Source organism: Mandrillus leucophaeus, unplaced genomic scaffold (assembly GCF_000951045.1).
Source record: "Mandrillus leucophaeus isolate KB7577 unplaced genomic scaffold, Mleu.le_1.0 Scaffold445, whole genome shotgun sequence".
In the NCBI taxonomy this organism is placed as follows: Eukaryota; Metazoa; Chordata; class Mammalia; order Primates; family Cercopithecidae; genus Mandrillus; species Mandrillus leucophaeus.
Window position 1 is genome coordinate 1,436,289 of NW_012104754.1, and position 66,853 is coordinate 1,503,141.

Consider the following 66,853-nt stretch of genomic DNA (forward strand, 5'->3'; position numbering starts at 1 on the left):
AGAGAATCTTGCTGCCTGCCTCCCTCTATTTCCTAGTTCCTATTAATCAAGGGTCTCCCCACAGAAAGCTAACTCGTCCACATTTTTGAATAGTGTCATCAAGTCCTTCAGCAGCCACTCAGGAGGCCAAATTCAGTTCTGCATGGTGTATGCAGTGTTTCATCCAAGCCCAGAGTTGGGGCGTGATGCAGTACATAGGGCATGTGAATTGGAAAAGAAGTCAGATTATCCCTTTTCAAGCCTGGGCCTTCTACTCAGATTTCAGCCAGCCTGACAAAGATGGTAGAGAAGGCTCGGTCTGGAAAGTGGGTGAAACCTTCAGAAGGAAAGAGGGTGGGCTCAGGGGTTCATGCCTATAATCCCAGCACTTTGGGAAGTCAAAGCAGGAGGACTGCTTGAACCCAGGAGTTTCAGATCAGCCTGGGCAATATGGCAAGACCCCGACTCTACCAAAAATTTAAAAACTTTAAAAGGCTGCAGGGCAGTCGAGGGAAGCAGTCTGAAAGTGTCTAACACTGTAACTGACATTTGTATAATGCTCAAAACTACTGCTCTAAGTACAGATTTGGCTCTCCTGAAGTGGTAACATTTCTTTTTTTATTTTTACTTTTATTTTTATTTATTTATTTATTTTTGAGACGGAGTCTCTCACCATGCCCCAGGCTGGAGTGCAGTGGCACGATCTCGGCTCACTGCAAGCTCTGCCTCCCGGGTTCACGTCATTCTCCTGCCTCAGCCTCCCGAGTAGCTGGGACTACAGGCGCCCGCCACCATGCCCAGCTAATTTTTTGTATTTTCAGTGGAGACGGGGTTTCACTGTGTTAGCCAGGATGGTCCCAATCTCCTGACCTCCTGATCCACCTGCCTTGGCCTCCCAAAGTGCTGGGATTACAGGCGTGAACCACCGTGCCCGGCCAAGTGGTAACATTTCTTGAAAGGAATATAATCTATGAAGATTATTGGGAGAGTACATTTTAATAGTCATATAAATAATCACATTTTAAATGAAATACAATGAACATATGTAGTAACTGAATAACATAATTTATCCAACCTGAACCTTGACAGATGAGTCTTAGCCTATAGCAACTAGTCTTAGCCTATAACAAATATGATGCAATGGATAGTATGCTTGATATTCACTGTATCCAACTCTCAATGCTATTTAATACACTGTATTATTCAGACTCCAATTTGCTTAAAAATCAGTTGGAGTGAATTATACTACAGTTTGTTTTGCTAATGAAATATGTAAAACCTTTGAAATCACTGTGAAAAGAATGAGAACTCGAGATACATTCATAATGGCAGTCAAATTGAGAGATAGTTCTTCCAGGTAACGTTTCACTAAAATAACACTGGAAAATGGCTTGAGATGGAAGCTGGCATGGGTTGTGCTTATTACAAAACCATTTTGCACTTGTTATTTTGAAGAACAAAAAGTATGAGCTCTACTAGTTAATACTCAAAAACAAGGCAAATCATTGCTTCCTGCTAACAGTCTTAAATATTGAACTATGGAACATGTTTGTTTCCACTGAATCTCTCTTGAGATTTCAAATTACTTATTCCTGTTGTATTCATTGTGACTTTCAAGGTTTATCACATGACTTGCCATGGGTGTGTGTATGTGTGTGTTTAAAGAGTAGTTATTTCAAGTGGCTTGTGGAAGAGCAGAAATCCTCAGCAAACAATATGAAAACTGTGTAAACAATTGAGAATGTATATATAAGTTGTCACCTTTACAGCAAACTGGAGTTTTCAGCTGAACAAGACAAAGTATACCAGGCATGGCTGCAGGAACAGCATTCCCCAAGGCCTTACCAGCGGTAAAGCATTACCTACAAATCCCATGAGATGGAAGCAGATAATGAAGAATGCAGTTCTAATGGCCAGGAGTCACACCAAACTATTTCTCATGCAGCTCTCTAAGATCCACGCAGTTTATCATGTCCCCTTGATTCAAAATTCATTCTTTTGCTGATACCTAAGCACCCATGACTTTCAAATATTAATCTCCAACCCCAGCGTCTCTACAAGTTCCAAACCATATATTCACAGTGGGACCTCAAAATCATCATGTCTCAAAAAGAATCTATCACCTATTCTTGCAAGTCTACCTTCCTTTCTATATTTTCTATTTTAGTTGATCATATTGCAATCCACTTACTCTCTTAAGCTAGTTATTTCATGCATCCCTTCAAAAATATTTTTTCATATAGTAGGTCCTGGGGATACAACAGTAAACAACGCAAAATCCGTTTCCTCATGGATCTTATATTCTAGTGAAATAGACAAGAAATTGTGTGTGTGTATGTGTGTGTGTCAAGTTCAGTGGGAAAAAAATGAAGGAGAATAAAGGGATAGTGACTGACAGATATTTTGTTTGTTGTTGTTGTTGTTGTTTTTACTTTGTGTTCCAGGATACATGTGCAGAACACACAGGTTTGTTACATAGGTGTGTGTGTGCTGTGGCGGTTTGTCACATAGGTGTGTGTGTGTGCTGTGGCGGTTTGTCACATAGGGGTGTGTGAGCTGTAGGTGTGTGTGTGCTGTGGCGGTTTGTCACATAGATGTGTGTGTGTGCTGTGGCGGTTTGTCACATAGGGGTGTGTGAGCTGTGGTGGTTTGTCACATAGGTGTGTGTGTGCTGTGGCAGTTTGTCACATAGGGGTGTGTGTGCTGTGGTGGTTCGTCACATAGGGGTGTGTGAGCTGTGGTGGTTTGTCACATAGGTGTGTGTGTGCTGTGGCAGTTTGTCACATAGGGGTGTGTGTGCTATGGCGGTTCGTCACATAGGGGTGTGTGAGCTGTGGTGGTTTGTCACATAGGTGTTTGTGTGTGCTGTGGCAGTTTGTCACATAGGGGTGTGTGAGCTGTGGTGGTTTGTCACATAGGGGTGTGTGTGTGTACTGTGTCACACATAGCATGTGACAAACCACCACAGCTCACACACACCTATATGACAAACCGCCACAGCACACACAAACACCTATGTGACAAACTGCCACAGCACACACACACCCCCACGTGACAAACAGCCACAGCTCACACACCCCTGTGACAAACCACAGCTCACACACCATGTGACAAACCGCCACAGCACACACACACGTGACAAACCACCACAGCACACACACCCCATGTGACCAACCGCCACAGCACACACACCCCTTTCATTTTATCTCATTCTACCTCCCATAATTCCCACTGAAGTCATTCTTTCAGATTCAAATGACTGTTCCCCATTCGCTATTAGTAATGCTCTTCACAGTGTGGTACAGGCTATCTTTTTTTTTTTTTTTTCTTTTTTCTTTTTTGAGACAGAGTTTTGCTCTGTCGGTCAGGCCAGGTTGGAGTACAGTGGCACGATCTCAGTTCACTGCAACCTCCACCTCCAGGCTCAAGCAGTTCTCCTGCCTCAGCCTCCCAAGTAGCTGGGATTACAGGTGTGTGCCACCATGCCTGGCTAATTTTTGTGGTTTTAATAGAGACAAGGTTTCACCATGTTGGCCAGGCTGGTCTCTAACTCCTGACCTCAGGTAATCTGCCTGCCTCGGCCTCCCAAAGTGCCAGGCTACCTTTTAAACTCTAACTTCTACCACTCCCACTCCCCAATCCACTCCCTATGAGGATTGACTTTTTTCCCATCTCCATTGGTTCCCAATGTAGATTGGTATAACATTGCTTTATTAGTATTTGGTTTTCATTAGGCCTCCTATTACAGTGTGATCTCCTCTTGAGTGCAGACTGTATCATTCATCTTTACATCCCCACATCTAGCCCAGTTCCTGGCATGTAGTAAGTATAGTAAATGTTTGCTTGTTTCATTTGAAATTAATAAAAATTTATTGAAGTTTAATTTACTCCTTGTTCTTTGGGTTTTTGTTTTGTTTTGTTTTAGTTGGAGTTTGAGTTTTATTTATTTTTTTTTTTTGAGGCAGAGTCTCGCTCTGTTGCCAGGTTGGAGTGCAGTGGCGTAATCTCAGCTCACTGCAATCTCCCCCTCCCAGGTTGAAGCGGTTCTCCTGCCTCAACCTCCTGAGTAGCTGGGATGACAGCCATGCGCCACCACGCCCAGCTAATTTCTGTATTTTTAGTAGAGATGGGGTTTCACCATGTTGGCCAGGATGGTCTCCATCTCTTGACCTCGTGATCTGCCCGCCTCCATGTCCCAAAGTGCTGATTACAGGCGTGAGCCACCATGCCTGGCCTATTTCCTCCTTTTTCTTTTAATGAAAGTTAGCTCTGTAAAAATTTCAGAGTATCTTTATGACTATTATCCTTGGAGACATCCCAGCAGTGTGAAGTTATGGAGACCACGCAGCTGATAGGAAATTTTTTCCCCAGGTGTCATAATAATTGCTAGTGAGTTTCCCAAAAGCTTTGTGAAGGCCAGGTAAACACGGTCAGCTGTGGTGCCTGCTCTAAGATTTTTGACAAATAAGAGATGAAGGCTGGCAGAGCCCATGCTTCTGAAATGCTCTCATATCTGAAATAATGTATGGCAGGGTAATGACAAAAGTAGCAACTAAAGAAACCTCTTAAACCTGTCTTTCTCTTACCCTGTTATATAAAGGCTTTTGTTGAAGACTGTCAATTCTCATAACCCAGTAATGAATCATGGTTAAACTAACAAAACACATACAGCAAAACAAAAGCAAAAACTGTGATTCTGGTGATACCACCAGAGAAAAGCTCAAGGCCAACTTTATTTAATCCTTCCTGTAGCATCCTCAAGAGACAGAAAATTAGATCAGGTGCAATGGCTCACACCTGTAATCCCAGCACTTTGGGAGGCTAAGGTGGGTGGATCATTTGAGGTCAGGAGTTGGAGACCAGCCTGGCCAATGTGGTGAAACCCCGCCTCTACTAAAAATACAAAAATTAGCCAGGTATGGTGGCGGGCACCTGTAGTCCCAGCTACCCGGGAGGCTAAGGCAGAAGAATCACTTGAACCTGGGAGGTGGAGACTGCAGTGAGCCGAGATTGCGCTACTGCACTCCAGTCTAGGCGACAGAGCGAGACTCCATCTCAAAAAAAAAAAAAGAGAGAGAAAATTAGAGCAGCAGTTCAATTATCTTCTAGTGATATCAAAAGTAGAACTCAGGTCTTCTGACTTCTACTATGTATTTATTTAAAAAAAAATAAACCTAACCAGGAATTATTTGGATAAAATATAAAAAGTACTTCAGATGATGCTGTTTTGACTGTAATAAACTAGAGCAAAATTATTTACAGTTTTAAATACTGAATGGGAATTTCAGATCTTTGTAAATGAAATGATCCATGAACTATTATATCACCATCATTTCTGTCTAATAAAGTAACCATTTGAAAATCATTTCTGTCCAATAACCATTTGGAAAATATTATCTACCCTTTTGAACAAATTAAAATCTTATATTAAATGTTGAAGGCTAGGCACGGTGGCTTATGCCTGTAATCCCAGCACTTTGGGAGGCTGAGGAGGGTGGATCACTTGAGGTCAGGAGTTCAAGACCAGCCTGGCCAACAAGGTGAAACCCCATTTCTACTAAACATACAAAAATTAGCCAGGTGTGGTGCTGTATACCTATAGTCCCAGCTACTTGGGAGGCTGAGGTAGGAGGATCACCTAAGCCTGGAAGGTCGAGATTGCAGTGAGCTGTGATCATGCCACTGCACTGTATAACCTGGGCAACAGAGGGAGACTCCATCAAAAAACAAAACAAAACAAAACAAAAGAAGTTTAAATGATTCTTCAATTACATTGATACCAATTTTTGTTTTTAGCAGGAAGAACATTCCCTTAAGCCCATAGTGGAGAACAGCCAGATATATTTTCAGCTTAGCACTGCGAGAATTAGAAGATATTTTTCAACTTAATGTAGGCACTGGGTAAATACTGTCTGGGAAAGTTTTAAGACAATAAATCTGATCTTGGTTAACTCACTAGTGATTTTTTAAATTCTGCTTTTCACTAAGGGGGAAAAGCTCTTGCAAAAGGTAATAGTTTCTGTTTTAAAAATAACTTAATTTCTCTCTGTGTGAAAGGAATACATTTTCTTACAAAATAACAGATTTTGAAAACAGGAGCTTAATACCTGTTAGGGTAGAAAACAGTTCTGTGCTTCCATTTACTTTTTTTCTGACTATCATTTCCAAGCAGACTTTGTTTTATTGAGAAGAAAGAAGGCTAAAGATAATGAGAAAGGTGCAGCGCTGGGGGCATGCCTCTTCTGCAGGTACAGATGTCACTTATACTGTGTCATCCAGTTTCATAAACAAGTATTTTACCAGAGAGAAACTAAGAGTTTTGTTTCATATGGTATTTCCCAATGTTTATGTAGTGAAATGACTTCCCCGTTTTATAATGAGCTACTCAGAGTATAGATATTGAAATTCTCACTATGTTAATATTAACAAACCCTTGGAGAGTTGCTGAGGAAAGGATTGGGAAGAATCAGAGAAAGATTGCCTTTGAAAACAGTCCTTTACACAATGAAGAAAGTGAAAACATGACCCACAGAATGGGAGAAAACATTTGCAAATCATATACTAATAAGGGACTTGTATCAGAATATGTAAATAACTCTTTTACCTCAACAGTAAAAAGAAAAATAACCCAACTTTTAAAACATGGGCAAAGAGGCCAGGCATGGTGACTCACGCCTGTAATCCCAGCACTTTGGGAGGCTGAGGCAAGCCGATCATCTGAGGTCAGGATTTCAAGACCAGCCTGGCTAACATGGTAAAACCCCATCTCTACTTAAAATACAAAAATTAGCTGGTTAGTGGCACATGTCTGTAATCCCAGCTACTCAGGAGGCTGAGGTAGGAAAATCACTTGAAGCCAGGAGGCAGACGTTGCAGTGAGCTGAGATCATGCCACTGCACTGCAACCTGGGTAACAAGGTGAGACTCCATCTGATATGGTTTGGTTGTGTGCCCATCCAAGTGTCATCTCAAATTGTAACTCCCATAATTCCTGTATGTTGTGGGAGGGACCTGGTGGGAGATAATTGAATCATGGGGGTGGTTTCCCCCACACTGTTCTTGGGCAGTGAATAAATCTAACAAGATCTGATGGTTTTATAAGGGGTTTCCCTTTTCACTTGGTTCTCATTTTTCCTTTTGCCTGACGCCATGTAAGATGTGCCTTTCGCCTTCTGCCATAATTGTGAGGCACTCCCAGCCACGTGGAACTGAGTCCATTAAACCTCTTTTTCTTTATAAATTACCCAGTCTCAGGGATGTCTTTATCAGCAGCATGAAAATGGACAAATAAACTGTCTCAAAAAAAGGGGGGCAAACAATTCAAATAGACATTTCTCCAAAGAAGATAACACGTGGCCAATAAATATATGAAAAAAATGCTCAACATTATTAGTTATCAGGAATATCTAAGTGCAAATCAAAACCATGATGAGATACAACTTCACACCCCCTAGAATGACTACCGTCAAGAACACAGACAATAACAAATGTTGGAGAGGATGTAGAGAAATTAGAACCTTTGTACATGTAAGAATGTAAAATAGTGCCACTGCTTTGGAAAAGTATCTGTCAGTTCCTCAAAATGTTAAACAAAGAAATAGTATAGCCCAGCAATTCCACTCCTAGGTATATACCCAAGAGACCTGAAAACATCCCCATACAAAAATCTTATACATGGAAGCTCACAGCAACATTATTTGTAATAGACAAAAAATAGAAACAACTCAAATATCCACCAACTGACGAATAGATCAATAAAATGGAGTATATCGGTTGGGCATGGTGGCTCATGTCTGTAATCCCATCACTTTGGGAGGCTGAGGCAGGTGGATCACTTGAGCCCAGGAGTTCAATTACAGACTGACCCACATGGCAAAACCTCGTTGCTACAAAAAATTAGCCAGGTGTTGTGGCACATGCCTGTAGTCCCAGCTACCTGGGAGGCTGAGGTGAGAGGCTCGTTTGAGCCCTGAAGGTTGAGGCTGCAGTGAGCCATGATTGCACCACTGTACTCCAGCCTGGGTGCTGGAGTGAGACCCTGTCTCAAAACAAAAAAGTTCAAACAATGGACTATTATTTGTCAGTAAAAAGAAATGAAGTAGTGATGCATATTACTACATGGATAATCCTTGCAAATATTATGCTACCTGAAAGAAGCCAGTCACGAAAGACCCTATAGTGTATGATTCCCATCTATATGAAATGTTCAGAATAGGCAAATCTATAAAGACAAAGTAAATTTGTGGTTGCTGGAGGCTGAGGGGTTGGGGAATGGGGATTGAATGCTAGTGGATACAGAGCTTTATTTGATGGTACTAAAAATGTTCCAAATTTAGATCGTGGTGAAGGTTCCACAACTTTGTGAATATATTACAATCCACTGAATTATACGTTTTAAAATGTGAATTTAATGATATGTAAACTCAATAAATCTATTTTTAAAATCTCTCTTCGAAAGCTTAAAAAGGAAAAAATTGATAACATTATTTTAATTTTTATTAATATTGTTTTCGTTGGTAACAGAAGCCGAGGAGAAAACATGAACAGAAATTGGTGAAGGCCATCATCGGACCTAGTAGTTGCATCCTGTTCAGCACCACAGACAGCTCCCTCGCAAATGCCGTTCTTTCAAAAGGTAGCATACAAAAGGCAGCTACTGAGACTCTGCAAGGTTTTCTAAAAGTGACATTTCTATTACACATTTCTTCTTTTCAGCACTGCCATACGTAATGGCATCCATTATTGCTTTCAGGTGTACATTCTGTGATATAGCATCAATCTGCTACACTACCCCATTAATCCATTCATTTAACAAAATACGTTGTTATACGCCAGATACTCTTAGACAAGTCACTTACCCTATTAGCTTCTTTTCCTTATCCAAAACTTGTGGATAATTACACATGTTTGATAAACTAGGACAGTATTTGTGAAATAATCCCTATTGCTTGTATTCATTTGAACGCGTTATCCCATTGCATTATTATGAAATTTATTTTATTCTGGGAGCACAGAATATCTTGTTACATTAGAAGCCCAGATGAGTGTCCTGGATATACTCAGGTTTAGAATTCATTCAGTTAAGTTTTCATGGTAAGAATGGCCTCCTAAAAATAAATTTTATTGCATTTATTTAAGGTGTACAACATGTTCTGGGATACATATAGTAAAATAGTTACTATAGTAAAGCAAAATTAACATATGAATCATCTCATATAGTTCCTCGCCCCAACCCCCCCAATTTTTTCTGGCAAGAGTTCCTGAAATCTACTCTTTAAGTAAAACTCCTAATTACAGTATTATTACCTACAGTCCTGTTTTACATCCTACATATCTGCTACTTTTTAGCCTGTGACCTATATCTCCCCATTTGTACTCCACCACACCCCTGCCATTTTATTTACTGTGTATTTGACTTTTTTTTTTTTTAGATTTCATATATGAGATCATGCAGTATTTTTCTGTGTCTGGCTTATTTCACTTAGCATAATGTCCTTCAGATTCATCCATCTTGTGGCAAATGCCAGGATTTCCTTTTTAAGGCTGAATAATCTCTCTCTCTCTCTCTCTCTCTCTCTCTCTCTGTGTGTGTGTGTGTGTGTGTGTGTTTTATTTGCTCACCTATCAATGCACACCTTGGTTGTTTCCAGATCTTGGCTATTGTGACTAATGCCGCAATGAACACAACAGTGCAGATACATAAACTTAACTGAACTCTTGCCAGAAAAAATGGGGGATGGGGTTGGGGTAATTATATGAGATGATTCATATGTTAATTTGCTTGACTATAGTAACTGTTTTACTATATTTATCTCGGAACATGTTGTACACCTTAAATATATGCAATAAAATTTATTTTTTAAAGACCATTCTTACATGAAAATTTAACAATGCTGCAATGAACACAACAGTGCAGGTATCTTTATGAGGTGATGATTTCAACTCCTTTGGGTATATATCCAGAAGAGAAATTGTTGGATTATATGATAGTCCTATTTTTGATTTAGGAACCTCCATACTCTTTTCCACAGTGGCTTCATCAATCTATATTCCCACCACCATTGTACCAGGGTTCCCTTCTCCCTGCATTTTCTCCAACATTTATCTCCTGCCTTTTTGATAATAGCCATCCTAATAAGTATGAGGTGATATTTCATAGTGATTTGATTTGCATTTCCCTGATGAGTAGCGACGCTGAGCATCTTTTCATATACCTGCCCTTCTTGAGCACGCTTCAGATGGGTGCAAATTCCCAAGACATAGCTGTGGACCTGGCCTGGAAATGGGCCCATTTTTAAGGATGATGAAAGAATTGCAAGCTACGTATCTAATCCATCACCTTCCTAAATGCAGTCCAATGCTGAAGTTCAACACAAAATTGCAGATACATGTCCCTACATATATTTCTATATGATCAGTCTTGTCATAAAAGGATTTGTCTGTAAGGAGGATGTTAATCCCAACCCCACATAACACTGTTGTAAAATAATTCTGTATTTCTTCAAAACAAGAAATTGTATAGAAAAGTCCCATAAGTGTTTGAACAGTGAAATTGTGTCAAATCATGTCGTCTCTTTGATCCTCACATTCTTTTCCATATGACTGGGGTAGGCAGGTCGACAAGACAATCTACAAAGATCTAACTCAATGTGTGTGGTTCAGTTTCATTGTTTTTATTACTCTCATTCCTCCTCAAATGGCTCAGATTTAGTTGCCATTTACCTCTCTTGCTCATATTTAAATATCAAAAGAACTAGCACAGGATACCTACTTCTGCCAAATTCCATACAACCAGATGCTGCTTCTTCAGGAAGAAAAACAATAATTACTGATATTTAAAGGGCACAGGGTGGAAGGCACACGCACACACTTGACCTCTCAATGTCCATTATTTCCTTTGCTGTGGCTTAAGAAAGAACTCTGTGTAAGAGGTCAGAGCACACTTCTGTGGGAGTCCTGGGGTTCAGTATTACAAAAGCTGTAAACACTAGTAAATAACACTTGTCTTCCTGAAGAAAGAAAGCACATCATTCTGAGAAGGCGCAAACAGGAGCCCTTAACATTTTGGAAGTCTGGAAGATGGATCTTGAGTCCAAATGTTTCAAAAAGCAAAGGCTTCCCATTTCCACTTCATACTAATTCTTTAATCCTTACCTTTTATTTCAGTGACGAATTTATTATTTTCTTAAACTCTAAGCCTATCTGAAAGATCACTATTCTCCTTTTGCAGTGCACAGAATCTCAGCAGTCTGCACATCTTTCCTTTAATGATTTCCCCCAACTTGCCTATTTGCTATATCCTCCTCTGAGGCTCAGACATGCCATTTTATCTCACATCACTCAGCAACATTTATTATATGTTAGTAACATTTCCCAGTTTTACTAATGTATTAATTTTTTTTTTCTGGTTAGTTTTAGGCCTACATCAGAAAACAACTATTTTATACTATAGTAACACTTGAAATGAGAGACGGAAAATAAAATTTGAATTTATTAAAAAATGTACCTAGTACCTAAAACTACCTATATATAAGCCATCAACACAAATTACATCAACTTCCTTCAAGATAATGGCAAACCATAATATGTCTATTACATTGGACTTAGGACCATAAATTCAATTCCCACAGATGCATAGCATGAAAGCATTTGCAAGCCATGCCTTCTTCAGTTTGGGCTCCAGACTCAGGAATGCAATTGGATCATGTACTGCAGGTAGACACTCATCTCTGTGCACATTTTTCTCTGTGGTTCCTCTTCTGCTTTCCAGTACAAAGGTGTATCTTGGGCACACTCAGATTTTTCTTTTCGGGAAACAACTTTCCCCCTCTGCAATCTTGGTGGGACTGTACTTACAGGTAGCAGCCCTCCTGCTACTGAAACCCTAAGGGGTCCTGAGCACCTCCTGGTAGGTCCTGGTCTATCTACAGAATGAGCATGTGATGAGTCCAGTGCTGTCTTCCACAGCTTTGCCATCTGTGCCAGTGTAAATTTGGAAGACTGGAATTCATTCATGCCAGTGGCAGCAACCTGCCCAGAATTCTCCAGCAATAGGCCATTCCTGGAGTTGCTGCTTCCCTGCTGGAGTTGCCTGAATTCAAAGTCTGGTCTTTCTAATAATTTCCTTTTTCTTTTTTTTTTTTTTTTTTTTCCCAGTCAGTCAAAGTCAGTTCCTGCTGCTTGCAACCAAAGAGCTCTGACCAATTCATTTCTCACCTCCAGTGGAGTATCTTGCCATGTTTAATGACCACTTATAGGAGCCAGTGTTGTGTGCCAATACCAGCTAAAATGCTAAAGCATTTTTAACAGGCTAGAAACATTGTCTTAGGAGAATTATTACACAAAGAGTCTCTGCCTTCTCTCCAGAAAACTAGAGATTCAAAGAACACTATAAAATACATAAAAAGAATTTGGGTCATAATTTTCTGTACCTTCAAACCTCAGATTTTTAGTTTTAATTTTAATAAAATACAATGTTATTGAAACTACATTGAAGTTCTAGAATCTAAGACCCCATCCTAAGTCAATTCAATGTTTTCACATGTTCATGTCAAGTTCTACTGCTGCTCTATGTTCTGAACTCATTTTTAGTATTAACCATATTGTCACAGAGATATTATAGTTAACACTTTTGGGTAACATTTTGTCATGCATGTTTCCATTTTGCCAGTCTCCTTTATTTTTTCCTTCCCCTCTCTGTCCCACCACCCATAGATAATGCTAGCAGTCCAATGTTTCTCCTTCTACACTTTCTCCATTCTCAAGCTATTGTGTATGTAGATATGTATGTATGTATATATATATGTACACATACATATATACAGAGATATATAGGTATGGTGAAGTTTTAGTTGTTGCTTTCTAAACATTGAATCAAAATGGAACTATACTCTATACATAACTCTGCAAGTTGCTTTTTTCACTTCACAATACATTATAAAATTCTCTCTGGTCAGATGGATCAAATTCATTCATTTTAATTGCAGAATTTATAAAATTTACACTAATGATATGGCTGAGATTAGATCTACCATCTTGCTATTTGTTCTCTATTCACCTCATCTGTTCTTTGTTCATTTTTTCCCTTATTTCCTGCTATTGGTTAACTACATGTCTACATTTTAGTTTTCAGTGGTAGTGCCAATGTTTATAATACATATCCCTAACGTACCAAGTCTACTTTAAATAATATTTGAATGTTATAACTTTATAACAGTATACTTCCATTTTCCCTTTTCTTTTTTTTTTTTTTTTTTTTTTTTTTGAGACAGTGTCTCACTCCATTGCCAGGCTGGAGTACAGAGGCATGACCTCGGCTCACTGCAACCTCCACCTCCCAAGTTCAAGCGATTCTCCTGCTTCAGCCTCCCAAGTAGCTGGGATTTCAGCCGCATACCACCATGCCCAGCTAATTTTTGTATTTTTAGTACAGACAGGGTTTCACCATGTTGGCCAGGATGGTCTCGATCTCTTGACCTCGTGATCCATCCACCTTGGCCTCCCAAAGTGCTGGGATTACAGGCGTGAGCCACCACACTCGGCCTCATCTTTTGTGCTATTGTTATCACACATTTTATTTCAGCATAAGTAATGAACCCCACTATGCATTTGTTAATTTTGCTTTACATAGCCAATTGCTTTTTTTTTTTTTTTTGAGATGGAGTCTCACTCTGTTGCCCAGGCTGGAGCATAATGGCATGATCTCGGCTCACTTTAACCTCCACCTCCCGGGTTCAAGCCATTCTCCTGCCTCAGCCTCCCGAGCAGTTGGGATTACAGGCATATGCCACCACACCCGGCTAATTTTTGTATTTTTGGTAGAGACAGGGTCTCACCATGTTGCCAGGCTGGTTTTGAACTCCTGCCCACCTTGGCCTCCCAAAGTGCTGGGATTACAGGCATGAGCCACCACACCCAGCCAGTCAATTGCTTTTAAAATAAATTTTTAAATAAGAATGAAATACATTTATACTTAGCATTCCTTATGCTCTCCATCCCTTTGCATAGATCTAAGTTTCCATCTGGTTTTATCTTTCTTCTGCCTGAAGAACTTTCCTTAATATTACATACAGTGCAGATCTCGTGGTAACAAAGTCTCTCAGCTTTTGTCTTTAAAAGTCTTTGTTTTTTATTTATTTTTATTTATTATTATTTTGAGATGGAGTTCTACTCCGTGGCCCAAACTGAAGTGCAGTGGTGCGATCTCGGCTCACTGCAACCTCCACCTCCTGGGTTCAAGCAATTCTCCTGCCTCAGCCTCCTGAGTAGTTGGGAGTACAGCCATGCACCACCATGCCTGGCTCATCTTTGTATTTTTAGTAGAGATGGGGTTTGGCCATGTTGGCCAGGTTGGTCTCGAACTCATGACCTCAGGTGATCCGCCCACCTCAGACTCCCAAAGTGCTAGGACTACAAGCGTGAGCCACCACGCCTAGCCTAAAAGTCTTTATTTTAAGGTGAAATTTTAATGTAATAGATGGGGTCTCAGTATGTTGCCCAGCCTGAAATGCAATGGCTATTCACAGGCACAGTCATAGCACACGATAACACTGAACTTCTAGGCTTAAGTGATCCTCCTAACTCAGCCACCAGCATGCCCAGCCTAGGGTAAAAGTTTTAAAGGATGTTTTGCTAGATGTGGAATTCTACATTGACCCCAAAAAATGTTTTATTCAGTAAAGGTGTCATACCATTATCTTCTGATTTGCATCATTTCTAAAAAGAAATCTGTCTCATTCTTTTATTCTTCTGTATCTCATATGCATTTTTTTCTCTGGCTGATTTTAAGATTTTATTACTGTTTCTCAGCGATTTGGGTATGATATGGTTCAGTGTGATCTTTTTGTGTGTTTATCCTACTTGGGTTTTGTAAAGGTCCTTGGATCTGTGAGTTCATCATAGTTTTTATCAAATTTGAATTTTTTTCAGCCATTATTTCTTCAATGTTTTTGTGTTTTGTTTTTGTTTTGAGACATGTTTTTGAGACTGTTTTGAGACAGTCTCAGCCTGTCATGTAGACTGGAGTGCAGCGATGCAATCACAGCTCACTGCAGTCTCAAACTCCAGGGTTCAAGTATTTCTTCTGCCTCAGCCTCTCGAGTAGCTGGGACTTCTAGGCGTGTGCCATCACACCCAGCTAATTTTTTTTTTTTTTTTTTTTTTCAGTAGAGATGAGGTCTCGGTATGTTACCCAGGCTAGTCTCAAACTCCTGAGCTCAAGGTATACTCCCACGTCAGCCTCCCAAAGTGTTGGGATTACAGGCGTGAGCCATGGCACCCAGCCTCCTTCCTGCCCCTGACCCCCCCGCCAAACACACACTTTACTGGTACTGCAATTACAAGAATAATTACCCCCAAGTTACTGAGGCCCCATTTTTTTCCATTGCTTTTCTATTTCAGTTTGAATAATTTCTATTGCTACAACTTCAAGTTCATTGATCTTTTCTTTTTCCATATAGAAGATGCAGTTAATCCCATCCAACGTATTTTTCATTTCAGATATTGTATTTTTCACCTCTAGAATTTCCATTTGGTTTTTAAATATCTTCACTATCTCTCCTGATTATAAAGATATTTAAACACATTGAGCATATATGTAATAGCTATTTCAAAGTCCTTGCCTACTAATTCCATTGTCTGCCATTGTTGGGTCTTTTTCTATTGACTGCTTTTTTTTTAACTCTTGGTTATGGGTCACATTTTCCTGCTTCTTGGCATGTCTAGTAATTTTTTATTGGCTGGTGAACATTGAGTTAAGTATCTGAACTTTGCCATGTTCCCTTAAAGAATGGCTTTGTTAGAAGACAAGTTATTGGAAAATCAGATTTGTTTGATTCTTTCATGGCTTCTTTTTAAACGTTTTGAGGGTAGGTTTGAAGTAGCCTCTATTCTGGGATAGTTTAGCTCTACTACTAAGGCATGACCCTTCTGGATCTCTTGAAAAGTCGCTTTGGAAGCCAATTCTCTCGAAAGGATAATACGGAAGTTCCCTGACTCGATCTTAACAATATACTCATAAAATTCTATCTCCACTATGATAAAGCTCAAAACCAAAGAGTTGTTGTAAAGGACTGTGGAATATGAGATTGGCTGCAGTTACATAGAATGACCAAAAGTGTGACAAGATGAATGCTGAGAAATGTTTAGGATGCTCCTGTAGAGTAGCTATCAGAGGGTCAATCATTAATCACAACGTTTGTAATTTAGTATGATACTTAATTCTCTCTATATACAAGTATTTAACAGCCTTTTAGTCTGCCACATAGATGACGATGATCTTCCTGGTCCCTGTTGGGATACAATGATACCAAAGATCAGATCACTCTAACCACGTACCTCCGTAGGACCATCAGCTGTAGGACCATCAGCCGTAGGACCATCAGCCGACACACAGGAACTGTGGAAAACAATGAACACTTGGTTAGAATGTTTAAGAGGTTGTCCCTCATCATTATGTGCCTTTGTTTACATTCTGGAACTTTATAAACCTCTTTAAGTGCATTGTGTGCAGAGGTCCCTTTCCAGTTCATATTTGAAAATGCCTACTTGGTTTCATCTATCTGAAAATGTCTGGTTACAATTTTTCATCACTGCCCCATGTTTAACACAATAACTGACTTTGAAAGTCCCATTATCTACAGAAAGTTTAGGAGTAAGGTAAGGAAATGGCTTTGGAACCATTTGAAATCACTTCACCATATGTATTTACTTCCTTTTTCCTGAGCTGGAGTAACTATGGGTACTGCACCAACAGTACCTGTCCTATAAGGTACTCGCTCCTTCCCATAGTTATTTAACGTGGAGACTGAGGTTATTTGAATGAAACTGCAAGTCCGTCTGCTTTTGATACTGTCTTTCTATAGCACTGTTCAACATGATTACTCATTCCACCAGGTGTTGATCATTAACTTGTAAGAAATATTTTCTCTTTTCTGTATTATTTTTAAAACAAAGCAAAACAAAAAAACTAGAACTCTCCCCTTGGCTTGGTTTAGTTCCATTGTTAACTTTTGGAATGTAGATAAATTTAATGTCTCCAACACACATTGATCCAGAAATACAGTTAGTGGCATTATCCATTTACAATACCAAACTATCTTTTCTGATATTCACTATGAAGCCCTCCAAAGATTTCTTGTTTTTATTTACTTCAAAGTCTACAAAACCACAAATGCAACTCTGACTAATAAGAACAGCCACCAGGTTTACCTTTTTAAGGGTCTGGGCACTCTGTCCTGTTCCCTGGACCCAGGATGTACCTTAACAAATACAATATCCTGTAGAAGTCATAATAGGCACGGGGGAAAAATATCTCATTACAGTAAACATAAAACTAGCCGTGAAAGAGCTGCTGGGAATTCTGTGCACGTAGCTTCAGACCATGAGATCTGACCTTCGTGCTCATGCTTAAGAGCGGAGGAACTAATTTCTCACTGCTGGTAAGAATTTACTACTCATGGCACAAAGAGAACAACACATTAAGGAAGTTGTCATGGAACTCAAAGGAAGCTAACAATGACAGATCCAGCGTCTGCACCATTAAGTTCAGGTACTGAAGCCAGAATGCTTTGCAAACAGAGCTAACCAGCTGCCGCCAAAAGTGGGGCTGAAAACGTACCTAGTTTCAGGTTTAGAGGACAAAAGGAACTGTAATCCATTTCCATCAAAATACTGGAGTAACACAGAGCTTTTTTTCTGAATTTTACAAACAGCACATGAGTATGTTTTCAGCTATTTAAACAAACCAAAAACAACAAACCTGCCCATGAAGGGGATTGTTCTGGGCATCTGTAGCTTTTTTTTCTATGTTCTACTACTTCATAGGAGCAACCTGGCATGAGTGCTACCCTAAGATTGTGTCACCAAGCAGTTGTCTTTGTTCCTCTCAAATGAACTAACATCTTTATGAGTGAGGATTCTAGTTGGATAACTGCCAATTTCAGTTATGCACTGATCTGAACAGGCTTCATCTGCCATCATGAAAGGGGAAAGGTGAGAAGCCTAACATGTATTAGATATGGTTTCAGATGTGGTTCTGCTCTAAGGGCTCCCTTTCCCCACACTGTGGCTACAGACGATTGTCTAGAGATGGGCAGGTAGTTCAAGGGCCATAGTGCCATAGAATCTCAGCCAATCAGATTTTGCTTCTTAGGAATCTGAACTAGTGAACTAAGGTGCAGTTCTGTTCAGTAGTAGGAGCAACTTCACATTCCAGGGATGAGGAGTGGGGACAGAGGTAGAGAAAGACAGAAACAAAGTGAGGAGGAAGGAGAGAGAAATGTACAGCATGTACAGCATAAGGCATAGCAATCTTGAGATGTGAGACCTCATGGACCAGCAGAAATGCAGCCGGTAACCTTAATTCTTGACTTTACAGGTTTCAGGCAACTTCCAGTGAGGACTGGCTGTACTTCCTGCCCTGGTGGTGTGGGGGATTCTCCCTGTCCAACTCACTTAAGAGGTTTCCTACCCTCACAACCTAAAGTGCTTGAACAGAACCCAAAGAATATTAGAAGTTATTTCTTGTCCCCCCCCCCTTTTTTTTTTTTTTTTTGAGATGGAGTCTCACTCTGTTGCCCAGGCTGGAGTGCAGTGGTGCAACCTCAGCCTCCTGGGTTCAAGCAACTCTCTTGCCTCAGCCTCCCGAGTAGCTGGGACTACAGGCATGCACCAGCTAAATTTCTTGCATTTCTAACAAGATAGACTTAGGCTTAGGCAATATTTCCTACTAATTATATGTGTGTGTGTGCCAGACTGGAGTGCAGTAGCGTGATCTTGGTTTGCTGCAACCTCCGCCTCCCAGGTTCAAGTGATTCTCCTGCCCCAGCCTTCCAAGTAGCTGGGATTACAGGCACTTGCCACCCACCACGCCTGGCTAACTTTTGTATTTTTAGTAGAGACATAGTTTCACTACGTTAGCCAGGCTTGTCTCAATCTCCTGACCTCAGGTGATCCAGCCACCACGGCCTCCTAAAGTGTTGGGATTACAGGCGTGAGCCACCATGTCCAGCCTAATTACATTAATAAAACAAGCTCATAAACATTTGTCATTCACGATAAAAATACACACAGAATTGGGATTCATGAATTTGCTCAAAACTCTTCTTAGTGTAGACATTTAACCTGGGCCTCCTCTTCAGCCACACCATACCTGAGGCCTGCAAATGCCAAGCAAGCAGTTTGTCTTTTAGAGAGCGTCAAAACTGTGAGGAAACCAAAGGATGATGGATGTGTCCAGGTTAATACACAGTTTGGTGGAAAAGAGACCATCCAATGCCACCTGCTGTTTAAGAACTCCCTCCAATCCCACTTGGCATCAAACGGGACTTTGCTCTGTAAGCCTCTAGGGTTCTCATTTTTTTTCTGATTTCCGTTGTGCACGTCGCCTGCGTCCCTGTGTTTCCAATTTGATACTTATTTGAATGGACTTGAGTGTTCCTGCCATGGCTCTGTTGATCCAGGCCACCCATGCCTCTGCTCTTGCTTCCTATTTGCCACACCAGCTCAACTGTACATTGCATCTCCAACCCGGAACCTGCATGGAGGCTCCACTGAGCCCAGGAAGGGCAGCTGGCAGGTAAGGGTGAGGGTGGGGCATCTTCCATAGGCAGTGGAACACGGTGTGTGCATTCCCACGACATTTGTTTTTTTTTTCAATTGAGATGGAGTCTTACTCACAGGCAGGCTGGAGTGCAGTGGCACAATCTCAGCTCACTGCAACCTCTACCTCCAGGGTCAAGCAATTCTCCTGCCTCAGCCTCCCGAGTAGCTGGGATTACAGGCACCTGCAACCATGCTCGGCTAATTTTTTGTATTTTTAGCAGAGATGAGGTTTCACCATGTTGGCCAGGCTGGTTTCGAACGCCTCACCTCAAGTGATCTGCCCGCCTCAGCCTCCCAAAGTGCTGGGATTACAAGTGTGAGCCACCATGCCCAGGCCCCAGGACATCTCAAGGTTCTCCATTCTTAGGATCTGTGATCCCACTAAATAACATTCTTTCATAGGCGTATCAGTTCAGCAACCTGTTTCTAGGTGAACTTGATGGCCCTGGTTAATTTTAACCTCACTAGAGATATACTGTTAGCAAAACTTGGTTTGACTTTTGTCCATTCTATAGGCCACCCTGACTTGATGATATGTCAGCATATGCTTCTGTCCTCTACATCTAAAAACTTGCTCTCTTCAAGTCCTGGATCAATAAAAGGAAATTTCCGGAGATCATAATCACAGTTAGATTCTTTGCCTCTTTGAGAAATAACAGCTGAGCTTGGTTCTCATTATCAACTTGCAATTTGGAATTCCTCTGACATTTATATGAGCACTGTTCTAGTCCTAACGATGAGACCCACATCCGTTCCCATAAGGAACTTGAAATCCAGTAAAGAAATAAAATGTGATGCTTTTTCTTAAGCACAAAGAACTGTGAACTGAAGCAGGTTCTTGCCGATTTTTTCTGAGGGACTGGAGAAACCCATGAATGTCTTCTCAAGACAGTATCTTCTTCCTGCAATGTGCATCTCGGTAGTGGGACTATCTGGCTGATCCAGGGACCTCCTGCCAATACGGCCCTTTATGCAAATCAGGAAAAGGCATCCCCACTGGCACAGGGCTTGGCCTAGACTGAGCCTTATTGGTAGAAAAAGACAATCCTTCCCTTGGGGCAGTTGATACCTCAAGCCCTCCATGGCTTGGAGAGAAGATCTCAGCTTCAGTCACCTCCTCAGTCAAGGACCACTATGCAAGATGCGAGTGCACAAGCCCATACGGTGGCCCTAGCTGGAACAGTAATAGCAAAAACCCCAAAGCACTGCCCTCCTACTCTAGGCAAAATCTCAGCCACCAAATAACAGAATCTGTTGAATCTTGCCTGAAACTCATATTTTAGTGCTACTAAAGTGTGGAAGTCTTTATTACCACACTGCAAGATTAAGTACAGAAACTGAAAGTGTTTAGAAACTGTTATAGCAATCTGATCTTGGTACTATATTTTTATTGTATTTATGAAAGTACCAATCTGCAAAGGATTAGAATTTTTAAAACTCATTCTTTACCACGGATAGTTTAAAAAGCACTGTTTTACAATGATGTTTCAAAAGGAAAAAGCTATTTTATTGCCTGCTTTAAAAAGAGGACCTGTGGTGTGTCCCTCGGTATAGTACAAAGAACACATTGTTTCAATTTGCTTATAAAGACATACAGGAGGAACGGTCCCAAATGCAACTACTAATCTAACTGGTCTCACAAGCAGATTGGAGCACTTCATTGTTACCCTGTGAAATACACACCAAATGGAAAAATTAATTTTACTTACTTAACCATTTGCTGATAGATGAGTTAACCACAGATCAAAAACACTTTGGGTTTTCCTTTTAATACTGAGTTTTCCTTTTAAATGCTGAGTTTTCCTTTTAATGTTTATGGCTAAAGGTAGCTTTTCATAAGAGATGTAAACATTTGTCTGTCCTACTTACCCACAATGATACCAAAATGTTACAACAAACACCATTTTTACCAGGCGTCCCATCTCTGCCCCTTTTTATTTCAGGGAGTCACAGATGTGCCTACTAGGAATCACATTACACTGAAACTCCCACCACACCCAAGCGGCTTTTCTGGTCCTCTCCTTCGTCGTCAGTCTGTACCAGCTGCTTCTCCTCACCTTGCCCTGGAGTTCTTTCCATGAATCTCTTGGTCCAGCAGAAAAGCCGGCACCCAAAGGAAGTCCGGATACATGCCGGGCAGTGGACGAAGCCATGACCTGACATGGACTTGAAGCAGTTCCCAGGTTGCTTCCCAGAGTCTGTCTTTGGAGATGGCAGCGATGACAAGAAATGGGGCCAGGAGTGTCTCAGCCATTTGTGTTTGGCCCAGTGAGTTTGTTGACAAATGATAAGGCACAATGGGGTAAAGTCACAAACCATCCTTAAAGCATTCCAGTGCCACTGATTGGTGCTTCATGCACCTTTTCAAACTTGTAAACGAGCAAAACAAAATCATGATTGCTGACACCTTCATGCTTCTGTTTTAAATTTGTTTTGTTTTGTTTTGTTTTGTTTTTGAGACGGAGTCTCGCTCTGTTGCCCAGGCTGGAGTGCAGTGGCGCAATCTTGGCTCCCTGGGTTCACGCCATTCTCCTGCCTCAGCCTTCTGAGTAGCTGGGACTACAGGTGCACGCCACCATGCCTGGCTAATTTTTTGTATTTTTAGTAGAGACGGGGTTTCACTGTGTTAGCCAGGATGGTCTCCATCTCCTGACCTCGTGATCCACCCGCCTCGGCCTCCCAAAGTGCTGGGATTACAGGCGTGAGCCACCGCGCCCGGCTCTGTTTTAAATTTATACTCATGTGGAAATGGGTTTTACAACCCACCTAGACTATGATGAAAATACTTCAAACATGTACTTCTTTATTCAAGGATATTCTCTTGACTAAACTTCCCAAGAATCATTATAAATAAGTGAGTGATCCTCACTGGTCTGGTGGCAGCAAAATGCTTAACAATCTAAGACCTGATGGTACTGACTATAAGGACCAATACGTCAATTAAATACAGAAATTTGATTTTTTTAAACAGAACAAGACACCAGCTAGGATGGTAACTTTAGCATTCTACAGCAGTCTGCTCACACAGCCCTCCTCCATGCTGGCTCTTGGGTCACACTGTTCCCACATGGAGCTCGAGTCTCCTCCAACACATTCCATGAGCTTCAAGTGCAGAGACATGGTGTACACTTCAGGCTGTTCTACAGAGCACTCCAGTCCATGGGTGGCTGAATACGTGAGTGAGTGTTTTTCTGTCCACTTTTAAACCAAGTTGATATTAAGCATAAATATAATCCGAATGAGCTTTCATTTTCTTGGCCTAAAGGAATATGATGGGATTAAAACAAAAATGAATTAAGGAAAGACCCACTGTTCCGAACAAATAACACAGAAGTGATTGAACAATTTGGACCCACTGAATTTTGTGTCTAGCTGTAAAATGGACATTGTGATAAAAATAGGATTTGAAGGAAAATGAATAGCTAATTTGTCAATAATTAAAACTTTTAAAAAGTGCATGGCTATAGGGAAAAGTATACCTACATATAGTCAATAACTTAATTAAATAATGTTCAACTATGACAAGCCACCCTATAGACAGTTAAAGTTTCAGATCCATGAAAATACATATATATATATTTTTTTTCTTTGTTTTACACAGTAACTGGTCTTATTAAGCAGTGTGAAAAACATTCTTGCAAACAGAATCATATAGCTTTAGGAATTTGCTATTTAAGAGAAAATGATTGCTAATTCTGGAATTAGTCATCCCTTTATTCACGTTTGTATATATTTTCACATATTGGGTTAGTCATCAGTTTAAAACAGTCACATACTTTGATGTAGAATTCCAACATTTCCAGAGCGTTCAGAAAAGTTACATATTTTTTTCCCATCCTCAAGACCAGCTTGGACAGAATTAAAATTGTCTTTCTTTGGTCTCACTAAAATAGGAGAAATTCATCTGACTGAGAACAACAAATATTTCCATCCAAAACCCACTTGAAGAAAAGTCCTGGGAAAATTCATGTTAATGCCCCCTGATCCGGGCTGCTCTTCTCTCTTGGAGGTTAAGCCCATCCTCCACCAGCTTAGTCTGGAGGTCTCCTGTCCCCCAGACTAAGTTCCCTGGGGACTTTCACCTGACTCTCCCTTGGGTGGAAATGACTTTGGTTCAAGACCATGAGGACACTCAAGAAATTCAAGTCACCAGGGTGGTTCTGAATTAATAGTTTCTTGGGGACTTTTCGATGATAATATTCTAAGTTGCGTCCAGAAGCCACCCACAGTTATAGTTTTACTTTGGAGATAAAACACGATTTTCCTGATCCATTTGGTCACCTAACTCTCTCTTAGGTTGTACTTCTCCACTGAGGATCTTTAAGCCCAGAGGAAATACTCAGATTAGAAGGGTATGATGAAAAGATAGCATGAAAAGGAAAAGGAATCCAGGTACCAGGTAGGGAATTAAAGTTGCCTGCTTTGAAAAAACATCAGCCTTGGAGATTTAAAAAAGTTCTGAGAGTGGATGGTGGTGAGGGTTGCACAACAATGTGTATATGCTTAATGTCACTGTTACTTAAAAATTGTTAAGGCCAGGCGCAGTGGCTCACGCCTGTAATCCCAGCACTTTGGGACGCTGAGATGGGCGGATCGCCCAAGGTCAGGAGTTCAAGACCAGCCTGGCTAATATGGTGAAATCCCATTTCTACTAAAAATACAAAAAAGTAGTTAAGCATAGTGGTGGGCACCTGTAATCCCAGCTACTTAGGAGGCTGAGGCAGGAGAATCGCTTGAACCTAGGAGGTGGAGGCTGCAGTGAGCTGAGATCGTGCCATTGCACTCCAGCCTGGGCAAAAAGAGCAAAACTCCGTCTCAAAAAAATAAAAATTGTTAAAATATAAATTATATGTTATGTATATTTTACCACAGTAAAAGTCATCCTTGTACTAATATTCATACAACCCCTCAGTATGGACACGTAAGGCCAAAATTTAAGACAGAAATGTATCCTAAAATCAAAAAACGACAAGGGCATTATGTTTGCATTTTTGCTACAGTTCTCTCACCATTTGAAACATATAAGGTTAGAAAGACATTTAAATGTTGGCATCACACAGGAAGCTCACCTCAAATTTATTGTTGACATTTAAAAGTGGTGCTGATTTATATGCAGCTCCTTCTGGCTACTTAATTTGTTATATTCATTATACAACTGAATAAAAACAAACAAAACAAAACAACACCTCATACCTCCTCCCTAAGAACCTGTTTTGATATCTTCCCAAAATACAGCAGCTATCTAAATGTCCTCTGACTTTTTACTTTCACTAGATTGAAATCTTTTTCACAACTTGGTTCTCTAAAGAATTCTTGCCCCCCTCCACCACACCACAACATGATGGGCTGACTGAGGTCACAGAGCTACAGGCTGCCAATCCTGGTGAAAAAATTTTTCCTTTCAGTCCTGGATTGATGTGGAAATAATTACATTGGTAAGGAGATCCAAGGTGAGTGGTAATACACAAATGCCAGGTAGGCTCCTGGACAGCTCAAGTGGAGCCAAAACTTCGGAGCAACAATTCTATAAGTATCAGCCACAGCAGCCCATGGCAGGCTGTCACCAGAAAGGGCAGCGTTCATGCTTTCTTGGTTACAGTAACACATCAGGGGGAAATCTTCTAACACTGTCAGTTAAATGACAGGGTTTATGCAAAACCATAGATGTTTCCAAACAGGCAGGGACTGTAGAGGTCAATGAAGAACTCTTGTATGTGTGGCTAAGCACATTAATCTTCAACCAGAAAACAAAATGACAGTGGGAACAAGCTACCATCAGACATGATTCATGTAGTACACACGATGGATCATCCCCATTGCAAAAGAGTATGAATGTTAACTTCAGACATGACAGCATTTAACACACTCCCTTTTAATTTATGGCAGAAATAATATGAACATCTGGGAAAATGTTAGTGCTAAATATCTCGTGAAGTAAGTCATTCTTAGAAAGGGATTTGTGACTTTGAAGTAAAATATAATTAGCAAAATTTTAAAAATTATTCTTATGTACTGAAACTCAAAACAGACTAGCAAAGTACCTCCAAAATAAAAATTATCAAATTAAACTAGAAAAGTATTTCCAAAATAAAGATGACCAAAAACTAGCCTGAGAATACTAGTTTTCTGTTGCTATAACATGTTACAAACTTAGTGGCTTAAACACAAATCTATTATCTTACAGTTCGGCAGATTAGAGGTCCAACACAGGCTTCACTGGGCTAAAATCAAGGTGTTGGCAGGGCTGTGCTCCTTCTGGAGGCTATGGGGAAGTTTCTGTTTCCTTTCCAGTCTCAATTCTACAGGCTGCCTGCACTCCCTGGCTTATGGACCCTTCCTCCATCTTCGAAGCCAGCAATGGGACCTCTCTCTCTAACTGTTCTTCCATATTTCACATTTCCCTCTGACTCTGACACTCCTCCAATTCCCTCTTTCACTTTTAAGGACCATTCTGATTACACTGGGCCCACCTGGAGAACCCAGAAAAATCTCCCTATTTCAAAATCCATCAGTGGATTAGCATCTCAGTTACACCTGCAACCCTAATTCTCCTTTCCCATTTAACCCATTTAGCCCTTCACAGGCTCTGAGGATTCAGACACAGATATCTTTGGGGAGCATGGGGCAATATTCTGCCTACCATAATGAGATTCCACACATTAAATACACATTAAATGTACCACAGTTTAATATTTTTGTGATAGTTCGATAACTGTCATTTGCTTTAATCTACAGAATTTTTAAAATCTAAATAAAACTATTAAGCTGGCCAGATAAAATAGTAACAAAAAAAGTAAAGAAATATAAAACAAACTGTACAGCATTACAAAGTAGTGGTTATTTCTCTGTATGTCTATGTGTATATATGTATATACAAAACTATACATAGATACATGTATGTATATAAACATACATATGTATATATACATACATACACTTAATCAAATGGTTATCAAAAATTAAAATATAACAAAGATTCCTGGGAAAGTCATGCTTATAAAATAAGGCCATGTTTCTAAAAATCCCCCAAATCAGTCCAAGATAAGATTTTTAATGAAGAACATAAAGGTTAAAGAAATTCTTTCTCTCCAGGTTAGCCGTTTTTCCCTACTTGTTTTCTTCTTGCTTTTTGCTGTTGTTGTCCATATTAAACTTCTTTGTGCTCTTAAAGGCTCGCCATCATGTGAAGTGGCCACGCACCTTATGGACAAAGTCAAGCCACTAACACCCAAATATATCAGTGCAGCTGCTTCAGAGGAAATCACTGAAAAATAAAGGAAAACCATCCATGCATGGCTGTATCCAGTGTACCTGTAATCCTGGAGAAAAGGTCCTAATTCCTTCCATGCTGAAATGCTAGCTTTGGTTTCAGAGAGATACTTTACTTGCAACTGTGACCACTGTCACTGGTGAGCACCGCTGTTCGGCCCCCAGCGGACTTAAAAGACTGGAATGTGGTAGTGGCGGTCGTTCTCAGTCAGCAGGGAGATCTCCGGCCAGTCCCTGAGAGGCTCCTCTGGGTAGCAGACTTCAAAGTCTCTGGAGTTAAACTTGAACAGTCTGAACACTTTTATCTTTACTTCAAGGGAGTATCCAAGTATAAACATATCGATCTGTGGATGAGATGAAAGACAGGTCACAGATACACACTTGCAAATTCCTGCCTCCCAACATGGTGGGGGGAAGTGTTCCTCTGCGGTTTATGAAATCATCTGCTTGTTGACAGACCTGCCCATACACCACTGAGTGGGCACAGAGTTCAGAACAAACGCTCATTGTGTGGAAGGAAGGGGAACGAGCATAGGAACAACTCTGTAGACTAGCATGTAAAAATCACAGGAAAAAGCTACTTGAAAAAAAATTAGTGAAAAAATAAAAGAACACTCACGATAAAAACAACATTATTTTCCAATCAGTTATATATCATTTTATATCCATTTGTTTAAAAATGTCAGATAATTTTGTTCACCCTCTAGGAAAGCAAAACAAAAAAGAAACTCTTGTCTAGAGGGATAAAAGCATTTTCTGGCTTTAGAAAGTTTCAATTAATTTCTATTTATCTGCAATAGGTAACCAAATAGCTTTCCCAAAACTATCTCATTTTCCAACTGGACTTTTTCCTGGTGAACGCCTATGTGAGAACCTGTTAGCATCTGGGAAGCAGTGTGAGCAGTCAGAAAGGCCCCCAGGATTGGTGTTCTCTGGCCATAGGTCTGAGGAGACACAAAGCAGCCAACACAGAGAAATGAATATATTAGTCTTCTTTTCCTCATATGAGGGGTGATAATATCAACCAACCACCTCTGTGCAGTTGCTTATATCACCACTGAAAAGTCAACCCCAGACACCTCTGTGTTCAAATAGTGCCACAGCATCCTTAATCAAATACCAGCAGTTATTCCTCCCCGGTTACCTGCTCTAGTCCACATGTGTCACCTACAGAATTCAGGTGATTCATCATGAAGCTCAAAGGATCAGAGGATGTCTCCCTGGAAAACAGGAGTCTAAAAAGACTGGGAATGACCTTTTTAGTCTTCATTTGTTCATAAACTTCAGTGACTTGATACAACATGATGAACTTTAAAGCTTCATAAAGTTTATATTCCAGAATGGCATCCGAAAAAAGGGTGTTGCACATACTTCCTCTTTTGTGATAATCTCTAATTCCATTAAATTCAGTCCACTAAAAACATAGATGTAAAAGTGAAATTCAGAAGGATAAAGGTGAAGACATACACCATTCCAAAACTTTTAACGTATTTATAAAATAAACCAAAGACTAACAGAAAAAAGTGGAACTTTAACTCTTCACTTTGTATCTTTTGGCACTATTTGATCTTTTTTAACCATAAAAGTATACTGCAATAGACTGAACATGTCTCCCCCAACTTCCTATGTTGAAACCCTAATCCCAAGGTGATGGTATTAGAGGGTGTGTATTTGGGAGGTGATTAGGTCCCGACGGTGGAGCCCTCATGAATGGACTTGGTACTATTACAAGAAGAAGCCAGAGAGCTAGCTAGTTCTCCTTCCACTATGTGAAGACACACCAAGAAGACAGCTGTCTATAAAACAGGAAGAGGGCCTTCACCAAAAACCCCACCGTGCTGGCACCCTGATCTCTGACTTCCAATCTCCAGAACTGTGAAAAATCAATGTTTATGGTTTAAGCCACCCAATTTATGGTATTTTGTTACAGAAGCCTAAGCTGACCACAAAACGTTTACAATAAGAAATTGGTTTAGATAAAATATTTTTTTCAAAAAGTATCACCTACTAGGTAAAAATACAAAGCAAGTCAGTTTTCCAAAACTGCTTAGGACGGACAGGTTATACAAAGGATATTCCAGAGAATAGTGCTAGCGGGCTTTAACATTCACTGTGTATTCTGTGCAGTTTAAAACACTCTGTGTATTAAGTCATTGAATCCTCACAATAATGGTACAGGACACACACTACTGATGTATCTCTTTAATACATAAGAAAACTATGGACCAGAAAGGTTATTTCCCAACGTAACCCAGCTAGCGGTAGGCTCAGGATTCATTTCGATCATCCAAAATCTGTGTCATTATTGAAAGACAGGAAGAAGTCTTAGTCAAATTATTACGTCTGTGCCATTACCAAGTTATGAATGGAGTACATTCCAGAAGAGCATTTCTGAGCACCCTGCCTGGAACTTACACCACATTTTTCTAGGGAAACAAGGGTACATGATTGGTAAGGTTTGCAGGCTGGCCCATAGAAGCCCCCGACCCTATAGGGCCTAATTATCATGTAGAACAGTGTTGCTCTCATTCACTTCTTAAAAGAGAAGGAAGAATAAGGAGGGAAATCATCAGTTACTAGAAGCATTTCTGCTTGCACTTCTTACTTTCCTAACATAAAACAATGTCCCTGACATCAGAAAAAACTGGCTCTACCTGGGATATGTGCTTTTATTCCTAGTCTTTTTGTTTATTTCCCCCGCAAACACTCACCTGTGTTTTCAGTAATTCCACACATTTCCGTAATTTTCCGAACACATTCGAACCTGTATACTTCTCAGGACCAAAACTGTATTGCTGAATCCAATTACAACCTTGTGAAAACAGCAGTTTTTCAGGAAGCTTGAAAAGGAAGTAGATGCCAACTATGATTAGCATATGAACGTTTATTACACACAATTTGGTGTATAGCACAGCACACAACCTTATCTCTCTCTTTTTTTTTTTTTTTTTTCAAGATGGAATCTCACTCTGTTGCCCAGGTTGAAGTGCAGTGGCATGATCTTGGCTCACTGCAACCTCCACCTCCCAGGTTCAAGCAATTCTCCTGCCTCAGCCTCCTGAGTAGCTAGGACTATAGGCATGAGCCACCACGCCCAGCTAATTTTTTGCATTTTTAGTAGAGACGGGGTTGCACCATGTTGATCAGGCTGGTCTCGAACTCCTGACCTCAAGCTATCTGCCCGCCTTGGCCTCCCAAAGTGCTGGGATTACAGGTGTGAGCCACAGCACCTGGCCTAATCTTACCTCATTTAGCAATCTTTATTTTAAAAGACTATAGCAAAGGTAAGTATATTGCCTTCTTTTAGATTTGTGCCTTAGGTTATTTTTACATCATATTCTTACAATTTCACAAGTGACAAAAACATAGAATTGTGTCCATAGAAACAATTTTTTTTGATGAAATATTTACCAAACTTACTATATGTAGCCCTTTAGAAATTATTTTTAATCAAATGATATTAGGGCAGTATATTACATCAGGGAACAGGTGGATTTTAGAATGATGCACTCTGTGGTTCAAACCTGGCTGTCACTCACCAGCTGAGAGATTACTTAACCAGCATGCATTATTTAACTTTGTAGCCTCATCCTCCATTGCAACATACCAATAATACTGTGCATTTTATAGGACTCTTGTTAGGATTAAATAAGATTATGGTGAATGTAAGAATCTAATCCATCATAGGTATCCAATACATTTTTCCACCCTACTCAGTTTGTTGAGCCTGGGAATCTCCGTTGTTGTTGGTTTGTTTTGTTTTCTTTTTTAAAGACAAGGTCTCACTTAATATGGTTTGACTGTGTCCCCACCCAAATCTCATCTTGAATTCCCATGTGTTATGGGAGGGACCTGGTGGGAGGTAATTGAATCATGGGGGCAAGTCTTTCTCCTGTGCTGGTCTCATGATAGTAAGTCTCACAAGATCTGATGGTTTTAAAAAGAGGAGTTCCCATGCACCAGCTCTCTCTTTTTGCCTGCCACCATCCACATAAAATGTGACTTGCTCCTTTGACTTCTGCCATGATTGTGAGGCTTCCCCAGACACATGGAACTGTCCCTAAGTCCAATTAAACCTCTTTCTTTTGTAAATTATTCAGTCTCAGGTATGTCTTTATCAGCTGCGTGAAAACAGACTAATACATTAAACTGATACCAGGACTGGGGTGCTGCTGAAAAGATACCAGAAAATGTGAAAGTAACTTTGGAATTGGATAACAAGCAGAGGTTGGAACAACTTGGAGTGCTCAGAAGAGGACAGGAAAATGTGGAAAAGTCTGGAACTCCCTGGAGACTTGCTGAACGGCTTTGACCAAAATGCTGATAATAATATGGATAATGAAATCCAGACTGAGGTAATCTCAGGTGGAGATGAGGAACTTGGAAACTGGAGCAATGATGCCTCTTGTTATGTTTTAGTGAAGGGACTGGTGGCATTTTGCCCCTGCCCCAGAGATTTATGGAACTCTGAACTTGAGAGAGATGATTTAGAGTATCTGGTGGAAGAAATTTCTAAGCAGCAAAGCATTCAGGAGTGACTTGGATGCTGTTAAAGGCATTCAGTTTTGAAAGAGAAACAGAGCATAAAAGTTCAGAAAATTTGCAGCCTGACAATGCAATAGGAAAGAAAATCTCATTTTCTGAGGAGAAATTCAAGCTGTCTGCAGATATCTGCATAAGTAATGAGGAGCCAAATGTTAATCACCAAGACAACGAGTAAAATGTCTCCAGAACATGTCAGAACCTTTACAGCAACCACCGCCCCGCTGCCATTACAGGCCCAGAGACCTAGGAGGAAAAAACAGTTCCATGGGCCAGGCCCTGGGTCCCTCTGCCGTGTACAGTCTGGGGACTTGGTACCCTGCATCCCAGCCACTCCAGCCATGACTAAAAGGGGCCAAGCAAGGTATAGGTAGGGCCATGCCTTCAGAGGGTGCAAGCCCCAAGCCTTGGCAACTTCCACATGGTGTTGGATCTGTGGGTACACACAAGTCAAGAATTGAGGGTTGGGAACCTCCACCCAGGTTTCAGAGGAGGTATAGAAATGCCTTGATGTCCAGGCAGAAGTTTGCTGCAGGGGCAGGGCACTCACAAAGAACCTCTGCTAGGGCAGTGTGAAAGGGAAATGTGGGGTGGGTGCCCCCACACAGAGTCCCCACTGGGGTGCTGCCTAGTGGAACTGTGAGAAGAGGACCACCGCCCCCTAGACCCTGGAATGGTAGATCCACCAAAACCTTGCAGCGTGCACCTGGAAAAGCCACAGGCACTCAACACCAGCCCGTGAAAGCAGCCAGGAGGGAGGATGTACCCTGCAAAGCCACAGGGACGGAGCTGCCCAAGACCATGGGAACCCACCTCTTGCATTGGTGTGACCTGGATATGAGACATGGAATCAAAGGAGGCCATTTTGGAGCTTTAAAATTTGACTGCCCTGCTGGATTTTGGACTTGCATGGCCTGTAGTCCCTTTGTTTTGGCCAATTTCTCCCATTTGGAATGGCTGTATTTACCTAGTATCCCCACTGTATCTAGAAAGTAACTAAACTGCTTTTGATTACAGGCTCATAGGTGGAAGGGACTTGCCTTGTTTTGGATGAGACTTTGGACTGTGAACTTTTGAGTTAATGCTGAAATGAGTTAAGACTTTGGGGACTGCTGGGAAGGCATGACTGGTTTTGAAACACGAAGACGTGAGATTTGGGAGGGGCCAGAGGTGGAAGAGTATGGTTTGGCTGTGTCCCCACCCAAATCTCATCTTGATTGTCTTTATCAGCAGCATGAAAACAGACTAATACACACTCTATCACCCAGGCTGGAGTACAGCGGTGCAATCATAGCTCAGTATAACCTCAAACTCCTAAGGTCAAGCAATCCTCCCATCACAGTCTCCCAAGTAACATGACCATAGGCATGTACCACCATGTCATGCTAGACTTTTTAATTTTTTGACCATATAGAGTCTCGCTCTGTTGTCCACGCTGGTCTTAAACTACTGGGCTCCAGAGATACTCCCAACTTGGCCTCCCAAAGTGCTGGGATTAAAGGCATAAGTCACAGCACCTGGCGTCTGTTGTATTTTTATATTTTTATCCTCAGCAATTAGCAACCGGGCTAGCACATTGCATATATTTGACAAGCATTTGCTAGATGAAATGGAACTAACAGAAACAAGTGTAAATAAAAGATATTAAGAAAACTGAACACACTTACACACACACACACTTTATATTTCTTTGCTCCTCTATCCTTAAATGTAGTTCCTATATTAGACATACTGCATTTAAAATAAAAACTCAGGTTATTTATCAAGAATGTACTGCTTTACATTGTTAAGAAAATCAGAAAATAAGCCACAGACTGGAGAAAATATCTATAAATCATATATCCAATAAAGCACTGTATTCAGAATATATAAAGAACTCTCAAGACTCAATAATAAAAAAAAATTAAAAATGGGCAAAAGATTTGAATAGACATTTCTCCAAGAAGATAATAAGGATGACAAATAAGCACATGAAAAATGCTCAACATCATTACTCATTGGGGAAGACACACCAAAAGCACAATGATACCAATTCACACCTATTAGAATGGCTAAAAAACAAAAACTTGACATCAAATGCTGGTGAGAATGTGGAAAAACTGAAACATTGCTTATACATTGTTGGTGGGAATGCAAAATGGCTGGGCCACTTTGGAAAGCAGCTTGGCAGTTTCTTATGAAATTAAACATGCAACCCACATACAAGCAGGTGGTCTCACTCCTGGGTATTTACTCCCTCAATATGAAACCTATTTTTCATACAAAATCCTGTATGAGACTATTTATAACTGCTTTATTTATAGTTGCCCCAAACTGAAAACAATCCAGATGTCCTTCAACTGGTGAATGGATAAACTATAGTACATTCATGTAAAGGAATACCACTCAGCAATAAAAAAGGATGAACTACAAATTCACGGACACATTCATGGATGAATTGGAAATGCATTATGCTAAGTGAAAGAAACCAGATTCAAAAAGCTACATACTGAATGATTCCATTTATATGACGTTCTGGAAAAGGCAAAACTATAGGGACAGAAAATAGATCAGTGGTTTCCAGGGGCTCGGGTAGGAGGAGGACGGACTACCAAAGTATACAAGAGAATCTTTGGGGTGGTCACAAACTATGCATTTATTAAAACTAACATTAACTGTAGAGTAAAAAAGTGAATTTTGCTTGATCACCTGACTTAGAATAGATGCCCCTTAAGAAAAGATGGCGGCATTAAAAACAAATGCAGAGAATGACTATCTTCTGAGATGGTTTATTTGCAACTGACATGAGAGACAGAGGACTGGATTAAATGGCCTCTTAAAATTCCTCTGGCCAGACATGATGGCTCACACCTATAATCCCAGCACTCTGGGAGGTGGAAGTGGGCAGACCACTTGAGCCCAGAAGTTCAAGACCAACCTGGGCAACATGACAGAACCTTGTCTCTACAAAAAAATACAAACATTAGATAGGCAAGGTGGCATGCACCTGTGGTCCCAGCTACTTAGGAGGCTGAGATGGGAGAATCACTTGAGCCAAGGAGGTCAAGGCTGCACTGAGCCATGATCACCCCACTGCACTCAAGCCTGAGTGACAGTGAGACCTTGTCTCAAAAAAAAAAAAAAATCCTTTCAATCTCATGGTCGTCCGCATACAAAGCCCCCAAAGACTAGGAACCCCTGAGTTGCAGTTATTGTCAATATGACATTTCCCACATTTCCAGCGGGAAGACATACCTTAACAATGTCCTTTTCTTTCATCCATGATGGAAAAGAGATGCCCTGGCTGAATATCTGAAATAACACTGATCTGAGAGCATCATAGTTATCTCTCTTTACTTGTCGAACACATTTAATACGATGCCGCCAAAATAGCTCCTCATAAGCCTAATAGCATAAAAAGAGAAAGTTGTTTATTAATTCCACCAGACAAGAAAATAAAGAAAGTGAATTCACTGTATTTTCAGTGAGGTGTTCCTCCCAACTAAAGCGGACAACAGAAACAATGATAAATTATGAATATGACTGCATGTACTTTTAAAGTGACTCTCATTTGTACAGGTGTATTTTAGATGATAAATCCTGGAAGCAGAGCTGGGGAAGGTCACCTTGGGCAGATAATGGATGCGACCTAAGCACAGTGAAAAACTCTGTATACTTTTAGGACCACGCTAAATATTTATATGTACTGCCTCCACCCTTTTTTGCTTTTGCTAGTGGCAAGATTGGGCAGCACTGCTGGGGATATTTATGAAGATTGGTCCAATGAAAATTCTAAAAATCCTCAAAATATTTTACATCAGCGTGCCTGATCTTTTCAAAGACAGTCGCCACTGCACATGCGGATGTTTAATAGGCCTGGCCAGGAGGGCGCTGAAAAGGCACAAGGCCTGAGTTTCCTGGAATTACAGACCTCAACGACCTGTCCTTGAGGGCACGAGCTCCAGGTAAAAGCCCAAAGCCAAGGTCTAGCAGCCATTTGGCTTTTGAGTTAGAGCCACAGTTGTTACTTGATTCACATTTTGGTACTGATGGATCTCTGGATTTAGTAAAGCAGAAGGGAATGTTTGTTTCCTGATTTTGGCAGACAAATTCTGTTTCTCCCATACCCTCTAAAAACAGACACACCTTCCTCATCAGTTTGGTACGGGGTGTCTCTCCTTTCCATTCTCTTGCACAATAACTGAGTAAATCAACCTCTGCCTCCACACTGAGGTTCCCTGGACCAAATAAAAAATAAAAAGCTGTTAATTTTCCCTTTCTTCTCCCTTCTCGAACCCTCTCTGCACCTTAAAAATAAATATATGAATGAAAATAATTACTTTTGAATTTTCTCTGCAGATATCCAATCCACCTGAAAGATAAAGAGAACAATAATATCAGAATTCTGCTTTGAATAGTAAGGATATATTTGAAATTTAAGGATGATACAGTGACCTACCATTTCAGCTTGTGCCCTGAATATAAATGTAGCCTCCTGAAGTAGCAGACGGCAGCCATCAGAAATGAAACTGCCAACATCACAAAGCCTTTTGCCATTCTCCAGACAGTGTCTAAGGCTTGGCTTGTAGCTAGCGTCCAGTAGTGAACTTGGTCACTTCCTATGAAAATTACAAAAAAAAAAAGGCACATCACAATTACACAAGTTTGCTTTAAGAGAAAAAAAATGCAGAGAGAGATTGCATAATTTTACCTGCAAAGTATCTATCACTGATTTACGTAAATATTTTTTAAAGTATTTAAAAATTGAATCCAAAAATTAAAGAAATGCCTGGTTCTCCCATAATCAGCATCTTATATAAAAAACATCTTTGTTCCACAAAATTAAGAAGAATAAACATAAAGAGTATGATGGGCTTCAGAATCTCTCAGACTCAAAACCTGCCTCTACGACTTTATTTAGATGTGCGACTATGGCAACATAACTCCTCTTTTGAATTTGCTTGGCTGTACAATGAGTGTGAAAACACTGACTCTGCTAGGGAAAGGTGAAACAAAATTTTTAAGCACTAGCACAATGGCTGCCACACACTTGGTTCTTGCTGAATGTCTGAACTGAATCCCATGAACAATTACAGGGGTTCAATTCAGACCCAAGTACACTGAAGGCGGTCAAACCAGGTGACATCTAGAGATGCCTCCAGAGACACCTCTGTATTAGTCCATTCTCATGCTGCTAATAAAGATGTACCTGAGACTGGGTAATTTATAAAGGAAAGAAGTTTAATTGACTCACAGTTCAGCATGGCTGAGGAGGTCTCAGGAAACTTACAATCATGGTGGAAGGGGAAGCAAACACATCCTTCTTCACATGGCAGCAGGAAGAAGTGCCAAGCAAAAAGCGGGGAAAGCCCCTTACAAAACCCATCAGATCTCGTGAGAACTCACTATCATGAGAACAGCATGAGGGTAACCACTCCCATGATTCAATTACCTCCCACTGGGTCCCTCCCATGACACTTAGGGATTATAGGAACTATAATTCAAGATGAGATTTGGGGAGAAACAGAGCCAAACCCTATCAGCCTCCAATATCCACTTCTGCCCGTTTATATGTTTGAACCATTACAGGCCATAACATATGGCATTACTTAAGCAGCACAGAGCAAGTAACTCAGACAGCAGGCACATAGATATCATTTCCAGAAAGTAGACCACTTAAAAGGAGTCATGAGATCTATTTGTGATGCTGCATAAGATACACACCGTCATTCCTGATTTGACAAGAGAGAAAACAGGCCTAGAGAGTTCAAACAGTGCACTTGTAATATTTTGCTATGTTCAGTAGATTCCTAATTATACTATGTTTGAGCACATAAAATGCTGAAGTACAAATGAGAAAGAGGACTTTGAATAATGACCAAACCTCTGGGGTTCGCTGCAAAATAATTTCCTCCACAGTACATAATTTAGTAAAATTCCAGTGCTTAACTATAGTAAAAGACTCATCAATGTAGAATCTAAAATTCTGGCATATTTTATCATCTGTATATTTGATGTGATATTTACACTTATAAAGAAATAATCTGCCAGCAAATAAAGAAAAAAACACTAGCATAGCAATTTTTTTTTTTTTTTTTTGAAATGTAGTTTCACTCTTCTTGCCCAGGCTAGAGTGCAGTGGTGTGATCTCGGCTCACCATAACCTCCGCCTCCCGGGTTCAAGTGACTCTCCTGTCAGCCTCCTGGGTAGCTGGGATTACAGGCATGTGCCACCATGCCCAGCTAATTTTGTATTTTTAGTAGAGACAGAGTTTCTCCATGTTGGTCAGGCTGGTCTCCAGCTCCTGACTGCAGGCGATCCGCCCCCTCAGCCTCCCAAAGTGTTGGGATTATAGGCGTGACCAACCGCGCCCGGCCAACACTAGCAAATTTTTTTTTGAGATGGAGTCTTGCTCTGTTGCCCAGGCTGGAGTGTAGTGGCGCGATCTCAGCTCACTGCAAGCTCCACCTCCCGGGTTCATGCCATTCTCCTGCCTCAGCCTCCCGAGTAGCTGGGACTACAGGCACCCGCCACCACACTCGGCTAATTTTTTTTGTATTTTCAGTAGAGACAGGGTTTCACTGTTAGCTAGGATGGTCTCAATCTCCTGACCTCGTGATCCACCTGCCTCAGCCTTCCAAAGTACTGGAATTACAGGCGTGAGCCACCACACCCGGCCAACACTAGCAAATTTTAAAGATACATTTACAATTACTTAAAAGGATATTTTCAAAAACAAGTGCTTATCTTTTCAGAACAGTTAATTAGCTATTCAAATCATTATATATTTATTCCCACCTAGACATTTAGTAAAACTTTTTATGAAAGCTTAAAAATGTAATGCTATATTGCCTTTACATCTATAATTTAGATTTTTATTAATTCAGCTTGATTTTTCAACTTTAAAAATTCTGACACATGCAAATATTTTTAGTGAAGCTTTAAATTCATGGAAGAACTAGAATTTTACCCACGTGATACATACTTTCTTTTATTGTAGGTACAAACGTTTTTGAGAAAAATGGACTATAACATGATTTTAGTTTTTTTCTCATTATAAAAGGTGGACATCTTTTCATATCAGTACACATAAATTCACATTATTCTTTTTAATGATGAATAATATTTCAGTATAAACTGTCCTACATGTAAGCATTGCTTTTTTTTGAGACAGGGTCTTGTGCTGTTGCCCAGGATGGAGCATGGAGAACAGTGGCATGATCACAGCTCACTGCAACCTCAAACTCTTAGATTCAAGCCATCCTTCCGCCTCAGCCTAACACTGCCTTATTGATAAAACACTTGGATCGTTCCCCGTTTCTCACTTTTACAAACAATGCTGCGGCAAATATGCTTTTCTAACAGTTCTTGTGGTAGCTTTTTTAAAATGATAATTTCAAGAAAATAAAATTCCAGGTCACAGGGTGTGCACATTTTCAATTTTGATAGATACTGCCACAGACTCTCATCACATATATGAGAGCACTTATTTTCCTAAACCCCAGTACTGGTGTGATTTCTCACTTTAGCCTCCATTTATGAGGAAAGTTCTCCTGAACATAATGGCTGTTCGTATCTCTTCTTCTCTGAAGGCCGTCTGAAAGCATCTGCCTATTTTCCACAGGGTGGTGCTCACTTGTGGGTGGATGTGAAGGGCTTGCAGTCACTGAAGTGGGGATGGCTGCTGCCCGCTCCAGGGACACATGCTCTCATCTGTCGCAGGCTCCATCTAACCTGCTGCAGTTACAACCCAGGAACCTACTACTTGGCAGTTACCAACCAGCCCCTGCAGAATCTGAGGTGAGACCCTGAAGCTGGGCCATCTCTCCTGAGCACAGGGACTCTCCTGCAGCTGCCAGCCCTCCACGAGGATCCGCTACAGACCAAGACTCTCCCCACTCACACATACTCTTCCTAGCACATGCCTTTATCCTCAAATCTCAACCCCACCTACAATCCAAGAGATTGTGATATGATCAACCTGTCAGAAAAAAAACCTAGAACACACACCTGCACTCCTGGTCTCCCTCTACCCAATGTGTCCACATTGTTTTGTCAAGTAATTCCAGCCAAGAAGGGCCACGGAGCCTATTCATGGAGGTGCTGGTGTGGGTACCAGAGAACCATCTGGAGGTGGATGGGAGGGTACTCTGCAAGACTTGTAAGTCACACGGAAGCAGGCCATGGCCATAGAGACATGTATAGGATCCATACGAGCTGTTCACTGATAACATTAGAAGTGGGGCTTCTGCATCAAAGGATAAGAAATACAGTATTTTACTAGGAAAGAGTATGACTTCACCAACAGCTACAATAGCTACAATTTAAGCTTTTATTATGTGCCAGCCCCTATGTTAAGTGTTTTACAGGAATTAATTCATTAACTCCTGTGACCATGCCATGGAGCAGGCAGTAAGAAGGCTCTAGAGTCTAACAACATGGTCCCCATGCTGGCCCTGCACAGGGCAAGTGATTTCCCCTCCCTAAGCCTCAGTTTCTGAATCTAGGAATGAAGACAGCACATAGCAGAGCCTGGTGCACAGTGAGTGCTCAGTGCATGGTCACTCTCACTATCATCATCGCATCACAACACAGGAGGCACAGCAGGATCCACCTCTCAGGGCTGCTGTGAGACTGAAAGGAAATGTTGGGAAAGCACTTTGCACAATACCTGACACACATCATAAGTACCCAATAAACACGAATTCTCGTTTTTATTGTTACTACTCTAGTAACCCTTATTTTGCAGAGAAAACTTTGAGGGGGAAAAGATTAAATAATTGCCCAATGGACTCAGCCAGTAAGTAGAAGAGCCAGAATTCAAAAACAAGAGCAATGTGATATGCTATGGTATGAATGTGTCTTCAATGAGTCCCACATGTTGGTTTTATGTGTTGGAAACTTAATCACAAAATTCATATGATGATTGGAGGTGGGGCCTTTGAGAAGTAATTAGGATTAGATAAGGCCATCAGCATGGCGCCCCCATGACAGAACTGGTGGCTGACCTGCGCGCTAATACCCTCTCATCATATTACAATGCAGCCCTCCACCGTATTACAATGCAGCAAGAAGGCCCTCACCAGATCTGGTGCCTGCCGAGCTCTTGGACTCCCCAGTCCGCAGAACTGCAGGAAATAAACTTGTTTTCCTTAGAAATCACCCAGTCTGTGGTATTCTGCTACAACAACAGAAAATGAACAAAGACATAATGCCAGAAGTTGCCTCCTTTACCACTTGGCTGTCCTGCCTCTGAATTAGGGATCCGAGGAAATCTTTAAATTAATATTGCTACAGCAAGTAAATTAAGACTCTTTAAAATGAAAATTTTAAAAAATTTCTCCTTCCTGGGCTAATAACTGAATTACAACTAAAAAACGATAAGAGGAAAACACCGTAATGAGACATCTTGCAAAACAGTGTCATAATGACAGTTCTGATGACCTCCAGCATCAAATCTCATTTCCCCAAATACAACTGAGATAAAATTGTGGACATGAGAAGCTTCACAGGGGTCCCCCTTCCACCAGCCTGCCAAGGAGAATTCTGCAGTCCCTGGCCCAGCTTTCTCGCCTCTGCCCCGGAGAGGGATGCCTGTAGAAGGCTTGGTGATTGGGACTCAGAGAAACAGGAAGGGAGAAAAAGTTTCACCTCCACGAATTCAGTCATTCTACATTTTAAAAAAAGAACAAAAAGGAGTGTGTTGGGAGAGGAGCAAGTTTTGGCAAAAAGAATCTCCAGAAAGTCCACAAGGGGACTTCTAGGACAGTAGGAGCCTCAGGTCCACAGTGAAGTTTCGCAAGTCCACAAGGAAGTTGCAAGGGGAAGTGGAAAAGGGCAGTGTTGCCAGAAATTATGGATTTGATCCTCTTTAATGCCTGTGAAGAGACACAAAAACATGAAATTTCTTTTCAATGTTTTTGAACTGAACCACTTGGGCGATGGCTGAAATGAGACCATATATACAGCACAATGCATATCTGTTACATTGCAAAGTGTATTACATCTCCCTAGCCATCAGCATTGATGTCTCATACATCTCCCTAGTCATCAGCATTAATGCACGCTGGGACCCCGACCCACACAAGCAGAAGTAATGCTTCAGCAGTGAACATGTCCTAGAGGAATTACCCCAGGACCTCCTGAAATCAACGACGCGAATATCAGAAACTAAAATCTGATCTGTAATTACTCAGACTATATGTGGCAGATGAGACTATTGGTCAAAACCACACACACACACACACACACACACACACACAAAAGCACCGTTTTTAGTGGTAAAATTCTACTTAGGGTTTTTTTTTTCCCCATTCTCTACAATATACCAAAGCTGAAGTTATTCAAACATTAAAACAGGAAACCAAATACACACACACACCCCCCCCAAAACCCTGAAAACAAAACTAAAAGACACTGAAAAGCCGGAAACCGAGTGATCGTGCAAACAGCAGTTCTACCCCAGGAGCCTGAGGCTCCTACTGTCCTGGACATCACAGTCTCTCTATCTCATGGAAACTCAGCAGCGTCTGGTTTGCCTCAAACTTCCAGAATCTGTACTATCTCTACTTCCTCATGAGCCAGCTGCATAGTCCTCAACCTCGTCTACTTCCTCTCCTGATCTTATTCATGGTATATACAATATCAGTACCTCCACGCTTTCTCTCTACACACAGACTCTGTCACCTGCATCTAGCCCACCGACTTTCTCCTGAAGCAGAGGTGGTCTTTCAAGGGCTACTGAGCAGGCCAGGGAGCGGGGACATCAACTCTGAGCTAGGAGGACATAAAGGCAATTGAATTTAGATGTCTGAGGTAGCAGAGGAAGTAAAGAAATATACATACAGTGAAATCACCTGGCTAAAATAACTTAAGGTAGAAGTACTACATTTAATAAACACAAAAGATATTTCCATCTGCTTCAATGTCCTATTATGGTTAGTCAGCAGACGATGGAAGAGAGAGTGGTAAAGAGAGGCTGATGGAATAGGAAGGAACTCAAGGGAGGGGTGAGAAAGGACCCTCTCTGTGGCAAGAGAGGTAGGAAGATGGGGGTGGGTGAGCAAGCAGAGGACACAGACACTTCTGAGGTGCAGGGGAAACTTCACACTTTTCTGAGCTGTGCCATGGAACCCTGCTCCCTTTGAAAAGGTGAGTATGGCTTTTGGGTCATTTGTAATCAAGGGCAGGAAGTGCTGCACAGAGGAATAAACTAAAGCCAATGGAACAGGCAGACAGGGACGGGCTGGGAAGGCCTGCCCCCTCTCTTCCCCAGACCCCTCACCAATTCCTCACACTTCTTAACCCCCTGGGCTGGATGCCAGGCAGCAAGGCAGTGAAAGGCAAGACACACTCCCTGCCCACAGGGAGCCCCTGGCCTGGGGACACAGTGTCCTCCTGTCAGCTGGTCGGGTGAGCACCTCCATTCCCCAGGAGGTCACCTCTCTCAGAGGCTTTTAGTTTATCCTTAGGCCTCAGTGTGACTGCAGGGAAAGGCTGGGAGCCTTCAGTGTGGGAACTGATTGTCTAACTCTGAGAAACTCAGCTTAAGAATAAAGCAAAATATTGTACATTAGTCTAAACAAATAAATTAAGCATTACACAAACAGATGGAAAAACACACAGAACAAATCCTGTTAGGCCACCAAGCTTTCTAAATAATTTGGAGCACATGGAGATTCAAGAGATTTCTAGAAGTTAGCACAGCAGTGTGAAAGAGTGAGTTTAAACTGTCTTGGTTCTTGCAAAATCAAAGATTAGTTGGTTATTTTTATACCAGCTATGGGGGAAATATTAAGGAAAAAAACACCCTCTTAATAAATTCTTGAAACGGTAAACTCAAAGGACCTTCTGAACTTTTGTATTTCAGGCATTAATTCTGCTCAGTAAGAAATGACAGTCTTCCACTTAGTAGAATACAATAGCCAACAACTACAAGATCAATATCACTGAGAAAGAGAACCACCAAGTGGGAGGATTTTATCTTGAAAGTCATGACCACTAAGACATTCAACTGTAGGCTGTCATGCAACCCACTTATGCTGTCAGCACCATCCCCCCAGGATGGGGCACACTGCCCCCAAGGCTCCCTCTAAACTGAAAGTATCAATAAATACGACAGGAAGCTGCTCCTGGCCAAACACTGAGAGGATCGTGTGTGTGTGTGTTTTTTAAATAATATCACAGCTCAGAGTCATTTTTCTTTTTAACTGCGCACATCTTCTAGAGGTGTTGAATGCAACCCATCATTTTACAGGTAAGTTTCATTTTCTAATCATCTCATTTTAAAAATCCACCCAACTATAAAACCACAAAAGCTATAGATGGGATAGGCTACTACTGAAGGGGAAGTTGTAATTCCTTCCCCGTGGAGTCACAGAACTCCAGCACTGCCACTGCTTTATCCAACCACACAGGCCTCCCCAACCTGGGAGAGACAGCTCATTCGGCAAAAATGAGCAAAGGACTCTTGTCTTCATTCTGTCATTTTCTAGCTACAGGACTAATCACTTAGCCTTGATGACCCCAAGAAGGTACCCCAATGGCTGAAAAGTGATAGCACAGGGTTGGAACAAAATTAAACAAAAAAGCACTATCTGAATATAAACCATTTGGCTACCATCTCCCACCATCTGTCATCCTCTGCTTACATACCTCTCAGCTGGGAACTCGCTCCACCCTGTGGGCTCCATTTCCTTTTCTCCTTTTTTAGAATGTTTCTCTCTTTATTGATCAACTGTGATCATTATTCTACGAACATAGATTAAGCTCCTCCCGCAGGCCAGGCACAGTGCCAAGAGCTGATGCTACAATTATAAATGCAACAGACTGGATCCTCCTGGCAGGGACTGACAGACGGACTCCTAGTGGGAACAGAGCACCACTGAGGCAACGCTCCAGAGGAAAGGAACGCAGCTCCACAAGCACTGTAACAAGGGAATCTGACCTAAACCAGGTTGGAGAACGCTTCCCTAGGACACGAGGCTGAGCCGAGATCCAAGGTTGGACAGGAGCTTGCAAGGCAAGGAAAGTGAGGGGATGCTGGAGAAGCGTGAAGGTCCCGTCCAAGAGGCTGATGTTAACTGAAGAGCAAGGGAAGGCCGTGAGAGTTTTAAGCAAGAGACTGAGGTGTTCAGATCTGTAACCACCCTGATCTATCGCTTGGGGTTATGAAGAACAAGTCTGATTCCTCTTGCATATGACGACCTTTTACATCTTTCATGGGACTGCAGAATGCTTTGGGCTGAAGGCAGAATTCTACTTGTTCTTTTAGGCTTCCCAGAGTGCTCCCTCAGCAATATGTCCACACTGCAGGCCAACTCAGTGTATTCACAACTGTTTCCCACTAGCCTGCAAACACCTCTAAGGCAAATGCTGAATCTTAATTCACTGTGGATCTGGTAATCTGATGAGCTGTCACAGGAATGCTTCATTTTTTGAGGTGAAGAAACTGAAGCCCAGAGAAAACAAGTAGAAGTCTGAACTTGAACCCCCACGTTCTGATGTAGAGCTGTGCCCTCTGAACTAACCACTGTACATTACTGCCTTCCCCTGAGTAATTCTCTTCGAAGTTCTATCATTTCCATCATTTCTACTCTGCATCTTTCTCTCTTCTAGTTTAGACAGCTCCTGTTTTCTCAACCAATCCCTACATAGTATCTTTGGGGAGTCTCTTCGATGTCCTGGTCAGTCTCCTCTAAACTCATTCCACACTTAATGTGAGACCCCCTGTCAAACACAATGTCCTGGGTGTGATCCCCAGGACAGAATTCAACAAGGTGACCACCTTCTTCATTCTACATCAAGGGTAAGTCTCTGAAAAGGGTCAGAGAGTACATATTTTAGGTCTTATCAGCCATGATGAGTTGATCTGTCTCAACTACTCCGCTCTGCCCTTACACAGGGAAAGCAGCCACAGACAATACACACAGGGCTCCGATCCAATAAAACTTTATATATGGACATTGAAATTTGTATTCCATCTAATTTTCACATGTCAGGAAGTAGTATTATTTTCATTTTTACCATTTAAAAATGTGAAAACCACTCTGAGGTCATAGGCCATGTAAAAATAAACAGTAGGCCAGATATGACTCATGGGCTGTGGCTTGCTGAACCCTGTTTTAGATGATACATTCACAGCAATGCAGCCCATGATTGTACTGCACAGCTACAAACAACCCAAAAGCCACTGACTCACATGCAACCTGCTGTCAGCCTAAAGCGCTTTGGACCTGTGCTGGGGTGTGTCTCCCCATCTCTGAAGGGAAGAGAGGGACCTGGGGTTTCACTCACTCTCCTCAAGTTTCCCGGTAGAGAGGCCTTCCTGGAGGTGGGGTTCTGGCTCCCCTCCTACCGCCTTTACTCCTTCCTGAAGGTGAGAGATTGATCTGAGTGGCAGATTTTTTTTAAATGGCATGCTCAGCTCAGCCCCTTTCGCCCCCACAGACCTGACCATGCAGAAGGAATCCTTGGGCCTGCACTCTCCTTGGGAGGGAGGCCTAGAACTTCAGGAGGGAGTTCAGCTTGGGCACTGCTAGCAAGCCCAAGTGGCCACACAACTAGGACACGTGGATTTTATGTCACTGAGCTGACTTAGAAAAATATGTTCTCAATCTCTGACATCTGTATCTACCTGTCAGTTCAGAACATGGGAAGGGAAACAAAGGGTTATCCAGATCATGTGGGCCAGTTCTGGGATCTTTAGACCCAGGCAGGACCTGACATTTATATCTGCCAGATTTCATTTACTGATTTGGCTCACTGCTTTGACCTGCCAGGGCTTCGGTGGCACGTGGTCTGGTTCAACTTTCAGGGCTTTAATATCAGACTTCCACATCCTAATATAAATCATTCATGAACACGTTGACTAAAGATATACTTTGAGATAAGTCACTCTTCACTTTTGCCCTGGTGGTGACTTTTCCATTACTCAGAATCATTTGGGCACCGTCCCTAATAGTTACTAATCCTTCTGATTGGTCTCCCTTCCCCAGTTCTGTTTTCTACTCCAGAGCCAGTGTGGGTTTGTTTTTTAAACATTCGATGGATGTATCATCTCCTATGCAAAACTCTTTACAATGCAAAACTTTTACAATGTAAAACTCTTTCCATGGCTTCTCTTATTTGTAGGAAAGACCTACATCCTGCTAGCCACTGATATCAGCTGGAAAGAGCCCTAACCAATTGTCAGAAAGGTAAAAAATGGTCAGTACCTATGGTCGCATCCTAGCCAGAGACCTCAGGAGCTGGTTCTTCTGTAACCAAGAATACTAGTGACAGTCAGTGGCTTACAAAGCCACAACTCACCCCATAACCTCTCACCCATCCCCTGGGACCAACTGAGAAGTCAAGATTTGCCCCTCTGGGTTCAGTGTGATCTTGCTGATGGGACCACACGGCCGAAGCCTCCTTGGCCACCTCCCCGCCCTAAGTCTTTTACCCCTGCTCCTATCATGGACTCATATACGTTGATGTGGGCCTGTAGATCTGCTCTCCTAAAGGGAGACCAGTGGCTTCAAAACAACCTCATCAAACTTTATAGAACACTGCTACTCAAAGTCCACAGGACAGCAACATCAATACCACTGGGGACTTCTTAGAACTACAGATTCTCAAACCCCATGGAAGCAGTATCTGCATTCCATCAAGACCCCCAGGACCCTGGCCCTGGCTCCTGTGGATTTTCAGATTTATTAGGCTGAGGGCCAGGTATGTTTTTTAAGCTCCCCAGCCATTCCAACGTTGCCAGTGTTGAGAAATCCTGCTATGGAGTAAGGGCACCCCCTACCCTTAGCTGCTTCTGCTATCTCAAATACATCATCAGATGCCAATTAATTTCCAAAGTTACCATTAGGAGAAATCAGGCCAAAGAAAAATCCTACTGGTCAAGTAATTCAACTAAAAATAAGTGTTGCGTCTGTTTTGTGCCCCTTTCCCTTTGGCCAAAGTAAGCGGTTACTTTTACTAGTCACAGTGGCTGTTTTACTATGACTGGAAGCTACGTCTATGTAAAAAGGAACTTTTCTGAAAAAAAACTTTTTTTCAGATGGAGTGTCACTCTGTCACCCAGACTGGAGTACAGTGGCATGATCCGCAACCTCTGCCTCCAAGGTTCAAGCGATTCTCCTGCCTCAGCCTCCCAATAGTTGAGATTACAGGCACCTGCCACCACACCTGGCTAATTTTTGTATTTTCAGTAGAAATGGGGGTTTCACCACGTTGGCCAGGCTGGTCTCGAACTCCTGACTTCAAGTGATCCACCTACCTCGGCCTCCCAAAGTGCTGGGATTACAGGCATGAGCCACCATGCTCGACCAACTTCTCTGAAAATAATGAAGAAAGGAACCTGACCGTTGCCCTGGCCTCCAGGGAAGGTGGCCAACTCCTCCTGGTTTGCCTGGGACTCTCCCAGTTTTAGCACTGAAAGCTCCACATACTGGCACATCTCTCAGTCCAAGCAAGCTGGGACGGTTGGTCACCCACACCCAGTCCCCATCATGGTCTGACTCTGACCCCTCCCTCTTCTCTCACCTCTTCCTCTTGCTCCAATATAAGGAATGCCTTCACTTCCTCCTAGAGCTCGCGCCTGCCTCCCTGCCTTGCTTTGCCTGTACTCTTCACTCTGTCTGAAACATTCTTCCTTCTAACCATGTCCTAGCTCATTCTACTCATTCTCCAGCTCTCAGCTCAAACATCACTTCTCTGTTTCCAACCTCCAGGCTTGAGCAAATTCCTGTTTTCCTCTCTCACAGCACACAGTGCCCTTTTCACAGCACTTGCCACAGTTTACACAATTGTGTTTGTGTTTGATTAGTGTCTGTCTCCCTGTGTAGACAGTAAATGCCTTAAGGACTGGGACTGAATCTGTTTTCACTCCGCTTTCTGAGTGCCTAAGTACATAGGAGACAGTTAATAGATATTTGTTGAATGAATGAAATGAATCCATGTAATCAGGATCCCGTCCATGTGTCTCCACGAGAGAGACAGCCAGCTTCTCCCAGGGTCTGTTCTCTCCTCCTCCCATCAAGATCAAGCCCTGACTTTGGGCAGGCACACGGCTACTCAGATAAAGGCTCATTCCATCACCCCTGGGTGCTGGGTACAGCTGTGTGAGTGACTTCTGGCCAAGGAGAAGTGGAAGGTGCAACTTTCAAAAGGGCTTGTTAAGAGGGGTGTGTTCCTTGCCCTTTTTCCTCCCTATTAGCTGGAATGTAAATGTGATGGCTGATGCTCCAGCAGCCATCTTGTACCCAAAAGTGGCAGTGGGCATTGAAGCCAGGCATAGTGGAGAAACAAAGTGGAAGGAACCTGGGGCCCTGACACCGTGGAGATCATCCCAGCCCTGGGGAGCTACCTCTCTTTGACGTGAGAGAAATAAATGTATTCACTTACTTGGGGCTGTTCTGTTACCCAACCACATTTATGCTAACTAAGAGCCTCTATCCTGGTGGTCCCTTCTGACTTTTAATATGTATGTCAGAAATAATGAACCACCAGTGTGTTTTCTCTTCCCTTAATTACACCACGTAAATATAAAGCAGGAAGTGAGAATGTGAAGTGGTCATCTAGTAGGATGGTTTCAAGGTAGCGAAATGAGGAGGGAACTGAGGGACTCAGGAACTCAGGGTCTGGTCCTAGACAGCTGAGCCATCTGGACCTCAGCTTCCTCCCCTGTGAGCAAACATAAGGAAGCCAGGCCATTAACTGCCATTTCCCTTCATTCTCCAAAGGCCTCCTTATTTTAATATGTTTCAGAGTTATATTAGAGGAATAGCCACGTTGGGGCACAAGGCACAGGAGTAGAAATAGTTGTGAAATAACTGACATTCAACTAAACTCAAAACATTACTCAAAGCTTGCACCACAGAAAAGATGCCCTAAGTGTGTATGGAAGATACGTAAGATCTTGATAAATGCCAGCAAATACCCCGACCCTTAGAAGTTCAAGCTGAGTTCTACAGATCTATTAAACCAGTCGACCCAAGGTTAGTTCTAATAAAGAGTCTTTTCCACAAGGGTCTCTATGGTGATAATCAGCTTCAAAAAGGCTGCTAGAAGGGGAGGAAAAAGGAACATCAAGGAGACTGGGAGGAAAAGGGAGATGTAATAGGCTCCAAAATTCAAACAAATGAATCAATTACATATGGGAGAAGATACAGTAAAGTGTGAAGAACAAGACAGTATGAGGTAGATCACCAAGCATAGACTCTACAAGTCCTCTATCATGACAGTCAGCTAACCAACCAAAATTGAGTCTAACAAATATTTAATACTTAAAAAACAAAAATAGAGGGATATACCATGGATAAAACTGATCTAATAAGCTCTCTCTTGTTTCAAGGGATTTTTCTTTAGATCTCCTAGGAATCAATATGCCCAAGACTTGCACTGCTTCAGGCACAAAACTGTGGGACCCAACATGTATGTTAATACTTTCATTGGCTATGTTTCCACTTCAAGCTGAGCAGCCAACCTAACCTTAGCTACAAGCCAAACTCTAAGTTCATTTTGTAAATGCCAAGTAAAATGACAAATTGCTGATCTCATCCACTGACATGAGTGCCACCAGCCCTTCCTATCTAGACAGTGACTGGTTACATTCAGCCCATGCTGGCACTGGCTTGCCATCTCTTCCACTTCCCCTTCCTATCAGCCATTCTGCTTGCTCTGCAGCATTTCAGCCTGTCCAAGTGGTGGATTTGGAAGACACAGAGCACCCAGTCTTTCTTTAACTCTGGAGAGTTCACAAGCAAGTTGAGGCCTTTTCATCACAGGTCAAAAAACACAGCCCCAAAGTATCAGGTGTTATTCTAAGACCTAGGGACAGATTCATTACCAGGCAAGAAGGAATTTAGTTAATTTCTCTTAAACTTGGAGACTAAATGCTACAGAGGTCTATGCCCTGGCTTAGAGGACAGACACAGATTGTTCAAAGTACACGCTCTGATGAGCTTCCATCATCATAAGCTCCACTGCCCACCTCCATTCCTGAGCCATTTGGGAACTGGTTTGTACCCACCGAGGCTGTCCCAAGCCTAGAAAGAGATGAGAGCTCATCTCCACCGTGGTGGGTACAGGAGAGGGAGGTATGATTCTTCTTTTTTTTTTTTTGAAACAGTAAATACTTGATGTTTAATGATATTTTCACTTCTGATTTGAGGGAAGACTCTCTTGAGAATGACTTCCAACTACATTATTACTCGCTCTCCTAGAAGACTAATCCTAATATTCATTAATAACCAATAATATGGCAAGAGGAGAAAGAGCTGAGGTATTTATCACTCTCTCTGCTAGAAGACACACCCAAATATTCATTAATAACCAATAATACGGCAAGAGGAGAAAGAGCTGAGGTATTTTAGGTAACTTTGTGTCTATTTATCCAATAATTCCACAGACTCGATGTCATAGTAATATGGCTAAATCAACAACAAAACATTTACTATTAAATTCTTAATTTAGAGATTCATCAAGCATAGCATTTTATGTGCTATAGTTTCTGGGATTTTTGTTTATTATCTAGGAATCCCAGCAATGGTACTAACAGGCAATAGGCTTTTGTCTCCTAGAAAGGAACATAAACATTTTAACATCCTCTTAAACATGATGTCACCTGTCTATTCTGGCTCCAATTAAATGGGAAAGTAGAAAAATGGACTATTACTAGCATAAAAGGTTACTGGAAAAATGAGAACATATACAAAAACTTTCTGTTGATTTAGAAGTACCATTTAAATGTTCTTCCATTAAATTAATTACAAATCAGATAAATATGTATGCAACCTCATTCTGAAAACAGATTGTCTTACCAAGTAGCTGAACGTGTACCAGAGGACTCACATGGACAGGAGAGAATGAAAGGATTTACTAACCAAATATACTAACCCAATAATTCCTCCAAAAATTAAGTAGAGACTTTAATAGCCACGTACGGGGAACCACTAAACTAGGAAATTTAGCCCAGTAATAAAAACTTTTTCATAATCTCTCTTCTCCTGTACCCAGACCTGCGAGAGTTGTCTCAAACAATAAAAACAGTATGCAAATGTTAACCCAACCTTAATTCAGAACAGCTTAAATGTGATAAGGTAACCTTGGAAACTATGGAGAGCTCTCAGGTAGAAGCCAGAACTCTGTTTCAGGTGACAGAAGCAGACAGATTGTTAAGAATCTGTTATGAGTGGAGTCCCATGCCAAGGCTTACCCTGGCCACCACTTACTAGCGGAAGCCTTGAGCAAATTCTGTAGCCATTGTAAGTGTCACAGAGTCGTGAATGTAAAGATTATATAACACTATCTGTGGTCAGTGTCTCCACATCTAGCACCCTAAAGAAAATTCAAATGCCAACTATTTTTGTGACAGGGACAAGCACTGGGTGCTACAGGCACATAGGAGAGCACCCACTCCAGGCCAGGGAGCCAGCCAAGGCCTCCCAGATGAAGCTACGTCTACCTTGAGACCCGAGCCAGAGAAAAGGTCATTTTCAAGTTAATAACACCCAATCAAGACTTTCTACTGAGATAAAATACTTGGTACCAAAAAAGTTACATTCTATTTGATGTTTATTCATCTCATAGAAATGTAAGAGTAGAAGTATAATAGGACAAACGGGTGGCAAAACAACAACAAAATCAACTATGGACCACTTGGTTTTAAGCATTCTGTTGTGGGTGCCTTTAACTGCAGTGCTTTTTTCCCCCACAGCCCTCAAACTATTTTTTAGAGACGGGAAATATTTCTCTTGACAGTTACAACTAGCAGCTGCTAGTTGTAACCAGCAGCTCTCAGGCCTCTTTTCCTTGGCACACACTGTCTACCACCAGCACCCCCTCTACTCCTTCTTCTCCTCCTCGAGAGTAAAGACCTTAAAGGCACTTGTTCTAGAATAAGGTCACAATTCTCAGCACACTTTCGACAATCCACGTGGAGAGAATGCTTGCGCCCACACTTCTCATCGTTCCTCTTGCCACCTGACCAATCACTGGGTCATTAACAGGTCCACCTGCCTACTCTCCTTTTGAACACAGAAGTTCCACCAGGTAAATTCACCTGCCTGCCTGGTGATTATCTGCCACTGCCCATGGGAACAGGCCAAAGGCTGCTTATGGTGGCTCAAAAACATCTGCATCATACATACAGTTGCGTCTACTTGAATGGCTTTGGATTAACAAAATCCAGGATATCGAGGAATACACCTTTCATTTAGCAGACACATCTACGTGGGAGGTGAGTAACCTTGTACAAGTTTGTGTGTGACTTGGTTTCTTAAAATAAGATTAAAAAATAACAGCTACTTCATAGTAGAAGGTAATATTAATAACAGTAGCAGCAGCTAACATTTGAGTGCTTACTCGGAACTACAACCAACCAGTTCTAAGCATTTTCCATGTAATAAATGAACTAAGACACAAGAAGCACCAAAAAACATTAGCCATTACCATTAGTTTTAAATGTCTGATTTAGCATTAAACTCTTTCCTCCAAACAAAACCTTACCTAGAACAGCAAAAAACAACAAAACAAACATAAAAGTATACAGAAACAAAAAAGCAGAGCAACTCCAAGTACAGCTGGAGTGGGTCCGCTGTTCCACACCGGGCATTCCTATTCCCCCAACACCAGCCCCTAAGAACCTCCAATGAGTCCTGTGGTTCCTGAAATCATGGCTGAAATGTGAATGCTACCACTGAACAGATGGACAGCGGTGGAGAGAACCACAGCAGAGCTGAGCCAATCAAGGCAGTTAATGGTCCGAGTCTGGCCACATGTCAGAAGAGCAAGGAAGAGTGTGGGGTGCACACATTCTCCCTGCAAACACAGTGGTCTGCCTAAGGTGTGCTGGCGACTGTGAGCTTATTCCACTCTATGACCATCTCGCCCTGCCTTCCTAATAGATGACAGCGTCTTCTCCGGGCACTGCACTAAGTGAACTTCCAATGCTTCTTCCATGCATCTAACATTCTGATTCACACAGTCTTCTGGATAATATTATGCAGAGATGCTTAGTCCATGATTCTCAATATCCTAACATACCCTAACACTTTAAAGAAGAAATAGTAAAAATCAAACAAAAAAACCTCTTCTGTGGGTTTTCTTCTGTTGTCTGGTTTTATTGTCAAGTGTTACTTGCTGTTCGAAAGCTAAAAATGTTGTCCCTATACTAGCTTTGACAACTGATTTTAAAACTGGTTTTATTTTTGTTTTGCCAAATACCACTGGCAAAGAAGGGAAGCTATGCTTGTAAGTCGTCAGAAGTTATGTTTTGGAGAAAAAAGTTTTCCATAATCTGATCCTTGAATCACATTCTTCCTCTGCTGCACACCAACTGCAGATCCCACAACTGCAGCAGAGGAAAGAATGCCTACCCGGGCTCGCAGCACTGGCATGCATTGAGCTTGGTGCAGAGAAAGGAAAAATTCCGGGTGATGATGTTAAGCCCGGAGTAGGCACCTTTCTGCCTCCCAAACCAGCCTTTCCAGCTGTGCTCCTGCCTCCATTTCCAATTTTTGTTTCTCTGCCAAACTAAGGCAGGGAGGAGAAAAGAAAATAACATAATAAAAGGTTCAAACGAATACACCCATAGGAAATATGTGGCTAATTTTATAATAACCCAAGGTGCAGAAAGGTTTTTAAAAATGAGTTCACTCTCCAAACTTTTGAGAGTGGGAGGTAGGACAGAGTTCTCCACTGGGAAAGGTTGCCTGGATTAGCTAACCGGAGGCCTTCATTTTATGGATAAGGACACATCAGAATGATGTCATCAGACTCCCAGAAAGGTGCTGTTTCCACTGCACCCAACAGTTTGCTGTGTGAATTAAAAGCTCATGCTGGGACCAAGAACAGCAATTCATAAGCAATCCCCGCAACTGCCAATTTGCCATAATCACTGCAGTTCCTGCAGCCCAAACTCTGTGTTTGGGAACCGGCATCCTCCCAAAATTCACTAGTGGGCTCCAGACAAATATAGACACGGGCATGTGTTCCTTCAAAACCAAGAAGCAGCTATGCTTCTTTCTCGGGGCTGGTTAGGAAGACATCCTATGTGGACTTCAGAGGGGGAGAGGACCCTGCTACCGAGGAAGCAGGAGAAGACTTCAAGACCCAGTGCCTGAACTCCCAGGCTGTGCTGCTGCCCTTGTTGGGTGATTTTTTTTTTTTTTAGACGGAATCTCACTCTGCCGCCCAGGCTGGGAGTGCAGTGGTGCAATCTCGGCTCACTGCAACCTCCGCCCGCCGGGTTCAAGCAATTCTCCGGCCTCGGCCTCCGCAGCCTCCCGAGTAGCTGGGACTACAGGCGCCTGCCACCACGCCCGGCTAATTTTTTGTATTTTTAGTAGAGACAGGGTTTCACTATGCTGGCCAGGCTGGTCTCGAACTCCTGATCTCGTGATCCGCCCGCCTCGGCCTCCCAAAGTGCTGGGATTACAGGCGTGTGCCACCGCGCCCGGTCCCGTCTGGGTGAGTTTTTTTTCAGCCAGAGTATTCTGTGTTGTTAGCAAGTCTCGAGTGCCGCGAAGGTGTGCGCCACATCCTCTGCCAGCAGGGCGCGAAACGTAACTCCCTCCGTCAGCGAGTCGAGCTCCCCGAGAGGATACGGGGCCCCGCTGGTCCACTCACCCCGGGCCCGCTCCCAGGCGCAGGGCGCGACCTCCGCTGCTGCCTAGGCTTCCCTCGCGGCTCTGAGGGAACCCCGACCCCAAAGACCGGCTTTCCTCCAGGAACCTGCGTTTCCCGCCAGGACAATCGACCTAAGCTGCCTGGCCTCCCTTATTCAAATGCAACCCCGTCCCCGACACCGGCTCGACCCCCGAGTGGTGGTGCAGCCCCGCCCCACTCCCGCCCGGCTCAAGGGCGCGCTCCGGCTCCAGGACTCCTAGCCCCCGCTGAGCGGCACCGGCGGCCACAGAGGAGGGCGCGTCCCAGGCTGCCCGCAACCCCGCCCGCCCTGACGGTCCCTGCCCGCGCCCCCCGCCCGGCCCTGCCCGGCCCGGCCCCAGGCTCACCTGCGGCGGGGGCGTGAGACCGCTCCCGCTCCCTTGCCCGCGTGGGGCTCCTTGGCGCCGCCATGCTGGCCGCGCCGCGGACAGGCGCTGGGCCTCTGCCCGAGGTCTGCAGTGGTCTGTCAGACGCGACGGCCGCCTGCTGGCGCCCAGGCTCGCTTCCCTGCGGCGGGCTGGGGAGGGCGGCGGAGTCGCAGGGCGGGGATTGGCACCGACTGACGTGTCGAACAGCCAATCAGAGGCCGGGGAGGGGAGGAGCTGAGCCTAGAGGGGCGGGTCCTCCGCACGCCGTCGGGGTCGCGGGCCAGAGATGTGCGGAGGCGTTTGGGGTAGGCCGCGGGGCGGGAAGCTACTCCTGGGGTCCAGGCGCGTTCCCGAGGCTGGGAATTCCACTTGGGCGGTTCCGGCGGCCTCCCTGGCACTTTACATCGAAGGCCTGTTGAGTGGGAAGCACAATCCCGGAGGGCCGGCTGATGAGGGCGAGGAGTCGGTGCGGTTTCCCCCGCGAGAAGGTTGCTGCGCTGTCCTGCTCAGTCACGGCCGGGGTGGGCGAGCCTGGAGTCCAGATGGAGCTGTCGGCCTAGGGCCTGTTTACCGGACTGGGGAGATTTTCTAATCTTTCTTCTCCCTGGATCAGCAGAACAGGGTTACGCTTACTTAGAACTCACAGTTTACTTTGGGGGCGCGAATATGTGCATTATTGACAAAACTGTCCTCTTATAGAATGATTTATCCAAAGGAAAAAATATGGGAGTAGTTAACAGTAGAATAAACAGCCCAACAATGAAAAGGCGCTCACAAAGTTCTCCCCCGACTCCCCCGGTCAGATGGCCCTTTTTTTTTTCCAGAAGAAAAAGGAAGAAAATGAAAATCCTGGTGAACACTTCCTCTTTCTCCAAAATACACAGTTGCAGAGACAACCGACTGCATGGGAAATGTTTTGCCATCTTTTGAAAGAAGTTCCGTAACTAAAGAAAGATGTGAGAAACAGCCTGGAATTTTGTGTGGCTTCGGTAGCCTGAGGGCAATGTCGACAAGTAATTGGATCGCTTTCCTCCCTTTCCCTAGTCTCAGAACACAGGTCTTTGGCCACTCCAGTGAGATTCTTTATCCCGGCAACAACAGTTAACTTAATGCCGAGCATTTACTGACAGCTGGCATCCGGCCACATGCTTTAATATATGGGTTTTACATGCATTGCTTCATTTAATCCTCACTTGCCCATGAGGTAGGCACTGTTATTATCTCCAGTTTACAGACCAGGAAACTGAGGTTCAGGAAGTACTAGTGCATAGTTTGAACCTAAGTCTGAACCCTCAACCGCCCAACCATTCTCCAATGCATGATTCACAGAAGATAATAAAAATGTTCCCAAACTCTGCTGCATGTTTAGAAAATAATCCCTTTTATCCAAATCAGATTTTTAACATTGAGGGGTAGTTTTCTACAAGCATAAACCACCAATTGCGTGTATAGAGCCACGTTACTCAAACAAAATAAATGACTTAAAATTGTTGCGCCTAAGTTACCTAAACAAGCGTATGAGCAGTGACAAGTACAAATTGTCTATTCTAGAAACTAAAAATACCAGGGCTAATTTCTTGTGGTATAATAAAACAAAATTTACTTAGTCTTTTAACCACAAAACAAATTAGCCAGTTCCCCTCCCTCCTCCCACAAGATAATATTTATGAACACAGCTGTTGGTACTTGGCCTAAAATCCTGTCAATTAATTCACATTTAGGATTTTGGTTGCCTGTAATGTTGGTTGTTACTCCAAAAGCTGAATGAGAGGCCTCTTAGTGTGGTACTTAATGACCAAACCTTGGAGCCAGACTGCCTGGTGTCCCTTCATACAAGCCATATGGTCTTACATAAGTTAGTTAACCTTTTTGTGCCTGTTTCCTTATCTGTAAAATGGAGCCCCTACGAGTATCTACCCCGTGGGATTCTTACGGGAGTTACATTAGTAAATATGTGCAAAACTCTCAATAGTGCTTGGCACATGAGCATCACATAAATATAAAGATGTATATACATGGAGATTTCTAATTGGCTTTCTGGTCTAACCATGAGTGATTTATCACATGTCTGCACAATTATGAAGTTATTGATTTTTTTAAAATACCTAGATCATGAGCTCTTTGAGAGCAGGAACTCTGATCTAGAATTCCTAGAACCTGGCTCAGAGCTTAAATATTTATGAATGGCTAAATTGAGAGTGTGGTGTGAGGCCAGCTGGAAATCATGCTGAACAAAGACCTCTGCAGCAACGGTCTCAGCTGAAATGTGGACGCAAATCATCACGCTCGCCAAAACATCCACCTTAGAACTACCAAAAACAGGCAGTGCCTAGCGTTGTGCCCAAAAGCCACCTGATTATGACTCTGGAAAACTCAGAGTGAGTTAGGCCAGGGACAGTGGTTACTCCAGCTAGTTGCATGAGGGTTGTGATATGACTCAAATCAGAAGAAAGAAAGAAAAACTGGCCAGTAGTTCCCAGCAAATATTTAATTGGAGTTTTTTGTTGTTGTTGTTTTTATGAGGTTTTCTTGACCATTTGAACTCTGAAAATGGAATGTGAACATTCAGAGCCTTTCAAGGTTCATGTTGCAAAATATATTTTCTTTTTCTGTTTTTGAGACAGAGTCTCACTCTGTCGCCCAGGCTACAGTACAGTGGCGCTATCTTGGCTCACTGCAACCTCCACTCAGGTTCAAGCGGTTCTCCTGTCTCAGCCTCCCGAGCAGCCGGGATTATAGGCGTCCGCCACCATGCCCAGCTAATTTTTGTATTTTTAGTAGAGGCAGGGTTTCACCATGTTGGCCAGGCTGGTCTCCAGCTCCTGACCTCAAGCAATCTGCCCACCTCAGCCTCCCAAAGTGCTGGGATTACAGGCATGTGCCACCACGCCCAGCCCATTTTAACCACTTTTTAAAGTACAGTTTAGTGGCAGCCTGAAGGTCCCAGTGTGGGGATAGACAGAAGCCCCTGCCAGGGCCTGCTGGGAGCTTCAGGGCTCTTTGTGCTACTTGTGTGCCTGCTGTGCCAGCCCCTTCTTGAGGGTTCTCCTGTTCCTCCCTGTTTAGGCTTCACACCTTGCCCCTCACCATTGCAGCCTTGTCCCACTTGATTTCTTAGCGTTGCCTGTGAAATGTCAGCTTGGATCTTGGCCTCACACCACTTGCAGCATTTGTTCACCTTCACACTGGGATGCTGGAAGTGTGGCATCTCACCCATACCCTGGACTGGCATGTGGCAGGGTGGCCCACACTTCTAGCCTCTGCTCATCCAAGAAAAAGATCATATGTTGGCTTTCAAAAATCGCTGGGTTCTAGCTGGGCACGGTGGCTCACGCCTGTAATCCTAGCACTTTGGGAGACCAAGGTGGGCGAATCACCTGAAGTCAGGAGTTTGAGACCAGCCTGGCCAGCATGGTGAATCCCAGCTACTCTGGAGGCTGAAGCACAGCAATTGCTTGAACCTGGGAGGCAGAGGTTGCAGTGAGCCAAGATTGTGCCAGTGCATTACAGCCTGGGCAACAGAGTGAGACCCTGTCTCACAAAAAGAAAAACAAAAAAATCACTGAGTTCCTGGGAGGTTATTTTTTTAGGGGATGGTTTCCAAATGGCCCCAACAGCTGGGTTCAAATCCTAGAATGTAATTTATTAGCTGGATGACCTGGAGCAAGATACTTTAAACCCTTTTTGCCCCATTTCCTCACTTATATATTAGTAATAATAATAGTACTTACCTAAAATGGGGCTTGTAGAGTTGATTCAGTGACTGCATGTAGAGGCTGGCCCTTTGTAAGTGCTCAGTTAAGTGCTGCCATTGGCACCTATTGACCTCTACATACTGTCCTCTATTAGAAAAGTTGACGATGACTGATTTTGGTATTAAAGTTTTTGTAGTTATTCAGGGGCTTCGTGTGAATAAGAAGCAACATATGCTCAGATACAATGCAGGAAGGAAGTGGAAAGATAAAGATTTCTCAAATTCTAACTTTTATGGACATCAACAATGATGGCATAATGTTTTAAGGACGATGGATGGTCAAATAACCTGCATGGCTGGGCAAGGTGGCTCAAACCTGTAATCCCAGCTACTCAGGAGTCTGACGCAGGAGGATCACCTGAGTCCAGAAGTTTGAGGCCAGCTAGGGTGATACAGTCAGACCCTATCGCTAAAAAAAAAAAAAAATTAGCCAGGCATGGTGGCATGCATCTGTAATCCTAGGTACTTGGAAAGCTCAGATAGGAGGATCACTTGAAGCCAAGAGTTTGAGACCAGCTTGGGCAATACAGCCAGACCCTATCCCTAAACAAAAATTTTAAAACTAGCCAGGAGCCTGGTCAACATAACAAGACCCTGTCTCTGTGGAAACTAAAAAACCTTAACTGGGCACGGTGGCAGGCACCTGTAGTACTAGCTACTCAGAAGGCTGACGCAGGAGGATTACTTGAGCCCAGGAGTTTGAGGCTGTAGTCAGCTATGATCATGCCACTGCACTCTGGTCTGGGCAATAGAGTGAGACCTTGTCTCTAAAAATAAATTTTAAAAAATTAATAGACATTTTTCTAAAGAAATTATGTAAATGGATAATGAGCACATAAAAAGATGTTCAACACACCTCTAATCATTAGAGAAATGCAAGTTGAAACCACGATGAGATACCGCTTCACACCCATTAGAATGGCTATTATAAAAACAAAAAACAACAACAAAAAAGAAAATGACAAGTGTTAGAGAGGATGTGGACAAATTGGAACCCTCACTCATACATTGAGAATGTTTTCCACTGTGAAAAACAGTGTAGTGGCTCCTTGAAAGGTTACATGTAGAATAACCATATGATATGGTACTCCAGCCTGGGCGACAGAGGGAGACTCTGTCTCAAACAAACAAATAAATAATCAATAAATAAAATGTGTTTTGAATTTTATTAATAATAAAATAACTGTAAAACATGTTTTGAATGTGTGCCATACTCAGTCAACCAAATTACAACACTATCCTCTCAGTCATTCATACCTCAGTGCCACCCAACCTTGGCACTTTCTAAGAGCAGATGGTGACTGGAGGAGTGCCAAGAGGGCTTAGGAGCTGCCAGAGGGATTGAGGAGGTCAGCTTAGAGCCATAAAGGGAACTGAAAGATGTGGGGGTGGTGTGTGTGGAAAAGAACTTCATGATTTTGAGTAGGTCTAGATCAGAACTTAGCATTTCCTTAATTTTTCAAAAATAATTTTAGCAAATTAGATGGCTTCGCTCCTTCTCACATTCTTGACACCTGTCCTGCCTGCAGTTTGCATAGAGCTGTGCTCACTCACCACCTCTGTCCTTTGACCTTATATTTGCACTGCCTGGGCTGTGCTTTTCTCCCGCCTTGCCTGGCTGGCTCCCATTGGTCCTTCCTCAACCTGCTGTCCTTGGGGAGGCAATTCTGGACCACCCAAGACAAGCTGGAGTTCACAAGATGGCTTCTCCACCGTCCCAGCTCTGCCCACTATTCTCACTGCACCTAGTACCCTACACCTAGTACTCTGAGACGTAACTTGTTCAAATTCTTGGCCGGGCACGGTGGCTCATGACCGTAATCCCAGCACTTTGGGAGGCCGAGGCGGGCCGATCACTTGAGGTCAGGAGTTTCAGACCAGCCTGGCCAACACAGTGAAACCCCATCTCTACTAAAAATACAAAAATTAGCTGGGCGTGGTTGCAGGCGCCTGTAATCCAGCTACTTGGGAGGCTGAGGTGGGAGAATCGCTTTAACCTGGGAGGCGGATGTTGCAGTGAGCCGAGAGTGTACCACTGCACTCCAGCCTGGGTGACAGGCTGAGACCCTGTCTCAAAAAAAATTAAAATGAAATTAAAAACAAAAAATACTCCATGTTTGACTGTGAGCTCCTAGAGGGCAAGGACAAAGATCCCAGCCTCCCCTTGGTGTCCTGCACAATGCTTGGTAGCCATTTAATGAGTGCTTGCTGAGTACGGGATTGAGGTCTCTTCAAGATCCCACTGCCCACTTTCCTCCTCCTCACCGTGCTCTTGAGTCTGCACATACATTCCTTGGCTTCCTCTACAAGTGGACTCGGTACACAGACATCCTTGTCAACAAATTCGCCTTCTGAAGGATGACACTTCCTCTTTCATGCTTGGTAAGCTTGGTAAGATTTCAGGAACAGCAGGACCCTTGCCAAATGAAATGTACAAATGAAAAGACAATTTTGCCAAATAATCTGACAATTAAGTAAAAATAGATGGAGAGGTACAATCTCTAAAACCTTTTGGTTACTTTACCAGGCTTGCAGCTCCAATTAATCAACAAAACAAATTTTTTATGTTTTTGTCAAAGCAGAACACGCAGCAGTCTTTCTGGCTTAGCCACTCCCACCCCACCCATTTTTAAAAATAAAGCCAAGAGTGGGAAAGAAAGAAAACCAGATTGCTGGTTTTTCTCTGAGTTGTCTATTTGTTTGTTTATTTTTTGTAGTGACCGAGTCTCACTATGTTACCCAGAGTGGTCTTGAACTTCCGGTCTCAAGAGATCCTCCTGCCTCAGCCTACAGAGTCACTGAGATTAGAGATGTGACCCTCTGCACCAGTTAGGCTTATTTATTTTTGAGGATCCCAAGGGATGACACTAAAAATACAAAAATTACCAGGGCATGGTGGCATGCGCCTATCGTCCCAGCCACTCGGAAGACCGAGGCTTGAACTTGGGAGGTGGGGGTTGCAGTGAGCCAAGATGTCGCCACTGCATTCCAGCCTGGGCAACAGAGCCAGACTCTGTCAAAAAAATAAAATAAAATAAAAAGAAAGGAAGAGAGAAAGAGAAATAAAGAGAAAGAGAAAGAAAGAAAAGAAAACAAGAATGAGTTCTTGAAAATTAAAAATGTGTTAATTCAAGTGAAGCCTTTAACAATGCCTGGCCCATCCATAGTAAAAATTTAATCAATATTAACTATTGTATTGGACCATTTACTTTCTGGATTCACTTTTATTTTCCATCATTGTTTTGTGACCTATGCCTAGTGTGGGTTGGACAAGCTTCCAATAAAACAACTTCCATCATTTTCTTGTGACCTATGCCTACGTCTAAATCAGAGCAGCCTTCATATTATAGTGTCTTACTGGACAGAGGGTAGGACCTTAGAATCTTCAATTCTATTACAAACTTGAATATAGATCCTTCCTTTGAAAGAAATTAACACTGAGGCAAAGAGGCCAATTAATTTTCCTAAGGTCATGCAACGACTCAGTAGGTACAACCAAGAGTAGAACCCTGGCCCTCTGGTTCCCAAGAGAATGCCCGTCTATCTGTCTTTTCTTGGTTCAGCCCTGAAATGGCCATGCCAGGGGACTCAGTTCAGCCCCTTTCTTTCAGGGACTGCCCACCTCTCCCTAGTTCCATGTCTTCTTACAGGGGATGCCAGTCATGGGTTCACCAGAGTACCCCTATTTCTTCTGCTCAAGAAGGAGCCACTGATCCACACAGAGCCAACTGGATCCTTCCCTGGGGTTGGAATATGGATGTTGGAAGACAGAAGTTGCGGTCAGGCATGGTGGTTCAGGCTTGTAATCCCAACACCTTAGGAGCCCAAGGTAGGCGGATCACTTGAAGTCAGGAGTTCAAGACCAGCCTGGCCAAAATGGTGAAATCTCATCTCTACTAAAAATACAAAAATTAGTGTGATATAGTTTGCCTCTGTGTCCCCACCCAATCTCATCTTGAATTGTACTCCCATAATTCCCACAAGTTGTGGGAGGGAACAGTGGGAGATAATTTGAATCATGGGGACAGTTTTCCCCATAGTGTTCTTGTGGTAGTGAATAAGTCTCACGAGATCTGATGGTTTTATCAGGGGTTTTCACTTTTCATCTTCCTGATTTTTCTCTTGCCACCACCATGTAAGAAGTGCCTTTCGGCTCCCACCATGATTCTGAGGCCTCCCCAGCCATGTGGAACTGGAAGTCCAATTGAACCTTTTTTTCTTCCCAGTCTCAGGTAAGTCTTCATCAGTGGCATGAAAATAGACTAAGACAGTGAATTGGTACCAGTAGAGTGGGGCGTTGCTGAAAAGATACCTGAAAATGTGGAAGTGACTTTGGAACTGGGTAAAAGGCAGAGGTTGGAACAGCTTGGAGGCCTCAGAAGACAGGAAAATGTGCAAAAGTCTGGAACCTCCTAGAGATTTGTTGAATGGCTTTGACAAAAATGCTGACAGTGATATGAACAATAAGGTCAAGGCTGAGGTGATCTCAGATGGAGATGAGGAACTTGTTGGGAACTGGAGCAAAGGTGACTCTTGTTATGTTTTAGCAAAGAGACTGGTGGCATTTTGCCCCTGCACTAGAGATTTGTGGAACTTTGAACTTAAGAGAGATGATTTAGGGTATCTGGTGGAAGAAGTTTCTAAGCAGAAAAGCGTTCAAGAGGCAACTTGGGTGCTGTTAAAAGCATTCCATTTTAAAAGGGAAACAGACCATAAAAGTTCAGAAAATTTGCAGCCTGATGATGCAGTAGAAAAGAAAAACTCATTATTTGAGGAGAAATTCAAGCTGGCTGCAGAATTTTCATAAGTAACAAGAAGCTGAAGGTTAATCCCTAAGACAATGGGGAAAATGTCTCCAGAGCATCTCATAGGTCTTCATGGCAGCCCCTCCCATCACAGACCCAGAAGCCTAGGAGGTAAAAATGGTTTTGTGGGCTGGACCCAGGGTCCCCATGCTATCTGCAGCCTAGAGACTTGGTGCCCTGTGTCCCAGTCACTCCAGCCGTTGTTAAAAGGGGCCAAGGTACAGCTCGGCCCATGATTCCAGAGGGTGCAAGCCCCCAACCTTGGCAGCCTCCACGTGGTGTTGAGCCTGTGAGTGCACAGAAGTCGAGAATTGAGGTTTGGAAAGCTCCACCTAGATTTCAGAAGATGTATGCAAAAGCCTGGATGCCCAGGCAAAAGTTTGCTGCAGGGGCAGGGCCTTCATGGAGAACCTCAGCTAGGGCAGTGCGGAAGGGAAATGTGGGGTCAGAGCCCCCACACAGAGTCCCTACTGGGGCACCACCTAACGGAGATGTGAGAAGAGGGCCACCGTCCTCCAGACTCCAGAATGGTAGATCCACCAACACCTTGCACAGTGCACCTGGAAATGCAACAGACATTCAATGCCAGCCCATGAAAACAGCCAGGAGGGGAGCTGTACCCTGGGAAGCCACAGAGGCAGAGCTGCCCAAGACTATGGGAACCAATCTTTTGCATCAGCGTGACCTGGATGTGAGACATGGAGTCAAAGGAGATCATACTGGAGCTTTAAAATTGCCAGCCCTGCTGGATTTCGGACTTGCGTAAGCACTGTAACCTCTTTGTTTTGGCCAATTTCTCCCATTGGGAATGGCTGTATTTACCCAATACCTGTACCCGCCTTTGTATCTAGGAAGTAACTAACTTGCTTTTGATTTTACAGGCTCATAGGTGAAAGGGACTGGCCTTGTCTCAGATGAGACTTTGGACTGTAGACTTTTGAGTTAATGCTGAAATAAGACTTTGGGGGACTGCTGGGAAGGCACGATTGGTTTTGAAATGTGAGGACATGAGATTTGAAGGGGCCAAGGTGGAAATGATATGGTTTGGCTCTGTGTCCCCACCCAAATCTCATCTTGAATTGTACTCCCAAAATTCCTTTGTGTTGTGGGAGGGGCCCAGTGGGAGATAATTGAATCATGGGGGCAGTTTCCCCCTTACTGTTCTCATGGTAATGAATAAGTCTCATGAGATCTGATGGTTTTATCGGGGGTTTCTGCTTTTGCATCTTCCTTATTTTCCTCATGCCGCCACCATGTAAGAAGTGACTTTCACCTCCCTCCATGATTCTGAGGCCTCCCCAGCCACGTGGAACTGTAAGTTCAATTAAACCTTTTTTTCTTCCCAGTCTTGGGTATGTCTTTATCAGCAGTGTGAAAACGGACTAATACATAGCAGGACATGGTTGAATCCGGAAGGCAGAGGTTGCAGCGAGCCAAGATCGTGACACTGCGCTCCAGCCTTGGTGACAGAGCAAGTCTCGGTCTAAAAAAAAAAAAGAAGAGAGAAGTCACTTTTCACTGGGGTTGCTAGTTAGGGAGAATGTTTGGCCAAAATGGTCACAGCCATCCTATTGCGTTTAGTGTGACACCACACAGACCCAGGTAATGCAGAGAGAGAGACAGAGAACCTTGATAATGCACGGAGGATGGACAAGGGGAGTGCGTAGAAGACAGTGGCACAATTGGTACAGGAAACCAGAAGGGTCTGGAAGGGAGGGCTTCAGGGAGAAAAATGAAGTTGATTATTTATTAATGCATTTGAGCGTTTAGAAAATAATATCCTGGGTACCTGGTAGAGCTGATGACACACTTGGGAAAAAAGTTAAATAAGGGTACATAGAAAACCCAGCGTGGGAACAAAATGAGACAATAAACTCCAGGAAGAACAAACAGTTGTACAAAAAGGAAAACATTACATTACGCTTCTTGGCTCACCAATGGACAATATCGACTAGTCATAATAAGGTTAAAAAACTTGTGACATACTACATTGGTCAGATGAAAGGAGACAAACATGTGGCAAAGGAAGAGTAACAGAGACAAATTTTTATCTATTGTAACAGGAAGTCAAAAGATACTGTTTAAAATGATAAAGAATAGGGTTGGGCGTGGTGCCTCATGCCTGTAATCCCAGCACTTTGGGAGGCAAGAACAGGCGATCACTGAGGTAAGGAGTTCAAGACCAGCCTGACCAACATGGTGAAACCCCGTCTCTACTAAAAATACAAAAAATAGCCAGTGTGGTGGTGCGTGCCTGTAATCCCAGCTACTCGGGATCCTGAGGCAGGAAAATCGCTTGAATCTGGGAGGCAAAGGTTGCAGTGAACTGAGATCATGCCATTGCACTCCAGCCTGGGCGACACAGCGAGACACCATCTCAAAACAAATAAATAAATAAATTATTATTTTTAGATGATAAGAAATAGAAAGGGTATATTATGTAGAAATATGAAAAGAAATACCATAAGAGCTAGGTAAAACAGGTGAAATTTTAGAGCAGGAAGCTCAGGGGTTTTCTTGTTATAAGTTTTTTAAAAATGATGTGGTTTTTGCATGTTCTCACTCATATATGGGAATTGAAGAATGAGGTCACGTGGACACGGGAAGGGGAACATCACACACCAGGGCCTATTGTGGCGGTGGGGGGAGGGATGGCATTGGGAGTTATAACTGATGTAAATGACGAGTTGATGGGTGCTGACGAGTTGATGGGTGCAGCACACCAACATGGCACACATATACATATGTAACAAACCTGCACGTTGTGCATATGTACCCTAGAACTTAAAGTATAATAATAAAAAAAAGATGTGGTTTTAAAAAATCATGTGTACTATTGTTTTATATGTATAAATTTATGTATATATAAATACAAGACATATATATATAAATTTCA

General features: G+C 42.6%; 1 protein-coding gene across 1 annotated transcript; it reads right to left on the reverse strand.

Moving 5' to 3' along the window:
• Positions 1 to 26,245: 26,245 nt before the first annotated feature.
• FAM105A (family with sequence similarity 105, member A) lies at positions 26,246 to 55,548 on the reverse strand. Its single transcript, XM_011994187.1, has 8 exons — positions 55,378 to 55,548; positions 35,831 to 35,990; positions 35,712 to 35,743; positions 35,518 to 35,609; positions 34,627 to 34,776; positions 29,562 to 29,690; positions 27,995 to 28,264; positions 26,246 to 27,194 (listed from the first exon to the last, which is right to left on the reverse strand). Exons 1-8 carry the CDS (start codon positions 55,439 to 55,441, stop codon positions 27,021 to 27,023), a joined length of 1,071 nt encoding a protein of 356 aa, XP_011849577.1. The 5' UTR covers positions 55,442 to 55,548; the 3' UTR covers positions 26,246 to 27,020.
• Between the last annotated feature and the right edge of the window lie 11,305 nt (positions 55,549 to 66,853).

Coding starts and splice junctions, on each gene's coding strand:
- FAM105A (XM_011994187.1), bottom strand. CDS start 55,441: ATGGCGGCGCCAAGGAGCCCCACGCGGGCAAGGGAGCGGGAGCGGTCT. Junction 28,265..29,561: donor TGGAATTACTGAAAACACAG/GTGAGTGTTTGC, acceptor CTATGTTTTTAG/TGGACTGAATTTAATGGAAT. Junction 27,195..27,994: donor ACACATGTGGACTAGAGCAG/GTAACCGGGGAG, acceptor TCTCATCCACAG/ATCGATATGTTTATACTTGG.